The sequence below is a fragment of the Mus musculus genome, chromosome 3 (assembly GCF_000001635.26).
Source record: "Mus musculus strain C57BL/6J chromosome 3, GRCm38.p6 C57BL/6J".
NCBI classification, from domain to species: Eukaryota; Metazoa; Chordata; class Mammalia; order Rodentia; family Muridae; genus Mus; species Mus musculus.
Genome location: NC_000069.6, coordinates 93,190,250 through 93,262,338, shown reverse-complemented (window position 1 = coordinate 93,262,338; position 72,089 = coordinate 93,190,250). Strand labels below are relative to the sequence as shown.

General features: G+C 42.9%; 1 protein-coding gene and 2 pseudogenes across 1 annotated transcript; all 3 read right to left on the bottom strand.

Annotated features, from left to right (window-relative positions):
* Window positions 1-3,786: 3,786 nt before the first annotated feature.
* Window positions 3,787-3,844, bottom strand: Gm52644 (annotated as a pseudogene).
* On the bottom strand, window positions 26,163-27,420 carry Gm18432 (predicted gene, 18432; annotated as a pseudogene).
* Window positions 40,962-65,066, bottom strand: Flg2 (filaggrin family member 2). The gene is given in 7 exon segments (NM_001013804.1): window positions 40,962-43,107; window positions 46,372-47,962; window positions 48,665-49,235; window positions 58,388-58,390; window positions 58,392-61,534; window positions 61,992-62,156; window positions 65,011-65,066. Coding segments are annotated over 6 exon segments (7,008 nt in total). The 5' UTR covers window positions 62,130-62,156; window positions 65,011-65,066; the 3' UTR covers window positions 40,962-41,545.
* Window positions 65,067-72,089: the final 7,023 nt, after the last annotated feature.

The following is a 72,089-nucleotide window of genomic DNA, read 5'->3' as shown; positions in this document are numbered from 1 at the left end:
AAAATATCACCCCAAGATTTCCTCCTTAAAGTCAAATAAAAGACTCATTCTCTAACATCAATAAAATGTATACAGTAAGAACAATTATGAGAACTATCAAGTAAGAATTACATGCATAATGTCTAGTCCGTTTTGGCAACGTTGGAGAAAGTACTCTGCTTTCTATCCTATCTTGATGAGTTCAAAGTTCTGTACCTAACTCACTTTCTATCATAGCTTGCATTTATCAACCTAGAAACATCTTTTTGGACCTTATATCTTTTTCCTAAAACCTTTGCAACTTAAGCTAAATGTGAGACTACAACTATCTAGTCTTCAATCCTGTTAGAAAACTGAGAAGGCTAAATGTTACCTCAGTAAACAGGAAGTGCAGAGCAAGCAGCTTCCAAAACTACAGAAATGACAGAGGCTGCTGGCTGCCTAGATTGTCATCCAAGACTCCTCTGCAACATGGGAGCATTTGTCTTTGGCTTACAGGCTCAGAATATCTGACAGACATTCTGTGAAGCTGGGATTATGAAGGACGGGCCTACTTTGTCTTGGCAAAGTTCAATGTTGACTTCCTCCATGTGCTGCTTGTCCACAGTTTGGAAACCATGCTGTTAGCAGTTGAAGGAAGGGCAGGTTTTTATCCAGTGGCTAACTTTGCCACATTTGAAGGAAACTCCATATGGAATTCCTTCAGTGCTCATCTTTGAAGTAGTATTGGGTGCTGCCAGGTGCAGATATGAGTCACTGTCATGAAAAGTCTTATGTTTTGAAAACATCTTAAATTCCATATTCTGTAGATCTCTGAAAGGTTTTCGAAAGTATTTCTGAATAGCCAAATGTGGCTTATATCTAGGTATTTACCATCTGTTTAACTTTGAACAGAGGCTAAATAAAGCTTATTTCTGTAAATAAGTAGTACCTAAATTGACTACAAGCTTGATTGATTGACTAATTCACATTTTTAAATTATCCTAAACAGCTTTCAATAGCATATTTTCAAGTACTAGAACTTTACATTACATTTTAAAATGAGTTTCATAGGTACAATACTTTAAGCAAAAGTTGAAACATATATAGTGTGTTGTAACAAAAATAACTTTAAATATTTAGTCTGAAAGCAGATTCAACAATTCATCCTATTATTCTTATACCTTCGCTTCCCCTCCCCATTCCTCCTTTTTCCTAACACTAGATAGAAGAGAAAGCAGGAAAGATGGGAGAAAGAAAAAGAAGTGATCCCTGAATCTAACCTCCTTTACTTTGTGGCCTCCCTGACCAAGACCATTAACAACTTGTGACTGACCACCCCCTAAAATGATGACAAAAATCCATCACCCACTGAGTGACCAAAACCCACCCATCCTCTCAGCAGTGATTGTTTGTTCCCTAAAGATTTCTTCCTGTTATCTGGAGGTGATGAAATTTGTTGGTAGTAGGTGTGAGAGGGCTAAGCAAATTAGGATGTTGGCCAGATCCTATGAAAGCTAACTAACTTTTTCTCTGATTTTTTTTTTTAAATCACAAACATGAGAATTCAATGGGCTTGTGAACTCATCTGTATGTTGAGCCTACAACTGTTCATGGACTTGTTGTCCAGTCTCAGTGGGATGGAAAAGTGGAGGGCTTAACTGAAGTCCTGACTGAAGCAGTCTGTGACCATCTTTGCTAGTCATTTTGAAGTTTTTCTAGATGTGTATTTTTGAGGAAACAGCTATTGAGTCAGTCTGGTCCTTTTTTTCTGAAAACACACAAACTTTTAAAGGTAATAGACATTTTTTGCATTAATAGGTATGGAATGTGCAGTGTGAACGAATCAGATACAGAGGATTCTCTGCTCTTTGTCTGAGCAGGTGAAAGGCATCAAACTTTATGAGTCTGTTTGGACTGTATAACCAAACTGTAATGTGAATTTCCATCCATGCATTTAAAAGGATGGCGTGTAATAATACATACTGAGGACTCTGTAGCCAATAAGATTTATTGGCTATGTAGCAATGTCTCACCAAGTAACAGCAGTTTCTATGTAGAGGATTCAGCATTCATGCCACCTGTTTTGTTATTCTTCTTGATTTCTTTCTTCATGTCTGAAGTCAAGATTTTCACATATCTCCTGGTCAAATCTAATCTTTATTAATTTTGAAAGAAACCACAGCTTTTCATTTCCTGTTGAAACAGACAAACATATTTCCTGACTTTCACTCTGAAGTTAACAGAAATTCAGTGGAAAATCAGGCTATAAAGAGGCCGTCAAGAGGCTGTCGTCTATTTTATTTTATTCCTCTGAGTTTTTTTTTCTCTGATTTTTTTTTTAAATCACAAACATGAGAATTCAATGGGCTTGTGAACTCATCTGTATGTTGAGCCTACAACTGTTCATGGACTAGCTCTTTGAGTGCCTGTAACTTTCATTAGTCAACCACTAGTCTATCAGCAGTGGCTCCCCCATATAAAACTCAAGAGTCAACATCTGTTGTGTCCTGCTTATGGACAACCCGGACCGTCTATGAATGTTTTTGATGATATCTTTCAATATTTTCTCAGGAGCATTTTTTTTTTTATTTTATGGTTTAGTTCTGAGATTTATGGAATGTTAGTCTGTCTTCAATTGTTGTAACCAGTCTTGTGCCCATGAATTCATGGCTATATTAACCACATATAGCCTTTGTTTTCCTATTTGATTTTCTGTCCCTAAATACTTAAGCCATCTTATACTTTGTTTACCAGGAAAAATGTTCCAACCCCTGGAAATTGAAAATTCATCTTTTTAAGAAGCCAATCTGTACTTCAAATTTTTGGTTAATTTATTGTTATATATTTTTTTGTGTCTACCAAATCTTCAGTTTCACTGTCTAATTTGTTTTATTTATGGAAGCAGCTCTGAATTTGATATCTGGATAATTAATGACTATACCTAGAGCAGTGCTGTTTAATTGCTCTGTGGATAAGTTTCTCAGCTGTTGACCTAAAATGGCCAATTTGAATTTCATGTTGGGGCCTTTGAAATTCACCATAGGATATTTTCCCAACAAGGAGTTACATTGTCTGACTGCCCCTCCTTGATCTGTGTTCATTAGTCCAATGCTGGTCTTTGCCACAGCATCTGTATTTACTGGACAGTCTAGGCCTATCATTTAGGGAGAGGTAATTTCAGTTGAGAAACTGCTCCCACCAGATTGTCCTATGGGCAAGGCTGTGGGGCATTTTCTTGACTAATGATTGATATGGAAGAGTCCCACCCACAATGGGAAGGTGGTCCCAGGGTATATAAAAAAATCAGCCCGAGCAAGCAATAAGGAACAAGCCAGTAAATGGCACCCTTCATGGCTTCTGCTTCTGTTCCTGCCTTGAGTACACTGCGATTTACTGTGATGTGGAAGTCTAAACCCTTTTTTTTTCACCATGTTGGTTTTGAGGAAGTGCCTTTGGCATTATCCTGTAATTAGTATGGTAATATTCTGCCAAGGACCAGCCTGAGTTTGAAGAAGGGTTCCTGAGAGAGGGGTGTTTGGGAGTGGCAAAAACTAGCAACTCCAAAGTCAAATTGTGGGTCTAAGCTGGTGGACTAGTTTCTGCTGAAATGGCTTTCCGGACTGCTCTCACTCTGTGTGTGTTCTGCTTTTTCTTGCTATTCTATAAACTCTGGTTTAGACAACTCTCTCTGCTAGTAAAAATTCTAAAAGCTATTTAGATGGCTCATGGGTTTTCTGACCAAAGCTGGAAAAAACTTCTATAAAAAAATTATTGGATCTTCTGACCAAGTCAAAAATCCTGTTTGAAAAATTCTAAAAGTAATTCTTGGGTTTTCAGATCAAGATCAGAAATCCAGAAAAATTCTAAAAGAGCTGTGTCAGCTCTCTAAGAGGTCAGAAATCATATGTGTGTGTGTGTGTGTGTGTAGATAGAGCTGTGAAAAATTCTAAAAGAGCTGTTTTTGCTCTCCAGAGAGTTCTAGATAGCTCAGCTCTTGCTAGAGAAAAATTCTAAAAAAGAACTGCTATCAATTTCTGCTAGCTCATCTCATACAGACCAAAAGCCTACTTTTCTATTTACATAGCAATTTAGTTATTTATTTCAGGTTTCCTTTTTGCTGTCCTATGAATCAGCATCCTGTGACCCCTTCCTCTTAATTCTAAGGAAACAACACACACACATTTCCTTTTGACATTGTAAAAGAACTCATGAGACCTACCTGCCTCGGTTAAGCACAGAGGATAAGCTAACTGAGTGGGACGCAGTCCTGAAATTACCATTCTGACCACGCCTGACTCTAGACTCATTGCTATGTCCCAGTCAGGTCCATGGCGAATGGTGAGTTAGTATCAGATAAGTATAGAATTTCAAGTGGAGGTAGATTGAGGTGAGTATCACACAGTGTGGAGGCATTAATGTCATGGAACAATGCACCTAAAGCTCGTTACGATGCTAAATCAGGAAATAAAGTATAAATACTAAAAAGAAAGGTAATTCTATGAACTGTTGATGATGGAGTGAACCCAAATAGATTGGTTAATACTCAAGGAAAGTAAGAAGGTGCAGTAACAGTACATCCATGATCAACACAAATGAGCTCATAGGTTCCTGCGTAAAAGAAATCACTGATTCAAATGAGAAAATTTCATTTTCATTACTGTTACAATGTAAGGTGCCTTAAATAGACCTGATAATGTAATTATAATTCTTCTGTAATTTATAGAAGGCCATAAAGGAAAATCTAAGTAGGCTGAGAAGTTCTGCCTATTAAGACAGCTGGTTTTCATACCATCTAATGGAGCCCATTTAGAAAAATCTCTTAGAAGTTTTCTCATAATTGAAAATAAAATAGCCATATGATTTAGCAGTCACACTGCTTCGAATGCATCTGAAAGTATCGAAGAAGCTTTCTACGCCCATTTTAGTGTTACTGAGAGCAGCCAAAATACAGAAGGTATAAGTGTCATGCTAAAACTGAAGAACATATGGGGTATGTATACAATATATACCACCAAATCGTTCAAAAGGGAAATTCTGTGATTTGACACAGTGTTGCAGGGACTGGAGGGCATTATGGGAAAAGTACTAAAATGGATACAGAAAGCTAAACATTGTACAATCTTATGTACATGTGGAGCGAGCGTGTAAAAGTCAATCTTTTAGAAACAAATAAAAATAGTTGAGATTGAGTTGGGCAAAGGAAAGATGGTGCCTAAAGAGTCCAAAGCTGATGATAGAGATATAGTCGAGCACTTGCCCAGCATGAGTAATATCCTGGGTTTAGTCCCCACCGCTGTTAAGAGACATGGAGTTTCAGATTGGAAGACTTAATTTAGTGATTCGGTATACTCACTGTGACCATCATGTTTGATATAGTTCTGTATAGTTCAAAATCCCAGTAGATTTAAAACATTCTTGCCATAAAATGTGAAGTGGCATCTACTCTAGTTAATTAACTAGATTGATTTGCTGCAATGTATACATTGACAAGTATTTTATAGTATTATTCATAAACATCAATTAAGGAGACATTGGATTAGGGCAATATAGATATAGATTGTTCCTAGAAAAAATGAAATAAAAGTAAATTATTTTCTCTTTCAAAAACCTTATTGTCAAGATATTTATCTGAAGATATAATATGCAGGATTTATTTTTAAACTAATATTCAAAAGAAATTTGGTTGGATTTTTAAATTTACTGTAAATCAAAATCTAATGAGTTACAACTTCTGTGTCTTTCCTTGGTCAGATAAGAAGTTGAACAAGTTACAGTAAAAGAAGTTAGCTGTAAAAGTTTGGGGAGACAAATAAGGTCTGAAGAGTTTTAGGAAGCTAATCTGGAACAGAGTTTGGTGAGACTTAAAGTCTAGATGAAATTCTTAAGGTTCTGTGCTGCCTAAAGAATTATTGAGTCTCTCATGAGAGAGAACCAAGTTTATTGAGTTTGATCTGTTGCTGTGTATTCAAATGCTAACTTCTGTATTCCAAGATCTGGTTGCCCCAAGATGATCATATTCTCACATACAAGAGTCCTTGTTATAGATGTCTTGCACACCCCACCCGGTTATACCTGATTGGATAATAAAAGTTGCTGACAGCCTATAGCTGGACAGAAGAGAGATACCTAGGGAAAAGATTCCCATTCTTGGGATCTGAGGTAGAGTCCATGGGGGAGGGCAAGGAAGGGAGAAGAAGGAAGTCATCATGGGGTAGCTTGGATCATGAACATGTGGACATGAGGGCTGATGGAGCAGAAACAGCCCAAATGGAATACATCACAAGTAATATCTAAAGGATTTTGATAGGGAAGCAGACAAGATAGCTTAGAGGGTTATTACCTACCCAGCTGTGGTGATTTAAAGCTTATTATAAATCTAAAGGTCTCGGTGTCTTTTATTTGGGAACTAAATAGTTTAACGTGGGGTAAAATAGCCCTAGTAAATATAAAGGAACAAAGAAGTGTTGCAAACTCAAAGAATAATAATAATTACTATACAAGATAACTTGGATTTAATCAGGTTTCAAATGGTAGAAATATTTGGGGAAGCCATGTAGGACATGAGTGTTTATCTCTGCTTGTTGACTAAATGAGGTTGATAAGTTACTCTGAATATGCACAGTTTTGCAAAAGTGTGGTCTTGCTATTTAGAGGAACAAACATGAGTTCAAACAGACTCATGGCGCCGATAAACCCTTTATCTTAATAGGTTGAGTTTTTACAATGAATATTTCTCTTACGATTTTAAAACTCCTATTGGCTTGTTTTTAAAGATAGGATCTTGTTAGCCTTAGATGGTCTCAAACATATCCTCCTGCTTCAGCTTTTAAAATCCTGAGATCGCATACATAGGCTACCATAGTGTGCTTATAATTAAATTATAAGGAGCAATGCTGTGTCAGTTATTATTCCTGCTATATAGCAAAATCAGCTTAAGAAAGTGTGACTGTTGGTTTGGAGTTCTAGGCTACAGTCTCTGCTTGTGAGAAATTAAAAGAGGTAGGAACAAAGGCAGCTGGTCATACTGTAGCCATAGTCAGGAAGCAGAAAGAGAGAGAGGGATGCAGGTGCTCAGCTTGTCTTCAACCCAGGACTCCAGGGTACAATGCTGTCCACCTAATGGCTGTATGTTCCTACTGAACCGAATGTAGAAACACTCTCATAGGCATGTTTAGAAGATTGTTCCCTGGGTGATTAAAATTCTAATAACCAATATGGACCATCACAGACACACAAGTATAAGTACATTGTAGCTTTACTCTTAGATCATTATTACACTGTAGCCTAAAAGATATATGTACACGTTTTAAATTTTTTATTTTATTTAATGTATGTGTTGCTGTGTGTGTGTGTGTGTGTGTGTGTGTGTGTGTGCATGTGTGCCTGCCTATGTGTGTTAGTGTTCATATGGAGGTCAGTGGAAATCTTCAGGAGTTGGTTCTTTCTTTCCACAGTTGATTCTAGCAGTTGAACTCAGGTTGTCAGTCTTGTGTGACAAGTGCTTTTACCTGCTAATGCATCTTGCTGACCCAAGATATGCTCTTTCAAACAAATGTACTCTAGAAAAAGATGACCCTCTATCTCCAAATTAATACCAAAATTAATAGATTTCCTTCCCAAACCCTTGAACTTTCCAGAGTCTAGCAAAATGATTCTAAATAGAAATGTAAATGTACAGTAAAAGCCTGTCTGTTTTTGGAATGGAAAACAAAGTAGAGAAAGATGGGCAATCAGAAATTTGAATGACGAGAAAAACATTTTGCTTACTAAGCACAGTGTTGTGGGTAGTCAAAGGATGAATACAGAGAACAGTCCCAAACAAACATTTGTACATGAGGCTTTAGAATGTGACACAGGTAGTACTTTAAATAGAAGTTGCATTGCATACCTCATTATTCAAGTTTGTACGAGACGATTTTCTGTCAGCATTTCTATATCATATAAACAGTAGGTGTCTGCTATTCTATCTCTACTTTGCCCTTGGGGTAGCCAGGCCTGTTGGAATTGAGCTGGACTGGAGGGATGGAACCTTAGCTAGGAAAGGTTGAGTGCAGTACTCTGTTGCTGATAAGTGCTGGGGGCTTGGGGGTGGGAGGGACACCCACACTGGGAGCAGCTTCAGAGAGCTGGTTCATTTATTGGGGGTGGTGTGGGGAGAAAGGGGGATTATTTATACCCCTGGGGAGTTGACCAGGGTCTCTGGGGCAATGTTTTCATGGCTGTGTACCTTGGTCAGGGCTGGGGTGTTGGAAGATGCTTCATCTATATATTCGGGTATAGGGTAGGGTAGGGTAACCTTATAAGGTCAAACAAGGAGTGAAGCCTGATAACTGTCAGGGTAATAAGCTGAGGTATCTGGGGCTGAAGGTCTCTCAACCCTTTCTCTGTAACCCTGGGCCTTGTAGCAAATCTAGTCAGTTTACACAGAAGTAAGTTCAGGTAGACAGACGATCAAGCTAAGCCCAAACCAGGGCAAACAAAGATAACCAAATTTAAATTATTTGAAGATGTAGAAGAAAGAAATATATTTTATTACCATATATTTACACAAGTATGGGTTTCACTGTGACATTTTTATACATGAACATGATGTACTTTCACCATATTTATACCCTATTACCTTTTCGTCTCCTTTCTGTTGTAATGTCCCCTCCCTCAAAGTAGTCACCGTTCTTCATGTGAGAAAAACAGGTGTTAGACTCTTTTGGAATTTTGCATAACTCAATTAGACATGATGGTTTCAAGTTCTACTGTTCCTGAAATTGACATCATTTTATTGTTCCAATACCTGTATACTACATTTCTTCATTCATGCATTCATTGGTGCAAATTGCTGTGAATAGTCTCAACAAACCTGTATGTTTGTATGTCTTTATTGCATGGTGACTGATTCTAGGAGTTGTATAGTAAGGGGCCATGTTAGGTCTGTTACTAGTTGCTGAGGAATTTCTACTGAGGAATTTCAATTTTAGTGATTAGGCTAATTTATATTCCCACCAAAGGTCCATAAAACAGCAGCATGGTATCAGCAGAAAATTAAATTCATAGACCAATGAACAAAAGGGTCTAGAAATAAACCCATGCAGCTAAAGGCACCTGTTTTTCAAATAAGGTACCCAAAACATATGTTGAAAAGTAGACAGCCTTTTTACTAAATTGTATCAGGGAAAATGGACATCCATATGTTGAAGGCTGGAAGGAGATTCCTGACTCTGCATACAAAAACATCAATTTTAAATGTATCAAGCTCTTAATGTAAAACTTGGAACTTTGACAGAAGTAAAGGAAATCATAACACTTGAAGATATCCCTAGAGTCAATGGCTTCTCGAGTAGGAAAATAGGTGAGAAAATAATAGCAAGGATTGACAAGATGAGTTTAGACAAAATATAAACGTTTGTGAACATCAAAGGAAACATCACTTTGTCTCTGTAACTCCTTCCATGGGTGTTTTGTTCCCAATTCTAAGAAGGGGCAAAGTGTCCACATTTTGGTCTTTGTTCTTGAGTTTCATGTGTTTTGCAGATTGTATCTTGTATCTTGGGTATTCTAAGTTTCTGGGCTAATATCCACTTATCAGTGAGTATATGTCATGTGAGTTCTTTTGTGATTGGGTTACCTCACTCAGGATGATGCCCAGGATGGACCATCTAGAGACTGCCATATCCGGGGATCCATCCCATAATCAGCCTCCAAATGCTGACACCATTGCATACACTAGCAAGATTTTGCTGAAAGGACCCAGATATAGCTGTCTCTTATGAGGCTATGCCGGGGCCTAGCAAACACAGAAGTGGATGCTCACAGTCAGCTATTGGATGTATCACAGGGCCCCCAATGGAGGAGCTAGAGAAAGTACCCAAGGAGCTAAAGGGGTCTGCAACCCTATAGGTGGAAGAACAATATGAACTAATCAGTACTCCCCCCCCCCAAGCTCTTGTCTCTAGCTGCATATGTATCAGAAGATAGCCTAGTCAGCCATCATTGGAAAGAGAGGCCCCTTGGTCTTGCAAACTTTTTATGCCTCAGTACAGGGGAACGCCAGAGCCAAGAAGTGGGAGTGGGGGGTGGCAGTGGGGGGGGGAGGGTATGGGGGGACTTTTGGGATAGCATTGGAAATGTAAATGAAGAAAATACCTAATTAAAAAAAAGGAAACATCACTAGCAGAATGAAGAGACATCCTTCAAAGTAGGAGAAAAAAAATCTTTGCCAGTTATTCATCTAGTAATGAATTAATAGCCACGATCTATAAAGAACTAAAAAGTATCATTTTATTTTTAGTAGGAATTACTTTAATGCATATGAAGAAAAAAGTACATGAATTTGATTTTTAAAACTTCAGAAGTTCCATGAACTGAAAGCATTACTAAAATAAAATTTGATTGGGAGAAAATATTAGTAATATATTCAACAAGAAAGAAATTGATATTCAAGGTGCAGAAATAACTGAACTGAAAATACCAAATAGTAGAAGACACAAACATAAAAATTTAAAAATTAAACATTTTTACATTAAATAAACTTATAAGGCTAGTAATATTGAGAAAAGACTTCAGAAAAACATAAGTGATAAGACAGAGACAGAGACAGAGGCATAGGCATATGGATGGTATTGTTGATGCCAGAGATTAGTAGAACTTATGAAGGTGATGCAATTTGGGCTCTGCTGGGGAAAGGCCACTTTCATACACCTCTATGGGAGTGTCAATGTTAATTAGAAAGCAGTTTGGCAATATCTATTAAGATTCAAATTGCAAACACCTATTGCCAATGATTCCATTTCTAGATACACCCTTGACAAACAATATGTGTAAACAAAGAGAAACAAGCACAATATTAAGACAGCATTGTTTGTAATTCTGAAAATAAACCTGAATGCTCACCAGAGGTGAGTCATTATATAAAATTTAGCATGCATATCCCTATCATAAAATTTTATAAGCAATTGAAATGAATTAACTTTATTCAGCAAAAGCTGTATATTACAGAATAAGTTCTATAGCAAAACACCTTTTAGATAGAAATGCATACAAACTGTGAAATATTTGTCTTTGTGCTTATATTTGTGCATATAATTACCTTGTAGGTACCTGAGGAGAACCAAGCTTGGCTTTTCAGTGACTATCTCATGGAGGTAAGAGACAGACATAGGCTTGAGATAAAGTCAGAGGAGGATGTAACTTCATCTATAAATATTTTAATTAAAATGGAAGAATGAATTCTCTTACTATTTCAAAACTAAATTAAAAGCAATTTTTATTTGCCTGGTATTTGATAAAAAAGAATTTATTTCATGAAGTAATAATGATGTATGCAGTAATTGATTTGCATTTGATTAATACAAGTTAGGAAAATTTGGTATAAATTTATTCACAGCAGGAAACTGGTTCATTTTGCTAGGAGGTATATATGTTTATGTAACATGCCTATAATAAAAATGAGGAAACGTATTAATATTATTTTAAAGGTTGGGATTTTATGTTTTCTCCTTAAATCTCAGCTTCCACTGCACCAACTTTTTTCCTCTGGTTCTATTTCCAAAAGACCTCATGGAATGACAAAGCACTGGGCTATATAGCAGGTGCCTTTGAATAAAGTTTACACTTATGATTATGTAAGATTGAGAACCACGCTCCTGAAACTGAACATGTAAAGCCACTCGATTCTAGGATCAGCTTTGCAGAAGGCCGATGGGTTCTCCTCTGTGCGGGCATCGGTGAGCATTGTGCTCACACAATTCTGGAATAACAAGGCACCTGTAAAGAGACAGTTTAGTCTTCACTTTGGATTATCTTAGTGTCACTTTCAGTTGCGAAGTTATATTAAAAGCAATTCTTGATGGGCAGTGCTGGGGGGATGCAGCCCTCTCCCCCTCATTTATGCCCTCTCCAGGTTCCCCAGAATTAAACTAAAATAAAGCAGAGAACTGGCAAAAAAAATTCACTCAAAACACAATCGCCTGCTGTGACGCAGCATCTTATCCCATACTTGGTATTAAAACAAAAGCATATTCATAGAACATAACTGGGTTTTAAATGAAACCAAAATTCTCATTACATTTCCCCGTAAGTACAAAAAATGGCCTTTTCTCTAACATTAATAAACTATAAACAGGAAGATAAATTATGAAAACTATCAAGCAAGAATTACACCTACAATGTCCAGTCCACATGTATTCAGAAGCTTTGGAGAAACTACTTCACCATCTATCCCATCCTAGTGAGTCCAATGTTTCATACCTAAATTATTTTCTTAGCATAACTTTCACTTGCCAACCTAAACACATTTATTTAGATCTTAAAACATTTCCTTAGATCCTAAAATACTTAAGCTTTTATGTCTTTAATCTTCAATAAGGAAAACTGTAACACTGTAACTATCTAGCCTTCAGCCCGGTGAGAGACCTGAGAAAGATAAAGATTACCCGAGTGAGCAGGAAGTGCAGATCAAGAAGCTCCCAAAAGTGTAGAAATGACAGAGACTAGTGGTTGCTTACACAGTCACCCAAAGTTCCTCTGTATTACTGGGGCATTCATTTTCACCTGACAGGCCTAGAATAGCCAACAGATTTTTCTGTGAAGCAGGAATTTTGAAGGATTGGCCTATATTATCTCTGTAAAGTTGGACAGTTGACTTTCCAATTTCCTGCTTGTCCTCATTTTGGATAGCCTGCTGTCATAAGTCAAGGGCACATTTTGCTCACTGGCCAGCATTGCCACATTTGAGGCAAAAGCCATGAGTAGGTTCTTTGGTGCCCATCATCAACTACTTTGAAGTAGATTGGGGGTGCTGCCAGGAGTAGATGTGTCTTTCTGTCAGAAAGAACTTTTACTATTATAACATATTAAATGCCACATTCTTTACATTGCTGAAGTGTTTGAAGACTACCTATCTATCTCAGCATACTTAAAGGGACAAATGTTGTTTCTAGCTATTTACTTTCTGCTTAACTTTGAAAACATATAGAAGAGGCTAAACAAAGCTTATTTCTCTAATTAGCTGGACGAGGACCTAGCAAGACTATAAGTAAGATTATTTATAAGTGACTAACTACTAACTTACATTTCTAATTATCCTAAACAGTTTGCAATAGTAGCTTTCATAAGAGTGGAAGCTTACATTACATTTCAAATGAGTTTCATATGTACAATACATTAAGCAAGAGTTAAACAAAATAACCTTAAACCCTTTACCCTATCATCCTCTATCCCCCCACTTTTAAATTTTTTTTATGATCTGTGACTCTCAGCTGCTCTTGTCTAAATATGGTTCATAGTTTTTATTGTGGAGCTTTGAGCTAGGGCCCCAAAGCTGCTTCCTGATGTCAAAAAACAAAAACAAAAAACAAACAAACAAACAAAAAACTCCAGGAAAAGTTGTCTTCGAAGAGTTGAACAGTAGACTTTGCAGTAAGATACCAAGAACCCATTACCAACAGAAATACCTTGTTCATTTTTATGGCCTAGAGTACTGTATTCCTCAGAGGTAATGCACTGGACATTTTGAGCTCTGAGACTTTAGTGGCTTGTTCACAATTTCTTTTCACATGGTTGATTATACCACAATTGAAGCACTTGGCATTTTGATGTGTGTGACCTTGTGCAACGATGGGGAAAGCTAATGGTGGTAATATTGTAACCCCAGACTGCCCCTCTGGTTCAGTTGGTTTAAGGTCAAGCTCTCTCCACCTTTTTCCCTCAAAATGTGCTGTTTCTTTTTAACCCTGTCACCCCGTATAGGCTCCTTCTCCTCCTGGTTCTCCATCTTGCCCAGAGGTAGTGGGGGCTTGAAACTGTTAAGTGTGCAGCACAGGTCAGAGCCACTATCTGCATTCTAGTTGAGTTGGCGTCCCTTTTTCAACCTGTGGGAAGTTCCCACTCTCAATCGCCAGGTCTGAACTTTTTTGTTTCCCTTTCTCCAGCACTACTCACTTCCCAAGAGCTTCAGCCTCTACCTGTAACCTCTCTAGTTGCTTTTTATATTTCCCACATTTCTGTCAGAGGTCAGCTCTGGTGTTCTGTTTCTCTCATAAAGGGGGAGGGGGAACGTGATAGCTGGCCTACCTGTCTGAGTTCCTCTGAGGCCAGTCTCTGGCCTTTAGCACCTCATCTTAAAACAGCCGGGTATTAAGTAGTCTTTTTCCTATCTCCACAGGACCATCTAGGCTAACAGCCTGCAAGTGAAAGTCACAGGAAGAAAGGTGGGACACATTGAAAAGTGATTTTGGTAACCAGTACTCTCTGAGCTCGTGTCTCTAGCTGCATTATGTAGCAGAAGATGACCTAGTCGCCATCATTGGGAGAAGAGACCCTTGGTTTTGTAAAGATTATATGCCCCAGTATAGGGGAATGACAGGGCCAGGAAGCCCGATTGTGTGGGTTGGGGAACAGGGCAGGGGGAGGGTATAGGGGACTTTCGGGATAGCATTTGATATGTAAATGAAGAAAATATCTAATAAAAATTGTTTAAAAAATAAAATAAACAAAGAAAAGTGATTTTAATCTTTATTTCTAAGTTCTCCAAAAAAAAATTTCTGTCTAAAAATTCTCTCTAAAATTCTCCCTTTATTTCTGAGCTCCCTTTTAATTTTTAAGTTATACTACTATGCTGTCTTTTTCCTTCCTCTTCCTAATTTCGTTCTCTCCCCCTGCTCTGATATAATAATGCCAATGCCCGAGTTCTACCTTTTCTAGGGGAATGGATCACATGGTTTTTCCACGCATCCTTATTTTTTTTTTAAGCAAAAGCACACTAAAAGCTCAAACATAAATTCAAATTATAAATTGAATAAGAAGTTTACAACAAAGATGTTTGTTTACATATGTCTTCATTCAGACTAGACATTATCTGTCACTGGCTCTACAGGTTCATTGAAAGTTAAAATCCTTAATTTTTGTGACTAAGTTATTATTGAAGGTTTTCATAGATAAATCTAGTCAATATTTTATCTCCTGTCCTTGCATCCATAATAAATCATTAGTTCCCTTTTATGACCTTTGATTAATTGTTTTACAGTCTCTTGGAATATGTTCTAAGTTGTAAATGCCTGCTCTCTTTCTCAGAAGCAATTAACTTGTGACACCTGAAGACTGGAAGAGTTCTAGTTGTAATTTTTAATATCAGAGAGAATTTTAATAGCAGCCCTATTATAAAGGGCTTAATAACTGCTAGTATGATTTTAGGAATTCTTATAGAATCATCATTAAGAATTAAGAAACCATCCATTTGTCTACAAAGCATCACTACAAGACAGTATATATTCGTTGATCTGCAGAAATCTGCCCCAAATTGTTGGCTAATACCTAGTGATACACACACACACACACACACACACACACACACACACACACTTAATAATAACAGAGAAGGTATATTAGCTGCAAAAGTAATAAAGCAATCCTGGGATGGGACCTTGCCTCACAGACCTCACTCATCATAAGCCATGAAAACAAAACAAAACAAAACAGTGGGCTACCTCCAGGAAGACCACCTGCCAGCCTTAGTGTATCCTAGATGGATCCTGACATATTTCCACTTGCAATTTTTCTTTCTCTCTCTCTCTCTCTCTCTCTCTCTCTCTCTCTCTCTCTCTCTTTCTTCCTTCCTTCCTTCCTCCCTCTCTTTCTTTCTTTCTTTCTTTCTTTCTTTCTTTCTTTCTTTCTTTCTTTCTTTCTTTTTATTTTTATTTTTTTAATTAGATATTTTCTACATATACATTTCAAATGCTATCTCGAAAGTTCCCTATACCCTCCCTCTGCCCTGCTCCCCTACCCACCCACTCCCGCTTCTTGGCCCTGGCATTCCCCTGTACTGGGACATATAAAGTTTGCAATACCAAGGGGCCCCTCTTCCCTGTGATGGCTGATAGGCCATCTTCTGCTACATATGCAGCTAGAGATATGAGCTCTGGGGGTACTGGTTAGTTCATATTGTTGTTCCACCTATAGGGTTGCAGATCCCTTCAGCTCCTTGAGTGCTTTCTCTAGCTTCTCCATTGGGGGCCCTGTGTTCCATCTTATAGATGCTTATAGATGACTGTGAGCATCCACTTCTATATGTAATTTTTTCAATTGTTCAGCTATCCTCGCAATCTTTTTTTGAGACAGAATATAGGAAGAAGCAGAAAAAAACCAAAACCAAAACCCAAACCAAACCAAACAAACAAAAAACAAAAAAACGTGTTTTGGAAACCATGACCACACACAATTTTAGTAAGTTTTTCATCCCTAATTACTAACTACTTTAAAACTGATCACAGTTCTCCAAAATGTTGAAAAACCACAGGATTCTCTTTCTCTATTCGAGAATTCAGTCATGGAATGAACTCTGGAAGCATAGCAGGACAGAACCCAGCAGCAGCAGCAGCAAGAACAACAGCAACAAACCTTTGTTGAGATTCTGAAACCCTGTATTTATTCCTTTGTCCTGCCATCTCCTCTACTGCATTAGAAACCATGTTTCCCATCCTGTGTAGCCACACTTTGGGTGCCACTTGTTGGTGTACTTTCAGAGATGGGGTATTTTTATAGGGCTATTTCATACCTCTACCTCCCTTCTAACCTTTATTCCTCCCTCATCTCATCCAATCCCTCAACACTAGGTGAAAGAAGAAGAATGTTAAAAGGGAAACTGTGTGTAGGCCTCTTACAGCCAACAAAATAGACTACTTCCTGCTGATTAGGAGTATTGGATTCTTTGCTGTAAGTCTAGTCTTCATCAGCAGGATATCTTCAGCTTCTTCTTGACTAACCAAATCAACAGTAACGAGGAACAGAAGGGAGAGCAGCAGCGGCTCCAGGTCCTCTCAGGGCTCTTCTGTTTATATCCTCTCCAGAGTTTCCAGAATTAAAATTATCTTCAGCTGGCAAAAATTGCACCTCTGCTAGTTCACAAGAAAAAAATCACAATCACTGCTGTGAAACAGTGCCTAATCCCATACCTGGCATTTGTACATATAATGTAACTGAGTTATTTAAGAAACCAAAATTCTCACTATAGTCCCCCTTTCAAACATCCAAATTAACACAAAACTGAGGTTGTCTAAAATTTTTCATAGATTATAGAACAACCATCTTCCAAAGTAAATACAATGCTTAGTAGAATAGCCCATGCTAAGTCCTCCCTATCCCTGTCTATACATCATAGCATGTGATGCTTACAACAATGACTGAATTCTCGAATAGAGAAAGAGAATCCTGTGGTTTTTCAACATTTTGGATAACTGTGATCAGTTTTAAAGTAGTTAGTAATTAGGGATGAAAAACTTACTAAAATTGTGTGTGGTCATGGTTTCCAAAACATGTTCCTGTAGCACAAGTAGAGATGAAACTACTTACACAATAATACTAATACGCTGTCTATCTTTTCCATGCTCATTCTCTTATAAGTTCAATTCAGTTTATCACAATGGATATCATGCAGAATACTAGATACTAGAGTTTTCATTTATTAATACAGGTACCAATGAAATTTTTAAAAATGTAAAATATGGCTACTATTCTCTCTAGCATTTTATATATTATATACAATTATATATGTACACACACACATATATATGTTATATATATGTAAAACTCTGCTAGCAAGTAATGCTTTTGTTTATATGCGATACTGTCTTGTTATGGAAGACAAGCTACCACTGAACTCCAGATCCTCACAAGTACTAGAATTGCAGATGAGAACTTCTGAACTTGGTTGATTTATTATAACTATTAAAGGAATATTTTTTATATTTTCTATTCTAATTCCTAATATGAAGAAAATTAGTAGATGATGTAATTCATATGAATAAAGCCCTTTGGGGGTCTCAATTAATTCTTAAGTGCAATAGAGATTTGTCACAGAAAAATCTGCAAATTATTTATCTGAAAATAACTTTATTGAGTGAATAAAATTATGGGGAAATGCCTGTGATTTGTTTTCACCTTGGAGATAGTTACCAGGCTAATTTGTTTGATTCTATGAAAAACATTTAATTTTCTTTTTTACTCAGTAATACAGTGAAATCAATTTTCTTGTAATCATATTCTTTAGTGAGAAGGCTGGCAAGAGTCAAGGCAGTAGTATAGAGTAGATCCCATTGCCAAAACTGACTAGTGCTGCGAGACCTTTCTCACAAAGTTAAGCCCACTTGGGCTTTTGCGATCCATTATTATTACTTACCCTTTCTTAGAAATGGGAACAAAACACCCATAGAAGGAGTTACAGAGACAAAATTTGGAGCTGTGATGAAAGGATGGACCATCTAGTGATTGCCATATGCAGGGATCCATCCCATAATCAGCTTCCAAATGCTGACACCATTGCATACACTAGCAAGATTTTGCTGAAAGGATCCAGATATAGCTCTCTCTTGTGAGACTATGCCGGGGCCTAGCAAACACATAAGTGGATGATCACAGTCAGCTATTGGATGGGTCACACGGCCCCTTATGGAGGAGCTAGAGAAATTACCCAAGGAGCTAAAGGGAACTGCAACCCTATAGGTGGAACAACAATATGAACTAACCAGTACCCGGGAGCTCTTGTCTTTAGCTGCATATGTATCAAAAGATGGCCTAGTCGGTCATCACTGCAAAGAGAGGCCCATTGGACTTGCAAACTTTATATGCCCCAGTACAGGGGAACACCAGGGCCAAAAAGGGGCAGTGGGTGGGTAGGGGATTGGGGGGTGGGTTTGGGGGACCTTTGGGATAGCATTGAAAATGTAAATGAGGAAAATACCTAATTAAAAAATATATATTCAAAAAAAAAAAAAAGAAAGAAAAAGAAAATGCTCGGCTTTCTACCCAGATTAGATCTTCTTTTTGTATCCCCATGTTATGGCAACATTTGACTACTACCAGTAAAATACTCTAATCTTGAAGTACATTGATAATCTGGAATACACTTTATTCTGAATCTTATCTCTGAGTGAGTGCTTTCCCAGAGCACTGGGGCATAACTTAGAAGTCTGGATCATGCTCCACCTTTCTGGGAATGGCAAAGTGGGTTGCTTTATATTTTAATGGTATTTTTTTTTTAATGTGTGCTGGTTTTTATACAGAAAATCTTTATGCAATTATAAGAAATTATAATTTTCTTATAACTGTAAGAAACAACAATAAATCATCACCCATTATATATAAATATTCAGGGTTAACTTTTGAAAAATATTACTTAGTTTTGAATGTATACAGCAGGATGAAAAATAGACAAAATTTATTCAAAAAAGAGGTTCCCTATTTTTATAGTTTTAAATAAAAATTCTAACAGTTTTATAAAGTGTCTGAAATTCTAGTCATGTTTAACTTATTGTAAAAGATAATAAGGTTAAAATAAAGATATTTCCTTGCTAGTGCTAATAATGCTTATTACTCCTTTAAGATTAAAAGAAAATAGATAGTAATGACCTCATAATGAACTAGGTTGAAAACTTAGATGATCTAATTTTAGGACCCATCAGCTGATTATTCAGTTAGTATTGAAGCTATAATGCTTATACTTTCCCCCCTCCACATCACCTATTCCACAATTCATTATATTATCCAAACCTTGTTAACAGGTTTTTAAAAAGACATTTTTATTTCCTCCATTTAAAATTCAGCCTTTTGACCATATATTTTCCAGTTCTGATTTTTTAATTTTGATATGTATACTGCTTGACCAGTGTTGTAAAGTACATTCTAATTAAAGTTAAAAGTGATTCACAGTATTTGGGTTGTTGGGAGTGAGTTTTCTTTTCAGAAAGTGATAAACTCTAGGAATGAGTAATGACAACAGTGCATTTTGCTATTTCCAGAAAGAGACAGTTATTGATTTTAGTATGTTACACTGATGCTCGTTTTGCTTCATTTTCTGAAGTCTATTTCTCTAGGTCATTGTAGAAAACAAAATAAAGATTATAACAAAATATTTGTGTGCTAAATAGCATGTAAATTCAAGTTTTCCAACAAAAGTCCAAATACACCTATTTTAATGTTATTGTTTATTACTAACAGTGTTATGACAAATTTGTAGTGGAGACTGGGACATTTTTGAGCAGGTAAAGTGAACTAAGCCTTAAAATTAGCTCTAATCTAGTCAACTGAAAACAGGAGGGATCCTTACCTTGAGTCATAACTGCAAACATACACAAAACTTAGTGTGAGTCGTTTCTGGCGAATGTTTATTAGACAGAAATGTGACCTCAGCTAATTTTAAGGAGTCAAGTAGCCTATGATTATGTGATTAGGTGATTTGTAACAAGGGCTCTTTCAAAGAAGTAACCACAAACCAATCAAGTACGTTTTGCTTCTGCAATTTATCATATCTAGATCTCCCCATTTATGCCCTTTCTTAATTCATAACACATTTCTTATTCAAATTATTTAAAATTTTGTTGTGACTAAGATTTTCCCCCAAAACAATAGAAATGTGCACAAAATAAAATAACTCGGTCAATCAATCAATAAAAGAGAAAACTTTAAAATCAATGTTTCAAAGTTACTTTTATTTGATCTAGAAGAATTTTCTAGTCTGGGATAACTCATCTTAGATTTGGAATGAATAACAAACAAGATTTTCTGTGATTTATGATAAGGTAGGCCTGTTTTAAATGTATCATGTGATCTTAGAAACACATTAAGAGGCTTCAGTCGTTAAGAGACTGAGGATTTGGGAGATTGCTTTTAGATTACCTATGTCTTCCCAATGATTCAATGAACCCAGCTTTAGTATTGGGGAGACACTGAGGTATTATGGAAACTCGGCATCTCGTCCAAAGTGAGATTGCAACCACTCTCTTCTGGCCCAGAATGTCTACATCATCTTTCAATTTCTAAGCTTTGTTAAATTATTCATTTAAGTTAATTCATTTAACTGATTTCAATAATTCATTAATTCTATTTAACCGTAAAAGAAGTTTATTGATGCATAGCTCCATTCATTTAATCCAGATATCTAGCAGATCATTTTAGATACCTTCTTTTCATTCCATTTTTATATACCATATAATCTCAATTAAAAAAAATACGTTCAACATCCTGTCTCACTTCAATTCCATGTAACTTCTGTAATTTTCCATTTAGGTTTTTTTAGTAGTCTGAATTGTCTTCACAAATCTGTTCTTGTTTTTCTGCCATAAAGGTTTTTCAAAGTGAAAATATGATCATGTGACATTAAAATCTATTTGGCAATTGTTCATTGTTCATAACAGCTTAAGTTCTTAGCGAGGCTTAGTTGTAAAGTTCATTGTAATCCAACCCTGGCCTAGTGCCCTGACATCTCTTCTTGTTTTGCTACAGTTTAACTTACATCATTGCTATACTGGATTATTTTCATGTTCCTTTCTGACACTGATTTTTTTTACTTTGGGTGGTTACATGCATTTTTTTTAATTTAAACAATTTTTTTAGATATTTTCTTCATTTACAATTCAAATGCTATCCTGAAAGTCCCTTATACCTCCCCCCCCCACTCCTGCCCTGCTCCCCAACCCACTCAACCTGCTTCCTTGCCCTGGCATTTCCCTGTATTGGGGCATATAATCTTTGCAAGGCCAAGGGCCGCTTCTCCCAATGATGACATTTTCGGAGTTGTGGAACATGTAAGCCTGGGCTGCAAATTTCTAGAGACCTGCTGTACATGTTACATTTTTTCTTGAGATTTAAAGAATTTCATCACTTTAATCAGGACTAGCTTTGATCACCTTACAGCAAACTCAGTTCCATTAGCATTGCTATTATAGAGTTCATCTCAGTATGCATATATGATGTTTTATCACATTTTGGTCTCCTGGATATACATTAACTTTGAAAGGACAACACAGCATCTTTCTCATATTTGTAACATCAATACCAAGGATGATGCCTGTCAATTAAGTTGTTATTAACTTCTTCCCAATGAATAGATGAGTGAATGAATGACCCTAATGCCACATTAGCAACACCCACATTATTCAGATCATCTGGATTCTGTCATTAGAGTAATCAGAGAGGGATTGCTGATCAGCCTAGTCCACATTCTTGGATTTCTAGTCGAAGGAGACTGTAGAAATGAATACTCTGTCACACATAGGTGGAGCTCAACCACCTGTTCTTTCAGGCTTGGCTAGCTAAGCCTGACAAAACTTGTCAGGAATGTATTAGTAAGGATGAAGCAAGGATTCAGAAGGAAACTAACAGTAAAGCTGTTATAAATCAAGGTTATTGATTATTTCCCTAATCCCCAAATATTCAAATCTAGAATGTGTGCATAACCTTTGTCCATCCTCTGAAATTACATCAATTAGAAATAATTTTAGGTTGTCATACATTCTTAAAAGTTACTTGGCATAAATTAGTTTGAATGAAATGTGATTGTGTTTATTAGTTGATTGGTTCTTAACATATCCATGCAGCTCAGCAACACAGCAAACAACATTAGATCTGACAAAAATCTCATCTTGAGAATTTGAGGAAGATGGGTTGAACTGTCTTATTAAAACTCATTTGACAAAAAGGAAAGAGTGATACCAGTAAATGAGGTATGAAGAAGATTTTAATATTTAAAATTATAAAACTCTACCAAGTGTTTGACTGTGTCTATTATCTACCATCTATCTATATACCTACAAATCTATCTATCTTCTATATCTATCATCTATATTTCATACTCACTTATTATATATCAATGTATTTTAAAAGGGGAAATATAAACTGATGCTTGGGGAGGGGGAAGCAATTAATTGTATGGTCTCTGGGTGTTAGAGTTCTATGTCAAGTAGTGTGATAATGTAGAAGACAACTGAGCTTTTGAGTGACAAGGGTCTGACTTTAGATTTCTACTTTGTACTTATTTGGGTTAAATTTTAGTCTTTAAGACTAAAGTTTTGTCTATGGAGTGAGTATACATAATATTTGACATGGAACGGTTTTTTAGAGAAAGTGCCTAAAATAATGAATTGGCATTGAATACATTTTGGTTTTCCTTTTATCCATAGTGGGATAAATAACACAAATATTGAAAATTTTGCCTGAGTCTAGGAGGCTACATGTACTGACACAGATGTCTATGTTCTTATTAAGGCTTGACAGTCAGCCATTCCTTAAAGATTTTATTTTATAAAGATCCAGTGATGGCAAAATTTATTGGAGTGGTTTGGAAAGAGAAGGTGATTCACCCTCACCCTGATATTTTATTTGTAAGCAAAAAGGACACAAGATTTTGTCTGCATTTTGTATAGAAGAAAAAAAATATAAAACAATTTCCTGTAGCTAAATAGTCTTTAGAGCATAGACACCATTTTTCTTTGAAGTTCCACACTCACTTTTGCTAGATGACTTCATAATACAAACCTCAAACCCGTGATTACTATGTGCTGTGTCTGTAAATAGAGCTTTTCTCACATTCTTTTGCTGTCCCCCAAATATCATTTTAGATGTTCCTTAAAACAAATTCAACTAGCCTAATTTTGTCAAACAAGTTAATTGTGCAGAAAGCTACTTTCTCTTTGATGGCTTGATTAATTTCCAGTCTAATCCACCATGTCTCTCTTTATTTCTATTTTTCTACTTTTTCTTCACAGTTCCCTCGGAGCTTACATGCTCATCTTTGGCTACATTAGCATATACAACATAGGTTGCACTCAAAAGCTCCTAGACACAGGGAACAAACTTAAACTAAGTTGATTGTATAAAGGTGTTTTTTTTTTTAACAAAAACATTTTACAAAAATTTCAAATTATTTTTATAAAACAAATAAAGAAATTTTGTAGTAGGTTGGTCTGATGCTGTTTATAATGTAATGCTAAATATTGGTCCCTAAGGCCTGATTGACCCCACGGAAGAGAGAATTTGCACATACCTTGCTCCTTAATTTAAAACTATTGGTTAAATAAAGATGCTGAGAGCTAATAGTTGGGCATAAGAGACATAGATGGGATTTGGGGTTCCTGGCTATGGGTCAGAAGAGACTATGAAGAGAAGAAACTGGAGAGAGGAGAAGATGCCATGGTGTAAGAATCTTAAAATAATGGCCATGAGGGCTGATTAACTGGAGTTAAAAACAGCCCAAACATAGCATGGCATATCACATAATGGGGTTATTGGCAAGGAAATAGACATAATAGCATAGAGGATAGATATCTGCCCTTCTCTAGTGCTGATAAAGGCTTATCATAAATACAAAAGTTGTATGTATCTTTTATTTGGGAACTGAATATTGAAAGGCAGGGTAGAAGCCCCTTATTGAGATTACATTTATTTATCAACAATTTTTTACAAAAAAATTCCTTATCTGAGGTCATGTCAGGAAGAAGATGGTTAATTTTTTGTTCCTGAAAATTTGGCCACTCAAGATTCCTGTTCAGTGCTTGCTCTTTTCTGAGTCTCAGAAGTCTGGGAAGAGAATGTTGAGAGCACTGAGTATTCTTGGACATAGACATATTTTAGCTATAATTTGTTGCCCACAGGTGTAGGTAGGTATAGGGTGTTGTGTCTGGCCAGTAGATCACAACATGGGTTCTAGCCTGGAAAGGCATTTTGGAAACCTGGAAGAGAAGAGGGGCTGGGCTGCGAGAGATAAGGAAGGAACCAAGACAAAGCTCTCTGCTCAAGGTTCAATTTTTACTATTTCGGCACTCAGTTATAAAGGAAGGGGGAGGGGCCCAATTCCCGCCAAATAATCTTGGAGTCCAGTAGCAAGGTGATCACGTGATGGCTTCGGAACAGCAAAGCGCAGGTTCCAGCAGTAGGCGTGGCAGAAAGATTGAGCGGGAAGCTCCACCCCTGAGCAAGCAGGTTTCAGGCTGGGGGAGGGGAGACTCTATGATTCCATGTTTTTGTGGTTCATCCCTCTTCTTTGCAGAATAACACATATGAATTAAATTGTGCATGGTAGGCACCCTACTTTCTAATCTTTTATCTTACAGACAAAAGTGTGCAAGATAAAAGTGTGTGTGTGTGTGTGTGTGTGTGTGTGTGTGTTAGACAAGGTCTCACTATGACTTGGAATTTTTTATGAAAATCAATTTTGCTTTGAACTCATCAAGGTCTATCTGCCTTTGTCCCCTGCTGGGATTAAATGTGAATGCTGTGGCGTGTCTACTCATATCATCCATGTTGAACTCCTGCTCAGTCAGTCATGTTGGTGAGACTTTATATGTATAGCTTCTGACATTCCCAATAAACACAATCTCTCAGTAAACCACCCTATCCTCTGACTCCTAGCAATCTTTCCACCCCTCCTTTCACAATGACCCTTAAGCCTTAGGTTCTGGAGTTTCTTGTAGGTGTACCCATTGGGACTGGACTCCACAACTCTGCATTTTGACTGGCTGTAGCTTTATGTATGTTCTCCATAGGTTGCAAAGAGAAGATTCCTAGGTGAGGAATGGATGGGGAAAACATATAAGGCCACAATTCTATACAAAGAATGACAAGCAACTATGGAATGCTGAGAGGTTAATAGTCTTACCCGGGGAAGGGCACACCAATTAGTTATCCAATACCAAATTGTCAGCCTTGAAAACATACATAGAAGTGACATTATACAGATTGATCATATATGTGTACACACACACACACACACACCAAATAATGAAAAAAAAGAGGCCATGATTTGAAAGAGATGAGATAGAGGGGTATATAAAAAGGCTTGGAAGAAAAAGGATAAGGAGTGAATGGTGTAAATATCATCTCAAAAATAAAGAAATGTTTTTTAAGAATACAATAAGTAAATAAAATGAAAAAAATTGCTGTATGCCACTACACTGAACTTATTGTTTATTTCTATTTTTTCTATTTTCCCACAGATATTTTTAATATAAAACAAAGATAAAACGCATCTCAACTCCGCAATCTGCCAGCGTGTCTTGTTTCTACAAGATAGATATTACATAGCAAAAAAGTCTTTAAGAACATTTGGTTGGGAAAACTTTTCTCAGGGAAACCTGGGCATGGCCAACCACTAGAGCAGCCCTTGTCTTTCCAGATCCTCATATGTCTCCTTGCTCACAACATTTCCACTGGAGTCTTCATATTCTTCCTTAGAGTCAGGCTACCATCATTCTGAAACTGTCTGCAGTTTCAGCTTGGCCCACAAGGAGACAGCATCTTCAATCTGTGTCATATTTGCAAAGTGGGCAGTGTTTGGGATGCCCAAACACCTCATGCCATGAGCATGACGCCATTTCTGCAAAGTACCACTGAAAGGCCTTTGGCCCTCGGTAGGTGCAATTTCCACAAATCTCACAGTTGTAGTTGATATTCAGGCCATGAAGCTTATACAGCCCATAAGGGATGAGTTTGCTGTCCCAGCCCAGAGGCAAGTTTTTGGGATGGTAAATGATCTCATTCTCTTCATCCTCACTTTTGCTCTCACTGATCATCTCCTCCTCCTCCTCTTCATCGTCCACCCCTTCCCCTCCTCGTCCTCCTCCTCCTTCCCCCTTCTCCCCTTCCCCCTCCTCCTCTTTCCTCTCCTCCCCTTCCCCCTCCTCATCCTCTTTCTCCCCCCCCCCCCGGCTTGCTCGAACTGTACATTTTCATAGTGAGCTGTTGCTGGTCCCTGAGAATCTCCACATAATCATAGATCTGGGTTTCCAGGAAAGCAATGACTTTGTTCCTCTCAGTGTCTCTTTTTGTGCCCTTTGACTTGGGATTTTTGGCAAACAGTGACTCCAAGGATTTTCCTTTGGTGCTGAAGAGGGTCCTACCACACTTGAGGCCCAAATCCAACAGTGTAGATTTCAATCTGTCCAGACCCAGGGATGCCAACTCCTCCCAGGAGGAGAATCTGGAGAGGTCAAGATGGGCCCCAGCGTGAGTCAGGGCGCTGCTTGTCTCTTTCAGCCATCCATGAAAGGTGCCATTATCCCCTTCTCCTCAAAGTTGGTCTGAATCTTCCCAAAGAGTTCGTTCTGATACTGAAGGGGCTTCACTCTATCTATGTAATCCTGTAGGTACTCCAGCAGCATCTCCAGGTATCTTTTATACTCTGCATTCTTTCTTTAGGAATGTCAAATAACTGGTCAAAGATGAACCGGTATGTGATGTAATCCAGCTTCTCAGACGCCTTCAGGTTAATGTACTTGAGATAGCAGTCATGGAGATCAAGGTAGCAACCATATCCCTCTTCATCTGTGAACTCCACCAAGTTTTGTACCTCTTCACTTGGATTCTCTCGAGCCTTCAGTAGCTCCTCAAATTCCATTGACATTGGCACACAGATCTCATTTGGGTGCTTCCAATGAAATTTCTTTATATCCTTGAGTCTGTTATAGAATTCAGCAAACTCGTTGGGTCCTGAAATAGCCTTTCGTAGTTCATCTTTATCATTATACAAATCCCTCAGGTTCCCACTGACCTCCATGTACCTATCTTGCATGGCCCAAGTGCAGTGATTGGAACTGATCTGGTCCCAAAGTGTGGACTTCTTAGTAAGCATCTCTTTGGCCATAACATCCATAAGCCATTCCTTCTCCTCATGATAATGCCTTGCTGCTGCTCTAAAATTATCTCCGTTTTCCCTTGGCCACAGAACCTCAATTCAGACCACCAACACTGCCAGAAACACCATCTGCTGCCTTTCTATTATTTATTTATTGAGACAAGGAATTTCTACTTAGCTCATGCTGGCCTTGAACTTCTGATCTTCTGTTGTAGCCCCAAAAGTTCTTAATTTAAAGCACTTTTGTTGTAATTTGTTGGAAAAGATTGTTTTCAATTTGATTAAAACACATTATCAAAGGACACTTTTTATTAAAACACATTATCAAGTATCTTAGTATCTGGAATATACAATTTTTTAAGTATGCTTAAACTTCAAGTTGTGGTCAGAGGCTTATGGGAGACACCCATGTATATGACCTCTGTTTCATACATTGCCACACACAATGAATATTGATTTATAAACCAAATGAGTTCCAGGCACTCTTAGATGTTTACATACAGACTTAAGAACATGCTTTGGCTTGAGAATTAAAAAACTATACCCTAGTTCCAGCAGCATTTTTGAGTCATTGAATAGTGTGGGCAGGTCCATCTCTTTGTCTTTGATTCTCTTCACCTACAATAGAAACTCTTTGAGGTAAGTACAGAATTTGAATTTCTGTTTCTAAAATACTTGTATTAAACGTGTTTTTTGTCATATATGTATGTAGTACATTCTGATGAATGTCACCCTGATGCTGTCTGAACAACCCCAGTCCCTTTCAGCACACCTTCTTTCCTACAAGTCCCTTTCCTCAGTTCATGTTTTTCATTTCACATTATATCTTGCTGAGTTTAACCAGAGCCATCTGTATGATGGGTTTAGAGGTGTGCATTGGAGCCTGGTGGGAACTAACAAGTATGAAGTCATACTTGCTCCTCTCCCAGGATCCATCAATAGCCAATAGTTATGAATACCATAGTTCCACAGGGAAGGGTAAGGCCCTTATGAACCCCTCCCAGATCTATGGTTGCCTGTTGGCAGGCCCAGCCTTAGGCCGGCATATTGCAGGCAGCTACAACTGCTGTGAGATTATGATTGCATTGGTTGTGTCATGCTCAGAAGGTATCATTTCACAGCCCTTCTTTCCATCTTACATTTGTTTCTCCTCCTCTTCTGCAGTATCCCCCAGGCTTTGGAAGTTCCCTTTAGGCAATGACTGCCCAGGTCACCTGTCTATTTATTGACTAGACTAGTTTTTCATTTAAGGGGCTTAAGTTTCTTGTGTTCCTTTTATATTTTAGTTATTAATCTAGCTGGATGAATAACTGACAAATAGTTATCTTCTGTTTTGAAGGCTGATTTTTTTTTTCTCCCGATAATTACTTCCTTTTCCATGTAGAAGTGTTTTAGTTTGATGCAGTTCTATTTGTCAGTTCTTACTATTACTTCCTCAGCAAACAGAGTTCCATTCATGAGGTCATTGCATACACCTTTATCTTAAAATGTTTCCTGTATGTTTTCTTCTAGTAGTTTCAAAGTTTCAGATTTTCATTAAGATTTTTAAATCCATGTTTAAAAAGCACTAGCATAATTAAGCATATGTTGGGCTTAATGTATCTTTTCCATACATGTATGTATTGTACTGTGTGAGTTTTTTGTTACTTGACACAAACTAAAGTTATCTGGAAATAGGGAGTTTCAATTTAAGAATTGCCTCATTATACTGGCCTACAGATGTGTGTGCAGGCATTATCTTGCATAATGAATGCTGAGGAAGGAAGGTCCAGCCCACTGTGGGTGGTGGGCACTTGGACAGGAGGTATTGGGTTATATAAAAAAGCAAGCTGAACAAACCATGGAGAGCAAGCCAAGGTGGAGCATTCCTCCCCAGTCTCTGCCTCAGTTCCTGTCTCAGGTTTCTGCCGTGGACTCCTGCCAAAGCTTCCCTTGATGATGGACTGTAATTTGTAAGCCCCTTTCCCCTTCAGGTTTCTTCTGAATAGCGTTTTGTCACAGCAACAGCTAAGTAAACTAGGATAGAAATTGGTATAGGAGAATAAGATATTATTGTGATGAACTTGAATATGGTGGTTTGGGAAAAGACTGACTGGATTTTGTATTTTTGCTACAAAAGGCCATTAATGCCCACAGAAGGTTGAAGCAGTATACACATTGGAGGCCTGACTTGTGAAGTTTCAGAGGGAAGCAAAGACTGTCAGGACTGTTTATGTGATATTTTGGATTAAGAATTTATGGAAATTAAAACTTTGTTACTGAGGAAGTTGGTACTGATTAGCTGGGGGCTGAAGAATCAGCTGTGATTATGAGGCCATCGTCATTGGAGTGAAATCTCCTGGAAAGTATTCTTTTGGGGTCAGCACACAAAAATCTATGGTCCCAAGGGGGCCACAGCTGCACATCAAACTGGCTACATAACTGGGAAAATAATGTATAAGACTCTCCCAGATGATAGTGGGTTTGAAGGAGGATAGGAATTATTTGGCTTACAAGTCACCCAGTCCATCATCAAGGAAACCCAAAGCATTAACCTGGATGAGAGGAGCAGAGACCACGGAGGACTACTGTTTACAGACTTGCTATCTGTGGCTTACTCAGCTTAATTTCTTGTACGGTCTAGGAACCATGCCCTGTGGTGGCACCACCCATACTGGGATGAGCCACATCATATCATGTCATATCGTATCATATCAGTCAGTCAGATGCCCTACATAGTTATCTATAATCCACTGGAAGTAGTTTTTCAATTGAGATTCCTTCTTCCCAGATAACTGTAGTAGTGGTAGCAAGGTGACAGAAAACAACCAGCACATGTACTTTACGCATATTTCCCCCACTGTTGTCCTCCTTCCCTGCTCTCTCGTCCTGGCAATGGTCCTCTTTCTGAATAGTTCTCTGAGCACTATTGCATTTTATGGTCTTTTTCTAAATTTGAACTTTTCTGGTACAATTTCATTGAGTAGGTTTTCTGTGTCAACAGTAAACATCCAAGCTCCCACCGAGACACTACAATGAGGTAGGCACTCTGCGATGTGGGGAATGACAAAATGGATTTCTTCTTTGATTCTGTCATTCCACACAGGAGAACTCATTGCCATATCAAATCTCACCACTAGACTTAAGGCTTAGGAGAACTTTGGGCATATATGAGGCTGTGACTGACAATCTGCTTTCATCATGGATACCTAGCTTATGTTGGATTTGTGGCTTTGGCTTTATCTTTTCACAGGTAACTTTGAACTGTTTCCTACTTCCCTTTGCATAGCCTTTCTGTTTACTATGCTTTAAGCTGTCACATGACCTCATTTGTGCTTCCCAAACCCCTTCTCTTTCTCATTTTAATAATGTTTGTCATTGTTTTTCTGACTCTTCTAATTACATAGAACATAAATATGGAGCTTTTTAGAACATGACTTCATCCCAGGAGAATTTAACTTTTGACTCAATGTCTTTCCTCCATTGTAATAGTAACCTTTCAACATTTAGTGCATCTGACCTTTCCAAAGACAGGAAAATGTAGGTGCCTTTAACTCCCAAAGACTTTGATGAGATCTTATCAAGATGCCTCTTGAGCACTGCCTCCAGTTCTAAGTTGGGAAGAAAGAAGTTCTTTACTACCAATATGCTATGCTGATTCCACTGTCTCCTGTTTGCTTACACTGCAACTCTGTGGCATTTCAATTTGTTGTTGTTATTGAGTTTCTTTCCTTCCTTTCTTCCTTCCTTCTATCAATTCCCATCTGCTTTCTGCAGATACACTATGTACTTCCACAATAATTTGAGGATTTTTCCCTAATTATGAGGAATATCACTGGCGTTTTATGGAGATATAGTTGAGTCTGTAATTATATTAATACTATTAATAATAATGTTGAGTCACCAAATTTATGAATATTAGATTTTTTTCACATTTTAATAATTTTCTTTACATTTTAATTTTTCATTTATTTTTGAGACTATGTTTTGATTACAACACTTCTCTTCCCTTTCCTCTTTCCAAATCCTTCCATATACCTCTGCTCACTCTCCTTCAAATTCATGGTCTCTTTTATTTTTCTTTTTAAGAGAAATTGTTATTGTATACATAAATATATTTCTATATACATATATATTCTTAAATATATATACAATCTGTTAAATCTATATAGTGTTACTGGCATGTATGTTTTTAGGGCTGATCATTTGGCACTGAACAATTGGAGTGCTCTTTCCTGGGGAAGACCACCTGTCTCACTCCCATTCCTAGCTTTACTCAGTTGCCCGTAGTTCTTTGTGAAGGGCTGAGGCTCCATGGGCTTTTCCTCATCCAATTTGGCATATTTGTTTCTATCCCTCTTGTTCAGCACTTGTGTGGGCAGTCATGTTGGTATGACTTTTTAAAAAATATTTTTATTAGGTATTTTCCTCATTTACATTTCCAATGATATACCAAAAGTCCCCCAGACCCCCCCCCCACTCCCCTACCCACCCACTCCCACTTTTTAGCCCTGGCATTCCCCTGTACTGGGGCATATAAAGTTTGCAAGTCCAATGGGCCTCTTTCCAGTGATGGCCGACTAGGCCATCTTTTGATACATATTCAGCTAGAGTCAAGAGCTCAGGGGTACTGGTTAGTTCATAATGTTGTTCCACCTATAGGGTTGCAGATCCCTTTAGCTCCTTGGGTACTTTCTCTAGCTTCTCCATTGGGGGCCCTGTGATTCATTCAATAGCTGACTGTGAACATCCACTTCTGTGTTTGCTAGGCCCCGGCATAGTCTCACAAGAGAGAGCTCTATCTGGGTCCTTTCAGCAAAATCTTGCTAGTGTGTGCAATGGTGTCAGCGTTTGGAAGCTGATTATGGGATATATGGCAGTGTCTAGATGGTCCATCCTTTCGTCACAGCTCCAAACTTTGTCTCTGTAACTCCTTCCATGGGTGTTTTGTTCCGAATTCTAAGAAGGGGCAAAGTGTCCACACTTTGGTCTTTGTTCTTCTTGAGTTTCATGCGTTTAGCAAATTGTATCTTATATCTTGGGTATCCTAAGTTTCTGGGCTAATATCCACTTATCAGTGAGTACATATTGTGTGAATTCCTTTGTGATTGGGTTACCTCACTCAGGATGATGCCCTCCAGGTCCATCCATTTGCCTAGGAATTTCATAAATTCATTCTTTTTAATAGCTAAGTAGTACTCCATTGTGTAAATGTACCACATTCTCTGTATCCATTCCTCTGTTGAGGGGCATCTGGGTTCTTTCCAGCTTCTGGCTATTATAAATAAGGCTGCTATGAACATAGTGGAGCATGTGTCCTTCTTCCTTTCCAATTTGTATCCCCTTGATCTCCTTTTGTTGTCGAATTACTCTGGCTAGGACTTCAAGTACAATGTTGAATAGGTAGGGAGAGAGTGGACAGCCTTGTCTAGTCCCTGATTTTAGGGATTGCTTCAAGCTTCTCACCATTTACTTTGATGTTGGCTACTGGTTTGCTGTAGATTGCTTTCATCATGGTTAGGTATGGACCTTGAATTCCTGATCTTTCCAAGACTTTTATCATGAATAGGTGTTGGATTTTGTCAAATGCTTTCTCAGCATCTAACGAGATAATCATGTGGTTTTTGTCTTTGAGTTTGTTTATATACTGGATTACGTTGATGGATTTCTGTATATTGAACCATCCCTGAATCCCTGGGTTGAAACCTACTTGGTCAGGATGGATGATTGTTTTGATGTGTTCTTGGATTTGGTTAGCGAGAACTTTATTGAGGATTTTTGCATCAATATTCATAAGGGAAATTGGTCTGAAGTTCTCTATCTTTGTTGGGTCTTTTTGTGGTTTAGGTATTAGAGTAATTGTGGTTTCATAGAATGAGTTGGGTAGAGTACCTTCTGTTTCTATTTTGTGGAATACTTTGTGAAGAACTGGGATTAGATCTTCTTTGAAGGTCTGATAGAACTCTGCACTAAACCCATCTGGTCCTGGGCTTTTTTTTGGTTGGGAGACTATTAATGACTGCTTCTATTTCTTTAGGGGATATAGGACTGTTTAGATCATTAATCTGATCTGATTTAAATTTGGTACCTGGTATCTGTGTAGAAAATTGTCCATTTCATCCAGGTTCTCCAGTTTTGTTGAATATAGCCTTTTGTAGAAGGATCTGATGGTGTTTTGGATTTCTTCAGGATCTGTTGTTATGTTTCCCTTTTCATTTCTGATTTTGTTAATTAGGATGCTTTCCCTGTGCCCTCTAGTGAGTCTGGCTAAGGGTTTATCTATCTTGTTGATTTTCTCAAAGAACCACCTCCTCGATTGGTTGATTCTTTGAATAGTTCTTGTTTCCACTTGGTTGATTTCACCCCTGAGTTTGATTATTTCCTGCTTTCTACTCCTCTTGGGTGAATTTGCTTCCTTTTCTTCTAGAGCTTTTAGGTGTGTTGTCAAGCTGCTAATGTGTGCTCTCTAGTTTCTTTTTGGAGGCACTCAGAGCTATGAGTTTTCCTCTTAGGAATGCTTTCATTGTGTCCCATAAGTTTGGGTATGTTGTGGCTTCATTTTCATTAAACTCCAAATAGTCCTTAATTTCTTTCTTTATTCCTTCCTTGACCGAGGTGTCATTGAGAAGAGTGTTGTTCAGTTTCCATGTGAATGTTGGCTTTCTATTATTTATTTTGTTATTGAAGATCAGCCTTAGTCCATGGTGATCTGATAGGATGCATGGAACAATTTCAATATTTTTGTATATGTTGAGGCTTCTTTTGTGACCAATTATGTGGTCAGTTTTGGAGAAGGTACCATGAGGTGCTGAGAAGAAGGTATATCCTTTTGTTTTAGGATAAAATGTTCTGTAGATATCTGTTAAGTCCATTTGTTTCATCACTTCTGTTAGTTTCACTGTGTCCCTGTTTAGTTTCTGTTTCCCTGATCTGTCTATTGGTGAAAGTGGTGTGTTGAAGTCTCCCATTATTATTGTGTGAGGTGCAATGTGTGCTTTGAGCTTTACTAAAGGTTCTTTAATGAATGTGGCTGCCCTTGTATTTGGAGCATAGATATTCAGAATTGAGAGTTCCTCTTGGAAGATTTTACCTTTGATGAGTATGAAGTGCCCCTCCTTGTCTTTTTTGATAACTTTGGGTTGGAAGTCGATTTTGTTAGATATTAGAATGGCTACTCCCGCTTGTTTCTTCACACCATTTGCTTGGAAAATTGTTTTCCAGCCTTTTACTCTGAGGTAGTGTCTGTCTTTTTCCCTGAGATGAGTTTCCTGTAGGCAGCAAAATGTTGGGCCTTTTTTATGTAGCCAGTTTGTTAGTCTATATCTTTTTATTGGGGAGTTGAGTCCATTGATATTCAGAGATATTAAGGAAAAGTAGTTGTTGCTTCCCGTTATTTTTGTTGTTAAAGTTGGCATTTTGTTCTTGTGGCTGTCTTCTTTTAGGTTTGTTGAAGGATTATCTTCTTGCTTTTTCTAGGGCGTGGTTTCCGTCCTTGTATTGGTTTTTTCTGTTATTATCCTTTGAAGGGCTGGATTCATGGAAAGACACTGTGTGAATTTGGTTTTGTCGTGGAATACTTTGGTTTCTCCATCTATGGTAATTGAGAGTTTGGCCGGGTATAGTAGCCTGGGCTGGAATTTGTGTTCTCTTAGCGTCTGTATAACATCTGTCCAGGCTCTTCTGGCTTTCATAGTCTCTGGTGAGAAGTCTGGTGTAATTCTGATAGGCCTGCCTTTATATGTTACTTGACCTTTTTCCCTTACTGCTTTTAGTATTCTATCTTTATTTAGTGCATTTGTTGTTCTGATTATTATGTGTCGGGAGGAATTTCTTTTCTGGTCCAGTCTATTTGGATTTCTGTAGGCTTCTTGTATGTTTATGGCCATCTCTTTCTTTAAATTTTGGAAGTTTTCTTCTATAATTTGTTGAAGATGTTTGCTGGTCCTTTGAGTTGAAAATCTTCATTCTCATCCACTCATATTATTCGTAGGTTTGGTCTTCGCATTGTGTCCTGTATTTCCTGGATGTTTTGAGTTAGGATCTTTTTGCATTTTCCATTTTCTTTGATTGTTGTGCCGATGTTCTCTATGGAGTCTTCTGCACCTGAGATTCTCTCTTCCATCTCTTGTATTCTATTACTGATGCTCACATCTATGGTTCCAGATTTCTTTCCTAGGGTTTCTATCTCCAGCGTTGCCTCACTTTGGGTTTTCTTTATTGTGTCTACTTCCCTTTTTAGGTCTTGGATAGTTTTATTCAATTCCATCACCTGTTTGGTTGTGTTTTCCTGCAATTCTTTAAGCGATTTTTGTGCTTCCTCTTTAATGTCTTCTACCTGTTTGGTTGTGTTTTCCTGCAATTCTTTAAGGGATTTTTGTACTTCCTCTTTAATGTCTTCTACCTGTTTAGCAGTGTTCTCCTGTATTTCTTTTAGTGAGTTATTTAAGTCCTTCTTGATATCCTCTACCATCATCATGAGATATGCTTTTAAATCCAGGTCTAGCTTTTCGGGTGTGTTGGGGTGCCCTGGACTGGGCGAAGTGGGAGTGCTGGGTTCTGATGATGGTGAGTGGTCCTGTTTTCTGTTAGTAAGATTCTTACGTTTACCTTTCGCCATCTGGTAATTTCTGGAGTTAGTTGTTATAGTTGTCTCTGTTTAGAGATTGTTTCTCTGGTGATTTTGTTACCCACTATCAGCAGACCTGGGAGACTGGCTCTCTCCTCTGAATTTCAGTGGTCAGAGCAGTCTCTGCAGGCAAGCTCTCCTCTTTCAGGGAGGGTGCACAGTTTTCTGGCGTTTGGACCTCCTCCTGGCCGAAGATGAAGGCCCAAAACAGGATCTTTCCCAGAAGCTGTGTTGCTTTGGCCTGTCACAGATGCCGTTGTTTCAGTAGTCCGCACTCTCACCTGTGTAGACTACTTTCCGCAGAGGCCTCTCGGGCCAGGCGGACACCTGTCCTCTGGCCCCAAAGGTGGCTGGTTGTCTGGAGCAGAAAATGGCACCACCTCAGAAGCTCTGTGGCTCTCGCCTGTCCCAGAAGCTGCTAGCCTCTGTAGTCCACACTCTCACCTGCAGACTGCCCGCCGTGGAGATCCGGAACTGAGTTGGGTCCCTTGGAACCTGAGGCAGAAGCCTTTCAGGCCGGCGGACACCTGTCCTCTGGCCCCGAAGATGGCTGGTTGTCTGCAGGCTGCCCGCCGCGGAGTCCCGGGACTCACCAGAAGTCTGAAGATCGCTTGGCGGGTGTTGTGGGTAGCTGGCGATAGTCAGCTGACTGTGCGCCCTACCTACTCAGGTGCTGCTCGGACCGGAAGGGGCAGTATGACTTCTTAAGTATAGTCTTGAAGGTACTAGGAGACACAATCTCACAGGAAAAAAACCTGGTTCTCTGACTCTTATAATCTTCCTGCCCTCTGTTCCACTGTGTTCTAGACCTTTAGGTGTGTGACTTTTTATAGATGTATCCATTGGCACAAGACTCCATATACCTGCATATTGATTGGTAGTGCTTGTTTGTATTAGTATCTGTCTGTTACAAAGAGAAGATTTCTGAAAGAGTTGTGAAAATTACACTTATCTATAGGTATAAGGACACCCTTAACTAATTTTTTTTGGAAATTTCATACATGAGTGTAATGAATTTTGATCATATTACACTCCTTCCCTTCTTTCTTTTATTCCTCTGTTTTCACCTAAATCTCCCTGTCAAATTCACATTTTTAATTCTAAAACTATTATTGTTATGTATCATATATTATATGCATAATTTATTAGTGTCGTCTGTCTGAAAAATGTATTTGTCTTTTGCCTGTAATTTTTTTAAATTGTTGTTTTCCTGGTTGACTTTTTTTTAATTTTTGTTTTTGTCTTAAAAAAAGAGAGGATATAGAGTTGGGTGGCATGGAGGTGGAGCATCTAGGAGGAATTGAGAGAGGGGGAAATTGATCCCCCTCTATTAATGCTGGTAGCAATTTTCATTGTAGAGGTCTTTAACTTTTAAAGTTAATTTTATTCATAGGTATGCTTTGAGTTTCTTAGCAAAGATTATTGGTATATAGAAAGCCTAATAATCTTTGTATGCTAAGCTTGTGATTGCAAATTTTCTGAATTAACTGTTCTAATAGTCTTTTGGTGAACTCTAGGTATGTCCAGTATGTAGAGACTTATCATCTACAAACAGTGATCATTTGACCACTTGTCTTCTTATTCCTGTCCCTTTTGTTTCACTTTTAAAAACAATCTTTACTTTAATCTCACATTCCCTCTCCCACATGACTTTGTTTCATTCTGCCAGGCACAGTCCTTCTCCCTTATGCAGCCTCTGATATCTTGCATTTTCATTTTTAATCATTTTTTTCATACAATATATTTTGATCATATTTTCCTTCTCTCCCAACTTTTCCCAGATCCCACCTCCATGCCCACCCAATTCTATATACTCTCTCTCTCTCTCTCTCTCTCTCTCTCTCTCTCTCTCTCTCTCTCTCCCTCTCTCTCTCTCTCTCTCGGAAAAGAAAGAAACAAAAATGAAAATAATACAAGAATCAAAGCTAGAAAAAAACACAATTAAAAAAATACAGGCAAAAGAGAAGATAAAAATGCCAAAACAAATAAAAATGAAACAAAAAGTCTACCAAAATACCACTGAGTTTATTTACTGTTGGCCAGCCACCCTGGGATTGAGGCCTACCCCAAAGTCTAGTCTGGTTGATGTACTCCATTGGAGAAAGCTGATTTTTTTTCTTTATTAGCAGTTATCAGTTTATTGGTTAGTGGTAGGACCCTGTCTGGCTTGAAACTGTGCAGGTCTTGTGTGTGCTGCTTCAGTCTCTGTAAGTTCATATGTATACCAGTCCTGTTGTATCTGGAAGAGAATGTTTCTTTGGAGCCATTCACCACTTTTACAGTCTTTTAGCCCTTTTTCCTACTTAGATCTCTTATCCTTGATGGGTGGGGTTTGAACCCATGTAGGACTGAGTGCTTCAAAGTCTCTCATTCTCTATGCATTGTCCAGTAGTGGGTCCCTGTATATTAACAACCATCTACTGCAAGATGCGTCTTTGATATGGGTTGAATGAGGCACTGGTCTACATAGTATTATGTTACTAGGAGTAATTTTACCACTATATTCTTTTTAGCAGAATAATAGTATTAGGTTTTCCCTTTGTCCGTAGACCTTTCTAGTCGCATTCTAGTCTATCTAGACACTTTACCAGTGTCAGGTATGGGTTTCATGGTCCTTAAATCCAATCAAAAAGTGGTTGTTTCACAATTACACCCATTTGTCTTGCAGGCATTTAGTTTTAGATCACAGAGTTTATAGAAGGTGATTTTGATGATTGCCTTCCTCCTCTGGTAGTGTAGCTTCCAGGACCATGAAAACCAGTCAGGAGGAGTAATGTTTCTAGTTAGGCACTCAGCTTTTACATGTTCAATCAACATTTCCATGTTTAGTAAGCTATATAAATGTTATCTTAAGAAATAGGGCCTTACCATCAGGTTGTAGTGAGGAGCCAATAGTCTTGGTAATAGCTGTGATGTTTGGAGAATTCCATGGGTACCTTTGGCCAATGTCTCAACAAGATGTAAACTATTATCAGATACTGTACTTGGTGGCTTAAGATGTCTAGTTGAAACAGTGTCTCCTCCATTATTTGATGACTTCATTTAGAGTCTTTTCATATATACACACATTTGGCTAATAATCACATATAAGAAAAGCAGAATATTTGTCTTTTAGGGTCTGGATTACATCAGGATAAACTTTCCTAGCTCCATCCATTTATTTGAAAATTTCATTTTTTAACAAGTGAATAATATTTCATTGTGTAAATATAAACATTTTCATGATTCTTCAGTTGATAGATATCTACACTATTTCTAATTTCTGCCTATTATGAATATATCAACAGCAAATATGGATGAGCAAATACCTCTATAGTAAAATTTCCAGTTTTCATGTGTATGCCCAACACTTGTATAGCTGAATCTTGAGGCACATCAATTCCCAACATTCTGAGCAACAAGCCCACTGATTTCCAAAGTGGCAGCACCAGTTTAGGCTCCCACAGGCAGTGAATAAATATGATTATGTATGTGTGGCTGTGCGTTGATATATGCTTGTGAGCACAGGTGTCCTCCGAGGCTAAGATCTCTAAGAGCTGGAATTAAAAAGTTGTGAGCCACCTTGTATGGTGCTGGGGACAGAAATATGTTCCTTTAGAAAAACTGCACCTTTTCCCTGTTGGGCCACGTCTCTAGCCCCATTCTGTCCCTTGCTTAACTACTCTGGTGAAAATTTCTAATACTGTTTAATTTTGGTAAAGTGCCTTTGTGTTGCTTTTGGTTTTACAGATTTTTCTTTATCATTTGATGCTCATTGTGGGTTTATTAAATATAGTGTTTACATGTTGAGTTATAATAATTTCATAGTTTATTTACTCAGGGATTATATCCTGAAGGGATGTTGAATGTTTTTTATCCTTCATCCATTGAAATGATTGAATAGTTTTTGATCTTTTGCTTAGTTTGCATGTTGTGATTTTGTGTTATACTTTGATTGGACAGATTTTCGTTTATTGTCTAGGTAAAGCTCTGTGAGTGTTGTGAAATATTCCAGTAGGTAGGATTGTCCACATCCATGGTGGTAGAGCTTGGTAGGACTCTCACTCTTACTCTGCAAAGGCCACAACCTACATGTGACTGCGAATACCCGTTGCCTCAAGTTGTGGAGCAGATACCAGAATCTTTGTTTCTCCCTATTGGTCTGTCCCAGGTCTCTGACTCTTACAATGTTTCACTCTGTTCTCCCATAGCCACTCACCTAAGAATATATCTAAGCCTGCTGTTGTGTTTCTTCCTTGCAGAAGAGATGATGGCATGGTACCTCAATTCTACCAATTTGAAATGTCAGGGTTACTGGTTTTATATACTCACCCAGGGATTTCTCTTTAGTGTGAATTTCACAACAAAGGTCAAGAAAAGAGCTTAAATTAGGGGAAAAGAGGAGTAGAACATAAAATTATGTTTAGGAAATTGTTGGTCTTTTACTAAATAATCTTTGATTAGTGTTTTCTTTGAAACTAATAACTTACAAAAAATTTTAAAGCTCTAAACTAGTCTTGACATTCTGGACATTGTCACTGTTATAATAGTAGTAGTAAACTCTGCTGAAGTTAATATCTTGTATGTTTACAAATTTGTGCATTTTTTCCTAGTTGGGAATGTTTTAATTGCTTTTATTCTATAGAAAATGTAAGGTTCCCATAACCTCCACTGTCATGGATATTTTTATTCATGTATTTAACAGAGAAAGTCTATAACAATAAATCTTATTCCCAGAACTTGTAATATATTAGGAAATGGCCACTTAGAATTATATTTAATGTTGGCTGTGTTGATAGTGATTAATTAAAGGACACCCAGTTAATTCAGGATAAATTTTTACTATAAATAATATGGATAGTAATTGAAGGGAGGAAAGGACTAGATGTGGTTGATTTTCTCCCTTTCTTTTGACTCTATTGTTAGCATTAGAGTATTTTAGAAAAAAATGTACAACTGCCTACTTGGAAAGGAGTTATGTTTGTAGCAATAAAAAGAAAAACGATAAATATATATTCAGATGAAACATTTATTGGCAATTTTAATCTGATACAATTTTCTGATTCCTCTATCTAGGAAATCATGACAGTAAATTAAATAGTAATACAGAATACCACAAGTGACACAAAAGATGAAAATATTGTGAATCCCCAACCAGGAAACAATCAAATTTTTTGTTTAGGACATGAAATTTATTATAATACTACAAGAAAAACTCTGACTTCTAAAAGTATGTCCCTTGCTTCTTGGATAGGTTTTTAACCATAAATTAATACAGCATATAGAAAAACCAAATGATTGCCTCAAATAATTGTAAAATGTTGATTTTTAAATCCCAAACACCAAAATCATATATATTTTAATCATATATTTCTGACTATGGCTCAAATATATTTTACTTTTTTCATTTAGTTTCTTCTATCCAAGAAGCTAAATAACTATGTAGACCTACAAACAGATCTTGCACCAAACATTAAAATATTAATACAGTTAAAATGAAATATACCACCTACTGCCAAAATAAGGAGTCATGGTAAATGTTTTGTCTTACTAAGCATCTCCTTACTCCTTGGGTTTAGTACTTATCATTTATTATATATTATACTGGCTTTTCATTCAAAGTAGTAGGATTTCTGTTCTTGGACATATGTATATAGCGGAGTATTGCTATCTAAGTAGGCAGAACCTGACTTCATTTTCCCCGTTTCATGGTTACCTCTGGTTCTACTCTTCCTGCCATCTAAAAATTGATTATATTTACAGATGGTCCCTGGTTGGGTATATCCAGGCTCCTGTCCTTCTGTTCCCTCACCCAATATGGTTGCACTTGGTAAATATATACACTGTTCAGTTCCAATGCAGTATAGGTTGGGAAAAGAGTTATTGGAAGAATATATTTGATTTCTATTGTTGCTATCACTTGACAGATGATAGCTATCGATTGATTCGTTACAGGTATATAATTGCCTTTCATTAGGGCTGAATCCAGACTGATTTCCAAATGAAGGGGATTCTAAATGTTTCTGAAATAATATGTATTGGCTATCATCAAAACAAGACTGGACAGTTGGCTGGCTCTGACAAATTTGTTGTTTACCATTATAACTGTGACCATAATTGAAATCACTGTCATCTGAATGTTCAGGTACTACTACAGAATGGCCATGACTACACTCATGCCCTCTAGTTGTACTATTGGACTCAGTAAGATTGTAATAATCAACTGACTGGTCAGGACCTGTTTCTGACTCTCTGTATTTAAAAACTAGCTCTCCAATTTGTTCATTTGCTTTGGTACCTACATGATCAGAAGGAGAGAAAGACTGTCCACAAGGTAAGACTTCCATATTTGTTGCTCTATGTGCAGAACTGAAAGGAATAGAACTCTGGCTGTTACTTCTCAACCTTCCAGAAGGTCCATACCCAGACTGACCATAGTCATAGTCTTGAGGCCCATAGCTGCCATGTCTCGAGGATTGACTGGAATCATATTGGTTACCACTAATGGTTGATTGAAAATGATTTCTTCCATAATGGCCAGAAAGTCTACTAGATTTTTTGCTTATGGTACACTTTGATTGCCAATGGATACTATGTGATGGATGAAAAGGACTTTGGGATCTGCCCCGTTGGCCATGCAAAGACTCTCTCTGTTGATGTCCTGCCTGACCCTGACCCTGACCGTGACCGTGACCGGATCCAGAATGTCTCTGTGGGACTACTGAGTGTTCCTCACCCTCACTGGACTCAGGGTGGACTGGTGATCTCCTTGGAGATCTGCCAGAGCTAGACTGTGAGGGCTGTCCCTGGCCGGCCTGAGGCTGTCTACTGCTGTCCTGAGAGGGCCCTTGAGGTCTGCCCCGTTGGCCATGCACAGACTCTCTCTGTTGATGTCCTGCCTGACCCTGACCCTGACCGTGACCGTGACCGGATCCAGAATGTCTCTGTGGGACTACTGAGTGTTCCTCACCCTCACTGGACTCAGGGTGGACTGGTGATCTCCTTGGAGATCTGCCAGAGCCAGACTGTGAGGGCTGTCCCTGGCCGGCCTGAGGCTGTCTACTGCTGTCCTGAGAGGGCCCTTGAGGTCTGCCCCGTTGGCCATGCACAGACTCTCTCTGTTGATGTCCTGCCTGACCCTGACCCTGACCGTGACCGTGACCGGATCCAGAATGTCTCTGTGGGACTACTGAGTGTTCCTCACCCTCACTGGACTCAGGGTGGACTGGTGATCTCCTTGGAGATCTGCCAGAGCCAGACTGTAAGGGCTGTCCCTGGCCGGCCTGAGGCTGTCTACTGCTGTCCTGAGAGGGCCCTTGAGGTCTGCCCCGTTGGCCATGCACAGACTCTCTCTGTTGATGTCCTGCCTGATCATGACAAGGACAGTGACAGGATTCAGAATGTCTCTGTGGGACTACTGAGTGTTCCTCACCCTCACTGGACTCAGGGTGGACTGGTGATCTCCTTGGAGATCTGCCAGAGCCAGACTGTGAGGGCTGTCCCTGGCTGTCCTGAGGCTGACTACTGCTGTCCTGAGAGGGCCCTTGAGGTCTGACCAGTTGGCCATGCACAGACCCTCTCTGTTGATGTCCTGCCTGACCCTGACCTTGACCGTGACCGTGACCGGATCCAGAATGTCTCTGTGGGACTACTGAGTGTTCCTCACCCTCACTGGACTCAGGGTGGACTGGTGATCTCCTTGGAGATCTGCCAGAGCCAGACTGTGAGGGCTGTCCCTGGCCGGCCTGAGGATGTCTACTGCTGTCCTGAGAGGGCCCTTGAGGTCTGCCCCGTTGGCCATGCACAGACTCTCTCTGTTGGTGTCCTGCCTGACCCTGACCGTGACCGTGACGGGATCCAGAATGTCTCTGTGGGACTACTGAGTGTTCCTCACCCTCACTGGACTCAGGGTAGACTGGTGATCTCCCTGGAGATCTGCCAGAGCCAGACTGTGAGGGCTGTCCCTGGCCGGCCTGAGGCTGTCTACTGCTGTCCTGAGAGGGCCCTTGAGGTCTGCCCCGTTGGACATGCACAGACTCTCTCTGTTGGTGTCCTGCCTGACCCTGACCCTGACCGTGACCGTGACCATGACCGGATCCAGAATGTCTCTGTGGGACTACTGAGTGTTCCTCACCCTCACTGGACTCAGGGTGGACTGGTGATCTCCTTGGAGATCTGCCAGAGCTAGACTGTGAGGGCTGTCCCTGGCCGGCCTGAGGCTGTCTACTGCTGTCCTGAGAGGGCCCTTGAGGTCTGCCCCGTTGGCCATGCACAGACTCTCTCTGTTGGTGTCCTGCCTGACCCTGACCCTGACCGTGACCGTGACCATGACCGGATCCAGAATGTCTCTGTGGGACTACTGAGTGTTCCTCACCCTCACTGGACTCAGGGTGGACTGGTGATCTCCTTGGCGATCTGCCAGAGCCAGACTGTGAGGGCTGTCCCTGGCCGGCCTGAGGCTGTCTACTGCTGTCCAGAGAGGGCCCTTGAGGTCTGCCCCGTTGGCCATGCACAGACTCTCTCTGTTGATGTCCTGCCTGATCATGACAAGGACAGTGACAGGATTCAGAATGTCTCTGTGGGACTACTGAGTGTTCCTCACCCTCACTGGACTCAGGGTGGACTGGTGATCTCCTTGGAGATCTGCCAGAGCCAGACTGTGAGGGCTGTCCCTGGCTGTCCTGAGGCTGACTACTGCTGTCCTGAGAGGGCCCTTGAGGTCTGACCAGTTGGCCATGCACAGACCCTCTCTGTTGATGTCCTGCCTGACCCTGACCTTGACCGTGACCGTGACCGGATCCAGAATGTCTCTGTGGGACTACTGAGTGTTCCTCACCCTCACTGGACTCAGGGTGGACTGGTGATCTCCTTGGAGATCTGCCAGAGCCAGACTGTGAGGGCTGTCCCTGGCCGGCCTGAGGCTGTCTACTGCTGTCCTGAGAGGGCCCTTGAGGTCTGCCCCGTTGGCCATGCACAGACTCTCTCTGTTGATGTCCTGCCTGACCCTGACCCTGACCGTGACCGTGACCGGATCCAGAATGTCTCTGTGGGACTACTGAGTGTTCCTCACCCTCACTGGACTCAGGGTGGACTGGTGATCTCCTTGGAGATCTGCCAGAGCCAGACTGTAAGGGCTGTCCCTGGCCGGCCTGAGGCTGTCTACTGCTGTCCTGAGAGGGCCCTTGAGGTCTGCCCCGTTGGCCATGCACAGACTCTCTCTGTTGATGTCCTGCCTGATCATGACAAGGACAGTGACAGGATTCAGAATGTCTCTGTGGGACTACTGAGTGTTCCTCACCCTCACTGGACTCAGGGTGGACTGGTGATCTCCTTGGAGATCTGCCAGAGCCAGACTGTGAGGGCTGTCCCTGGCCGGCCTGAGGCTGTCTACTGCTGTCCTGAGAGGGCCCTTGAGGTCTGCCCCGTTGGACATGCACAGACTCTCTCTGTTGGTGTCCTGCCTGACCCTGACCCTGACCGTGACCGTGACCATGACCGGATCCAGAATGTCTCTGTGGGACTACTGAGTGTTCCTCACCCTCACTGGACTCAGGGTGGACTGGTGATCTCCTTGGAGATCTGCCAGAGCTAGACTGTGAGGGCTGTCCCTGGCCGGCCTGAGGCTGTCTACTGCTGTCCTGAGAGGGCCCTTGAGGTCTGCCCCGTTGGCCATGCACAGACTCTCTCTGTTGGTGTCCTGCCTGACCCTGACCCTGACCGTGACCGTGACCATGACCGGATCCAGAATGTCTCTGTGGGACTACTGAGTGTTCCTCACCCTCACTGGACTCAGGGTGGACTGGTGATCTCCTTGGCGATCTGCCAGAGCCAGACTGTGAGGGCTGTCCCTGGCCGGCCTGAGGCTGTCTACTGCTGTCCAGAGAGGGCCCTTGAGGTCTGCCCCGTTGGCCATGCACAGACTCTCTCTGTTGATGTCCTGCCTGATCATGACAAGGACAGTGACAGGATTCAGAATGTCTCTGTGGGACTACTGAGTGTTCCACACCCTCACTGGACTCAGGGTAGACTGGTGATCTCTTTGGAGATCTGCCAGAGCCAGACTGTGAGGGCTGTCCCTGGCTGGCCTGAGGCTGACTACTGCTGTCCTGAGAGGGCCCTTGAGGTCTGACCGGTTGGCCATGCACAGACTCTCTCTGTTGATGTCCTGCCTGACCCTGACCCTGACCGTGACCGTGACCGGATCCAGAATGTCTCTGTGGGACTACTGAGTGTTCCTCACCCTCACTGGACTCAGGGTGGACTGGTGATCTCCTTGGAGATCTGCCAGAGCCAGACTGTGAGGGCTGTCCCTGGCCGGCCTGAGGCTGTCTACTGCTGTCCTGAGAGGGCCCTTGAGGTCTGCCCCGTTGGCCATGCACAGACTCTCTCTGTTGGTGTCCTGCCTGACCCTGACCGTAACCGTGACCGGATCCAGAATGTCTCTGTGGGACTACTGAGTGTTCCTCACCCTCACTGGACTCAGGGTGGACTGGTGATCTCCCTGGAGATCTACCAGAGCCAGACTGTGAGGGCTGTCCCTGGCCGGCCTGAGGCTGTCTACTGCTGTCCTGAGAGGGCCCTTGAGGTCTGCCCCGTTGGCCATGCACAGACTCTCTCTGTTGGTGTCCTGCCTGACCCTGACCCTGACCGTGACCGTGACTGGATCCAGAATGTCTCTGTGGGACTACTGAGTGTTCCTCACCCTCACTGGACTCAGGGTGGACTGGTGATCTCCTAGGAGATCTGCGAGAGCCAGACTGTGAGGGCTGTCCCTGGCCGGCCTGAGGCTGTCTACTGCTGTCCTGAGAGGGCCCTTGAGGTCTGCCCCGTTGGCCATGCACAGACTCTCTCTGTTGATGTTCTGCATGAACCTGACCCTGACCGTGACTGTGACCGGATCCAGAATGTCTCTGTGGGATTACTGAGTGTTCCTCATCCTCACTGGACTCAGGGTGGACTGGTGATCTCCTTGGAGATCTGCCAGAGCCAGACTGTGAGGGCTGTCCCTGGCCGGCCTGAGGCTGTCTACTGCTGTCCTGAGAGGGCCCTTGAGGTCTGCCCCGTTGGCCATGCACAGACTCTCTCTGTTGGTGTCCTGCCTGACCCTGACCGTAACCGTGACCGGATCCAGAATGTCTCTGTGGGACTACTGAGTGTTCCTCACCCTCACTGGACTCAGGGTGGACTGGTGATCTCCCTGGAGATCTACCAGAGCCAGACTGTGAGGGCTGTCCCTGGCCGGCCTGAGGCTGTCTACTGCTGTCCTGAGAGGGCCCTTGAGGTCTGCCCCGTTGGCCATGCACAGACTCTCTCTGTTGGTGTCCTGCCTGACCCTGACCCTGACCGTGACCGTGACCGTGACCGGATCCAGAATGTCTCTGTGGGACTACTGAGTGTTCCTCACCCTCACTGGACTCAGGGTGGACTGGTGATCTCCTTGGAGATCTGCCAGAGCCAGACTGTGAGGGCTGTCCCTGGCCGGCCTGAGGCTTTCTACTGCTGTCCTGAGTGGGTCCTTGAGGTCTGCCCCGTTGGCCATGCACAGACTCTCTCTGTTGGTGTCCTGCCTGACCCTGACCCTGACCGTGACCGTGACCGGATCCAGAATGTCTCTGTGGGACTACTGAGTGTTCCTCACCCTCACTGGACTCAGGGTGGACTGGTGAGCTCCTTGGAGATCTGCCAGAGCCAGACTGTGAGGGCTGTCCCTGGCCAGCCTGAGGATGTCTACTGCTGTCCTGAGAGGGCCCTTCAGGTCTGCCCCGTTGGCCATGCACAGACTCTCTCTGTTGATGTCCTGCCTGATCATGACAGTGACAGTGACAGGATTCAGAATTTCTCTGTGGAACTACTGAGTGTTCCTCACCCTCACTGGACTCAGGGTGGACTGGTGATCTCCTTTGAGATCTACCAGAGCCAGACTGTGAGGGCTGTCCCTGGTCGGCCTGAGGTTGTCTACTGCTGTCCTGAGTGGGCACTTCTGGTCTGACTGGTTGGCCATGCACAGACTCTCTCTGTTGATGTCCTGCCTGACCCTGACCCTGACCGTGACCGGATCCAGAATGTCTCTGTGGGACTACTGAGTGTTCCTCACCCTCACTGGACTCAGGGTGGACTGGTGATCTCCTTGGAGATCTGCCAGAGCCAGACTGTGAGGGCTGTCCCTGGCCGGCCTGAGGCTGTCTACTGCTGTCCTGAGAGGGCCCTTGAGGTCTGCCCCGTTGGCCATGCACAGACTCTCTCTGTTGGTGTCCTGCCTGACACTGACCCTGACCGTGACCGTGACCATGACCGGATCCAGAATGTCTCTGTGGGACTACTGAGTGTTCCTCACCCTCACTGGACTCAGGGTGGACTGGTGATCTCCTTGGAGATCTGCCAGAGCCAGACTGTGAGGGCTGTCCCTGGCCGGCCTGAGGCTGTCTACTACTGTCCTGAGAGAGCCCTTGAGGTCTGCCCTGTTGGCCATGCACAGACTCTCTCTGTTGGTGTCCTGCCTGACGCTGACCCTGACCGTGACCGTGACCGGATCCAGAATGTCTCTGTGGGACTACTGAGTGTTCCTCACCCTCACTGGACTCAGGGTGGACTGGTGATCTCCTTGGAGATCTGCCAGAGCCAGACTGTGAGGGCTGTCCCTGGCCGGCCTTAGGCTGTCTACTGCTGTCCTGAGAGGGCCCTTGAGGTCTGCCCTGTTGGCCATGCACAGACTCTCCCTGTTGATGTCCTGCCTGACCCTGACCCTGACCGTGACCGTGACCGGATCCAGAATGTCTCTGTGGGACTACTGAGTGTTCCTCACCCTCACTGGACTCAGGGTGGACTGGTGATCTCCTTGGAGATCTGCCAGAGCTAGACTGTGAGGGCTGTCCCTGGCCGGCCTGAGGCTGTCTACTGCTGTCCTGAAAGGGCCCTTGAGGTCTGCTCCGTTGGCCATGCACAGACTCTCTCTGTTGATGTCCTGCCTGACCCTGACCCTGACCCTGACCGTGACCGTGACCGGATCCAGAATGTCTCTGTGGGACTACTGAGTGTTCCTCACCCTCACTGGACTCAGGGTGGACTGGTGATCTCCTTGGAGATCTGCCAGAGCCAGACTGTGAGGGCTGTCCCTGGCCGGCCTGAGGCTGTCTACTGCTGTCCTGAGAGGGCCCTTGAGGTCTGCCCTGTTGGCCATGCACAGACTCTCTCTGTTGGTGTTCTGCCTGACCCTGACCCTGACCGTGACCGTGACCGGATCCAGAATGTCTCTGTGGGACTACTGAGTGTTCCTCACCCTCACTGGACTCAGGGTGGACTGGTGATCTCCTTGGAGATCTGCCAGAGCCAGACTGTGAGGGCTGTCCCTGGCCGGCCTGAGGCTGTCTACTGCTGTCCTGAAAGGGCCCTTGAGGTCTGCTCCGTTGGCCATGCACAGACTCTCGCTGTGGATGTCCTGCCTGACCCTGACCCTGACCCTGACCGTGACCGTGACCGGATCCAGAATGTCTCTGTGGGACTACTGAGTGTTCTTCACCCTCACTGGACTCAGGGTGGACTGGTGATCTCCTTGGAGATCTGCCAGAGCCAGACTGTGAGGGCTGTCCCTGGCCGGCCTGAGGCTGTCTACTGCTGTCCTGAGAGGGCCCTTGAGGTCTGCCCCGTTGGCCATGCACAGACTCTCTCTGTTGATGTCCTGCCTGACCCTGACCCTGACCGTGACCGTGACCGGATCCAGAATGTCTCTGTGGGACTACTGAGTGTTCCTCACCCTCACTGGACTCAGGGTGGACTGGTGATCTCCTTGGAGATCTGCCAGAGCCAGACTGTGAGGGCTGTCCCTGGCTGGCCTGAGGCTGTCTACTGCTGTCCTGAGAGGGCCCTTGAGGTCTGCCCCGTTGGCCATGCACAGACTCTCTCTGTTGATGTCCTGCCTGACCCTGACCCTGACCGTGACCGTGACCGGATCCAGAATGTCTCTGTGGGACTACTGAGTGTTCCTCACCCTCACTGGACTCAGGGTGGACTGGTGATCTCCTTGGAGATCTGCCAGAGCCAGACTGTAAGGGCTGTCCCTGGCCGGCCTGAGGCTGTCTACTGTTGTACTGAGAGGGCCCTTGAGGTCTGCCCCGTTGGCCATGCACAGACTCTCTCTGTTGGTGTCCTGCCTGACCCTGACCCTGACCCTGACCCTGACCGTGACCGTGACCGGATCCAGAATGTCTCTGTGGGACTACTGAGTGTTCTTCACCCTCACTGGACTCAGGGTGGACTGGTGATCTCCTTGGAGATCTGCCAGAGCTAGACTGTGAGGGCTGTCCCTGGCCGGCCTGAGGCTGTCTACTGCTGTCCTGAGAGGGCCCTTGAGGTCTGCCCCGTTGGCCATGAACAGACTCTCTCTGTTGGTGTCCTGCCTGACCCTGACCCTGACCGTGACCGTGACCGGATCCAGAATGTCTCTGTGGGACTACTGAGTGTTCCTCACCCTCACTGGACTCAGGGTAGACTGGTGATCTTTTTGGAGATCTGCCAGAGCCAGACTGTGAGGGCTGTCCCTGGCCGGCCTGAGGCTGTCTACTGCTGTCCTGAGAGGGCCCTTGAGGTCTGCCCCGTTGGCCATGCACAGACTCTCTCTGTTGGTGTCCTGCCTGACCCTGACCGTAACCGTGACCTTGACCGGATCCAGAATGTCTCTGTGGGTCTACTGAGTGTTCCTCACCCTCACTGGACTCAGGGTGGACTGGTGATCTCCTTGGAGATCTGCCAGAGCCAGACTGTGAGGGCTGTCCCTGGCCGGCCTGAGGCTGTCTACTGCTGTCCTGAGAGGGCCCTTGAGGTCTGCCCCGTTGGCCATGCACAGACTCTCTCTGTTGATGTCCTGCCTGACCCTGACCCTGACCGTGACCGTGACCGGATCCTGAATGTCTCTGTGGGACTACTGAGTGTTCCTCACCCTCACTGGACTCAGGGTTTACTTGTGATCTCCTTGGAGATCTGCCAGAGCCAGACTGTGAGGGCTGTCCCTGGCCGGCCTGAGGCTGTCTACTGCTGTCCTGAGAGGGCCCTTGAGGTCTGCCCCGTTGGCCATGCACAGACTCTCTCTGTTGATGTCCTGCCTGACCCTGACCCTCACCGTGACCGTGACCGGATCCAGAATGTCTCTGTGGGACTACTGAGTGTTCCTCACCCTCACTGGACTCAGGGTGGACTGGTGATCTCCTTGGAGATCTGCCAGAGCCAGACTGTGAGGGCTGTCCCTGGCCGGCCTGAGGCTGTCTACTGCTGTCCTGAGACGGCCCTTGAGGTCTGCCCCGTTGGCCATGCACAGACTCTCTCTGTTGATGTCCTGCCTGACCCTGACCTTGACCGTGACCGTGACCGGATCCAGAATGTCTCTGTGGGACTACTGAGTGTTCCTCACCCTCACTGGACTCAGGGTGGACTGGTGATCTCCTTGGAGATCTGCCAGAGCCAGACTGTGAGGGCTGTCCCTGGCTGGCCTGAGGCTGTCTACTGCTGTCCTGAGAGGGCCCTTGAGGTCTGCCCCGTTGGCCATGCACAGACTCTCTCTGTTGGTGTCCTGCCTGACCCTGACCCTGACCGTGACCGTGACCGGATCCAGAATGTCTCTGTGGGACTACTGAGTGTTCCTCACCCTCACTGGACTCAGGGTGGACTGGTGATCTCCTTGGAGATCTGCCAGAGCCTGACTGTGAGGGCTGTCCCTGGCCGGCCTGAGGCTGTCTACTGCTGTCCTGAGAGGGCCCTTGAGGTCTGCCCCGTTGGCCATGCACAGACTCTCTCTGTTGATGTCCTGCCTGACCCTGACCTTGACCGTGACCGTGACCGGATCCAGAATGTCTCTGTGGGACTACTGAGTGTTCCTCACCCTCACTGGACTCAGGGTGGACTGGTGATCTCCTTGGAGATCTGCCAGAGCCAGACTGTGAGGGCTGTCCCTGGCTGGCCTGAGGCTGTCTACTGCTGTCCTGAGAGGGCCCTTGAGGTCTGCCCCGTTGGCCATGCACAGACTCTCTCTGTTGGTGTCCTGCCTGACCCTGACCCTGACCGTGACCGTGACCGGATCCAGAATGTCTCTGTGGGACTACTGAGTGTTCCTCACCCTCACTGGACTCAGGGTGGACTGGTGATCTCCTTGGAGATCTGCCAGAGCCTGACTGTGAGGGCTGTCCCTGGCCGGCCTGAGGCTGTCTACTGCTGTCCTGAGAGGGCCCTTGAGGTCTGCCCCGTTGGCCATGAACAGACTCTCTCTGTTGGTGTCCTGCCTGACCCTGACCCTGACCGTGACCGTGACCGGATCCAGAATGTCTCTGTGGGACTATTGAGTGTTCCTCACCCTCACTGGACTCAGGGTAGACTGGTGATCTCCTTGGAGATCTGCCAGAGCCAGACTGTGAGGGCTGTCCCTGGCCGGCCTGAGGCTGTCTACTGCTGTCCTGAGAGGGCCCTTGAGGTCTGCCCCGTTGGCCATGCACAGACTCTCTCTGTTGGTGTCCTGCCTGACCCTGACCCTGACCGTGACCTTGACCGGATCCAGAATGTCTCTGTGGGACTACTGAGTGTTCCTCACCCTCACTGGACTCAGGGTGGACTGGTGATCTCCTTGGAGATCTGCCAGAGCCAGACTGTGAGGGCTGTCCCTGGCCAGCCTGAGGCTGTCTACTGCTGTCCTGAGAGGGCCCTTGAGGTCTGCCCCGTTGGCCATGCACAGACTCTCTCTGTTGATGTCCTGCCTGACCCTGACCCTGACCCTGACCGTGACCATGACCGGATCCAGAATGTCTCTGTGGTACTACTGAGTGTTCCTCACCCTCACTGGACTCAGGGTGGACTGGTGATCTCCTTGGAGATCTGCCAGAGCCAGACTGTGAGGGCTGTCCCTGGCCGGCCTGAGGCTGTCTACTGCTGTCCTGAGAGGGCCCTTGAGGTCTGCCCCGTTGGCCATGCACAGACTCTCTCTGTTGATGTCCTGCCTGACCCTGACCCTGACCGTGACCGTGACCGGATCCAGAATGTCTCTGTGGGACTACTGAGTGTTCCTCACCCTCACTGGACTCAGGGTGGACTGGTGATCTCCTTGGAGATCTGCCAGAGCCAGACTGTGAGGGCTGTCCCTGGCCGGCCTGAGGCTGTCTACTGCTGTCCTGAGAGGGCCCTTGTGGTCTGCCCCGTTGGCCATGCACAGACTCTCTCTGTTGATGTCCTGCCTGACCCTGACCCTCACCGTGACCGTGACCGGATCCAGAATGTCTCTGTGGGACTACTGAGTGTTCCTCACCCTCACTGGACTCAGGGTGGACTGGTGATCTCCTTGGAGATCTGCCAGAGCCAGACTGTGAGGGCTGTCCCTGGCCGGCCTGAGGCTGTCTACTGCTGTCCTGAGAGGGCCCTTGAGGTCTGCCCCGTTGGCCATGCACAGACTCTCTCTGTTGGTGTCCTGCCTGACCCTGACCCTGACCGTGACCGTGACCGGATCCAGAATGTCTCTGTGGGACTACTGAGTGTTCCTCACCCTCACTGGACTCAGGGTGGACTGGTGATCTCCTTGGAGATCTGCCAGAGCCTGACTGTGAGGGCTGTCCCTGGCCGGCCTGAGGCTGTCTACTGCTGTCCTGAGAGGGCCCTTGAGGTCTGCCCCGTTGGCCATGAACAGACTCTCTCTGTTGGTGTCCTGCCTGACCCTGACCCTGACCGTGACCGTGACCGGATCCAGAATGTCTCTGTGGGACTATTGAGTGTTCCTCACCCTCACTGGACTCAGGGTGGACTGGTGATCTCCTTGGAGATCTGCCAGAGCCAGACTGTGAGGGCTGTCCCTGGCCGGCCTGAGGCTGTCTACTGCTGTCCTGAGAGGGCCCTTGAGGTCTGCCCCGTTGGCCATGCACAGACTCTCTCTGTTGGTGTCCTGCCTGACCCTGACCCTGACCGTGACCGTGACCGGATCCAGAATGTCTCTGTGGGACTACTGAGTGTTCCTCACCCTCACTGGACTCAGGGTGGACTGGTGATCTCCTTGGAGATCTGCCAGAGCCAGACTGTGAGGGCTGTCCCTGGCCGGCCTGAGGCTGTCTACTGCTGTCCTGAGAGGGCCCTTGAGGTCTGCCCCGTTGGCCATGCACAGACTCTCTCTGTTGGTGTCCTGCCTGACCCTGACCCTGACCGTGACCGTGACCGGATCCAGAATGTCTCTGTGGGACTACTGAGTGTTCCTCACCCTCACTGGACTCAGGGTGGACTGGTGATCTCCTTGGAGATCTGCCAGAGCCTGACTGTGAGGGCTGTCCCTGGCCGGCCTGAGGCTGTCTACTGCTGTCCTGAGAGGGCCCTTGAGGTCTGCCCCGTTGGCCATGAACAGACTCTCTCTGTTGGTGTCCTGCCTGACCCTGACCCTGACCGTGACCGTGACCGGATCCAGAATGTCTCTGTGGGACTATTGAGTGTTCCTCACCCTCACTGGACTCAGGGTGGACTGGTGATCTCCTTGGAGATCTGCCAGAGCCAGACTGTGAGGGCTGTCCCTGGCCGGCCTGAGGCTGTCTACTGCTGTCCTGAGAGGGCCCTTGAGGTCTGCCCCGTTGGCCATGCACAGACTCTCTCTGTTGGTGTCCTGCCTGACCCTGACCCTGACCGTGACCGTGACCGGATCCAGAATGTCTCTGTGGGACTACTGAGTGTTCCTCACCCTCACTGGACTCAGGGTGGACTGGTGATCTCCTTGGAGATCTGCCAGAGCCAGACTGTGAGGGCTGTCCCTGGCCAGCCTGAGGCTGTCTACTGCTGTCCTGAGAGGGCCCTTGAGGTCTGCCCCGTTGGCCATGCACAGACTCTCTCTGTTGATGTCCTGCCTGACCCTGACCCTGACCCTGACCGTGACCATGACCGGATCCAGAATGTCTCTGTGGTACTACTGAGTGTTCCTCACCCTCACTGGACTCAGGGTGGACTGGTGATCTCCTTGGAGATCTGCCAGAGCCAGACTGTGAGGGCTGTCCCTGGCCGGCCTGAGGCTGTCTACTGCTGTCCTGAGAGGGCCCTTGAGGTCTGCCCCGTTGGCCATGCACAGACTCTCTCTGTTGATGTCCTGCCTGACCCTGACCCTGACCGTGACCGTGACCGGATCCAGAATGTCTCTGTGGGACTACTGAGTGTTCCTCACCCTCACTGGACTCAGGGTGGACTGGTGATCTCCTTGGAGATCTGCCAGAGCCAGACTGTGAGGGCTGTCCCTGGCCGGCCTGAGGCTGTCTACTGCTGTCCTGAGAGGGCCCTTGTGGTCTGCCCCGTTGGCCATGCACAGACTCTCTCTGTTGATGTCCTGCCTGACCCTGACCCTGACCGTGACCGTGACCGGATCCAGAATGTCTCTGTGGGACTACTGAGTGTTCCTCACCCTCACTGGACTCAGGGTGGACTGGTGATCTCCTTGGAGATCTGCCAGAGCCAGACTGTGAGGGCTGTCCCTGGCCGGCCTGAGGCTGTCTACTGCTGTCCTGAGAGGGCCCTTGAGGTCTGCCCCGTTGGCCATGCACAGACTCTCTCTGTTGGTGTCCTGCCTGACCCTGACCCTGACCGTGACCGTGACCGTGACCGGATCCAGAATGTCTCTCTGGGACTACTGAGTGTTCCTCACCCTCACTGGACTCAGGGTGGACTGGTGATCTCCTTGGAGATCTGCCAGAGCCAGACTGTGAGGGCTGTCCCTGGCTGGCCTGAGGCTGTCTACTGCTGTCCTGAGAGGGCCCTTGAGGTCTGCCCCGTTGGCCATGCACAGACTCTCTCTGTTGGTGTCCTACCTGACGCTGACCCTGACCGTGACCGTGACCGGATCCAGAATGTCTCTGTGGGACTACTGAGTGTTCCTCACCCTCACTGGACTCAGGGTGGACCCGTGATCTCCTTGGAGATCTGCCCGAGCCAGACTGTGAGGGATGTCCCTGGCTGGCCTGAGGCTGTCTACTGCTGTCCTGAGAGGGCCCTTGAGGTCTGCCCCGTTGGCCATGCACAGACTCTCTCTGTTGATGTCCTGCCTGACCCTGACCCTGACCGTGACCGGATCCAGAATGTCTCTGTGGGACTACTGAGTGTTCCTCACCCTCACTGGACTCATGGTGGACTGGTGATCTCCTTGGAGATCTGCCAGATCCAGACTGTGAGGGCTGTCCCTGGCTGGCCTGAGGCTGTCTACTGCTGTCCTGAGAGGGCCCTTGAGGTCTGCCCCGTTGGCCATGCACAGACTCTCTCTGTTGGTGTCCTGCCTGACCCTGACCCTGACCGTGACCGTGACCGGATCCAGAATGTCTCTGTGGGACTACTGAGTGTTCCTCACCCTCACTGGACTCAGGGTGGACTGGTGATCTCCTTGAAGATCTGCCAGAGCCAGACTGTGAGGGCTGTCCCTGGCCGGCCTGAGGCTGTCTACTGCTGTCCTGAGAGGTCCCTTGAGGTCTGCCCCGTTGGCCATGCACAGACTCTCTCTGTTGATGTCCTGCCTGACCCTGACCCTGACCGTGACCGGATCCAGAATGTCTCTGTGGGACTACTGAGTGTTCCTCACCCTCACTGGACTCAGGGTGGACTGGTGATCTCCTTGGAGAACTGCCAGAGCCAGACTGTGAGGGCTGTCCCTGGCTGGCCTGAGGCTGTCTACTGCTGTCCTGAGAGGGCCCTTGAGGTCTACCCCGTTGTCCATGCACAGACTCTCTCTGTTGGTGTCCTGCCTGACCCTGACCCTGACCGTGACCGTGACCGGATCCAGAATGTCTCTGTGGGACTACTGAGTGTTCCTCACCCTCACTGGACTCAGGGTGGACTGGTGATCTCCTTGGAGATCTGCCAGAGCCAGACTGTGAGGGCTGTCCCTGTCCAGCCTGAGGCTGTCTACTGCTGTCCTGAGAGGGCCCTTGAGGTCTGCCCCGTTGGCCATGCACAGACTCTCTTTGTTGGTGTCCTGCCTGACCCTGACCCTGATCGTGACCGTGACCGGATCCAGAATGTCTCTGTGGGACTACTGAGTGTTCCTCACCCTCACTGGACTCAGGGTGGACTGGTGATCTCCTTGGAGATCTGCCAGAGCCAGATTGTGAGGGCTGTCGCTGGCCGGCCTGAGGCTGTCTACTGCTGTCCTGAGAGGGCCCTTGAGGTCTGCCCCGTTGGCCATGCACAGACTCTCTCTGTTGGTGTCCTGCCTGACCCTGACCCTGACCGTGACCGTGACCGGATCCAGAATGTCTCTGTGGGACTACTGAGTGTTCCTCACCCTCACTGGACTCAGGGTGGACTGGTGATCTCCTTGGAGATCTGCCAGAGCCAGACTGTGAGGGCTGTCCCTGGCCGGCCTGAGGCTGTCTACTGCTGTCCTGAGAGGGCCCTTGTGGTCTGCCCCGTTGGCCATGCACAGACTCTCTCTGTTGATGTCCTGCCTGACCCTGACCCTGACCGTGACCGTGACCGGATCCAGAATGTCTCTGTGGGACTACTGAGTGTTCCTCACCCTCACTGGACTCAGGGTGGACTGGTGATCTCCTTGGAGATCTGCCAGAGCCAGACTGTGAGGGCTGTCCCTGGCCGGCCTGAGGCTGTCTACTGCTGTCCTGAGAGGGCCCTTGAGGTCTGCCCCGTTGGCCATGCACAGACTCTCTCTGTTGGTGTCCTGCCTGACCCTGACCCTGACCGTGACCGTGACCGTGACCGGATCCAGAATGTCTCTCTGGGACTACTGAGTGTTCCTCACCCTCACTGGACTCAGGGTGGACTGGTGATCTCCTTGGAGATCTGCCAGAGCCAGACTGTGAGGGCTGTCCCTGGCTGGCCTGAGGCTGTCTACTGCTGTCCTGAGAGGGCCCTTGAGGTCTACCCCGTTGTCCATGCACAGACTCTCTCTGTTGGTGTCGTGCCTGACCCTGACCCTGACCGTGACCGTGACCGGATCCAGAATGTCTCTGTGGGACTACTGAGTGTTCCTCACCCTCACTGGACTCAGGGTGGACTGGTGATCTCCTTGGAGATCTGCCAGAGCCAGACTGTGAGGGCTGTCCCTGTCCAGCCTGAGGCTGTCTACTGCTGTCCTGAGAGGGCCCTTGAGGTCTGCCCCGTTGGCCATGCACAGACTCTCTTTGTTGGTGTCCTGCCTGACCCTGACCCTGATCGTGACCGTGACCGGATCCAGAATGTCTCTGTGGGACTACTGAGTGTTCCTCACCCTCACTGGACTCAGGGTGGACTGGTGATCTCCTTGGAGATCTGCCAGAGCCAGATTGTGAGGGCTGTCGCTGGCCGGCCTGAGGCTGTCTACTGCTGTCCTGAGAGGGCCCTTGAGGTCTGCCCCGTTGGCCATGCACAGACTCTCTCTGTTGGTGTCCTGCCTGACCCTGACCCTGACCGTGACCGTGACCGGATCCAGAATGTCTCTGTGGGACTACTGAGTGTTCCTCACCCTCACTGGACTCAGGGTGGACTGGTGATCTCCTTGGAGATCTGCCAGAGCCAGACTGTGAGGGCTGTCCCTGGCCGGCCTGAGGCTGTCTACTGCTGTCCTGAGAGGGCCCTTGAGGTCTGCCCCGTTGGCCATGCACAGACTCTCTCTGTTGATGTCTTGCCTGACCCTGACCCTGACTGTGACAGTGACTGGATCCAGAATGTCTCTGTGAGACTTCTGAGTGTGCCTCACCCTCGCTGTACTCAGGGTGGACTTGTGATCTCCTTGGAGATCTGCCATAGCCAGACTGTGAGGGCTGTCCATGACCGGCCTGAGGCTGTCTACTGCTGTCCTGAGAGGGCCCTTGAGGTCTGCCCCGTTGGCCATACCCTGACTCTCTCTGTTGATGTCCTGCCTGACCCTGACCGTGACCATATCCAGAATATCTCCGTGGGACTACTGAGTGTTCCTCACCCTCACTGGACTCAGGGTGTACTGGTGATCTTGGAGATCTACCATATCCAAACTGTGAGTGTTGTTCATGTTGGGATAGCGGATGTCTATGTTGGCCATGAAAAGACTCTCTCTGTTGATATCCCTCCTGATCTGGTCCTGATTCATTCTCCCCAAAGCCATTAGACTGACCTGATTCATTTCCATGATTCCAAGCACTTGATGACTGACCATGTCCAGATTCATGCTCTCCGTATCCATAAGACTCACCTGACCCATTCCCATGCTGCCATGAACTAGAGGATGGTTCTGAGACAGATTCATAATGTCCAGAACTTTCTGACTGATGAGATCCCTTCCCATGCTGTCCAAATCCCAATGACTGACCTGAGCCTGTCCCATGGTGCCAAGATCTAGATGAATGACTTGGTCCAGACTTGTGCTCTCCATAGCCAGATGACTGGTTGCCAGCACCAGTTCCATGCTGCCATGAGCTAGAAGACTGACCATGTCCAGCTTCCTGCTCTCCATAGCCAGATTCCTGACCTGAGCCTTTCCCATGTTGCCATGAGCTAGAAGACTGACCAGGTCTAGATTCCTCCTCTTCACTGCTTGATGACTGACCTGGGCCAGTCCCATGTTGCCATGAGCTAGAAGACTGACCATGTCCAGATTCCTGCTCTCCATAGCCAGATTCCTGACCTGAGCCTTTCCCATGCGGCCAAGAGCTAGATGTTTGACCTGAGCCATATTCATTATGCCCAGAGCTAGATGACTGATGAGAACCTGACCCATGTTGCCCAAAGCCAGATGACTGACCTGAGCCTGTCCCATGCCGCTCAGACCTGGAAGACTGACCTGAGCTAGATTCATTTTGACCAGAACTAGGCAGTGGATGAGAACTGGATCCATGCTCCCCAAAGCCAGTTGAGTTTCCTGAACCTCCCCCATGCTGCTGAGAGCCAGAACCATGATGCCCAGAACCAGATGACTGACTGCGTCCAGACTCATGCTTCCCAGAGCCAGATGAGTGACGGGAGCCTGACCTGTGTTGGCCAGAGCTAGATGAGTGCCCAGAACTCGACTCATGCTCCCCAAAGCCAGTTGACTGGCCTGAGCCACCCCCATGCTGCTGAGAGCCAGAACCATGATGCCCAGAACTAGATGACTGACTGGGTCCAGTCTCATGCTTCCCAGAGCCAGATGACTGACCTGAGACAGCACCATGCTGCTCAGACCCAGATGACTGACGTGATCCAGATCCATGATGCCCAGAACTATGTGACTGATGAGAACTGGACCCATGCTCCTCAAGGCCAGATGACTGACTTGAGCCTGACCTGTTATGCCTAGAGCTAGATGACTGACCTGAGCCAGATCCATGACGCCCAGAGCTAGATGACTGACCAGAACTGGACCCATGCTGCCCATAGTGACATGACTGCCCTGAGCCAACCCTATGTTGACTATAACCTGAGGATTGACTTGATGCAGTACCATGTTGGCCACAGCAAGACTGACCTGATTCATGTCCATGTTGTTTAAAGCCAGAGGACTGACTTGAGTTTGTTCCATGTTGTTCACAGCAGGATGAGTGCCCCGAACCAGATGCACGCTGATCACCTTTGGAAAATCCATTTGAACTACACCCCTTTTGATGAGAGCTTGAAGAATGTCCACAGGAACTCATTCTCTGTTGGCCACAACCAGAAGATTGAGTTGCTCCAGACCCATATGGTCCACAGCAAGAAGAGTGACTTGAACCCATTCTTTGTTGTCTTCCACAGTTCTGTGGTTGACCACATTGTTTAGATCCATACCCTCTCTGACTAGAAGACTGGCTACAGGATCTAGGTTTAGGTTGACAACATCTAGAGGACTGACCTTCTGAGACACACCCATATCCTTGTCCTCCACTAGTTCCTGATTGACAGTTTGACTGGGTACGGCAAGACTGATTTCCTTGTCCCTGTGATCTACTTGCCTGACAAGAACTTGAAGCATTTTTTGGTCTGCAACATCCACTAGAATTGCTAAAACCATATACATGGCTTTGTATCTTACTGTTTCCTGAACTTGAAGTATTATACCCAAGCTTTTGTTCTCCACCCTTTCTTAATTGAATGTAATTTAACTCATATTTGTTCTTCTCCAATCCACATGACAATCCACTATGACCTTCCCTTCCCTGGTGGTTTAACCTATATCCAGACTCATACTCTTCCTCAGATTCTCTAGAGGGGCTATCATATGACTTGTCTCCTTTTTCTCCTAGCTCTTCAGATCTGGAACCATCTTTCTCTTTGTTACTACTCCAAGAGTGACCAAAGATAGACCCATGGTGTTTTTTCCTTGATTCCTCTGAGCTGGATAATTCATCTTGCCTTTCCAACCTCTTAGAGTTGGACCCACGTCTATGTTTTGCAGGTCCCCGTGAGCCCCCAGAACTATGTCCATGCTCCTCTCCCTCACTCCAACTTGAAAATCTGAAACCTGATTTCTGTCTTGGTGTCTCCTCTTCCTCTTCTGTTTCACTTTCTTCCTCTTGGTGTTGATGGCCACGCCTATGCTTCTTTGACCCTGAAGCTTTACAGTATTCTTTCCCAAGAACCTTGTTGCAGGCCAGAGCCAGTTTGAATATCATCAGAATAAACTCAGTAAAGTCTAGTCTTCGGTCATGATCTCGATCCAACATATGCATGATGACATCTACTGTGTCTGGATCATCTGGATTCTGTATATGGAAGACACACCAATAAAGACATGTTCAGTCACATTCTCAGCTAAAATAACCTAGCAACACCTAGTATATTTGTGTACTGTGGGTTACATAAATATTTGAGTATTACTTTAGGTTAATACGAGCTAGCATTTGTGAAAGGTTATTAGAAACTTTCAATTGATTGATCAATTAATTGATCAATCGATCAATTTGTTAGCACAAATTTATCTATTTATGTTAGATGGGAAGCTTGAGTGCATGAGAAAGTTGGTGTATAAGTGGAAGAGCACAGGAAAGTGTGGAAGAAACATTTGCTTTTAAAAAATATATGCTGACTTAATAGATTTATGATGACCTAGCCCAAAAGACTATTACTGGGGTTTTCTCAGAGTCAGGTGGGGCAGTGCATGTTCCAACTAATCTGAGAACTAATCTTAAAATCCTGATAGCCTTCAGACTTAACACATACCTTCAGAATTGGCCGGAACTCCTTCTCCAGCAGTTCCTTTAGCTCATCCTTGCTCAGTGTGCCGCATTCTTCATCTTGCTTGGTATATTTGTAGAATACATCAATGATGGTGACAACACTTCTTAAGAGATATGCCATTTTTGTTTTTTTCAAGCTTAAATGAACCTAGATGGAGAAGGAACAGAGATATATAGAGAACTACAGAGAGAGGCCTTATTTTCTTTTAGTTTACCAGCAGGTCTTATTTTAATATAATGCAATGGTTTTCAACTTTCCTAATGCTGTGACCCTTTAATACAGTTACTTATGTTGTAGTGACTCCCCTCCCCCAATATAATTATTTTCACTCCTTCCTTCCTTCCTTCCTTCCTTCCTTCCTTCCTTCCTTCCTTCCTCCCTCCCTCCCTCCCTCCCTCCCTCCCTCCCTCCCTCTCTCTCTCTCTCTCTCTCTCTCTCTCTCTCTCTCTCTTTCTTTCTTTCTTTCTTTCTTTCTTTCTCTTGTATAAATGTACCTTTGCTACTGTTATGAGTCATAACATAAATATTTTATATGCAGGATTTTGGATATGAAAACCCCTGTGACAGCATTGTTGGACCACCAAAGGGATTTAGACCTACAGGTTGAGAACTACTGATAAAATAACTTTTTAAACCTCTTTTCTTTCTTCTACCTCAACATACAAGTATGGGTCAGGGTTTTTATCAACACAAAGGAAACTTTGGGCATGTTACTGACTCAACTGAGATGATCCCAGGTCTCCATATTTGTCTTTGATTACTATATTCTTTATATAATATCTCTTTGGGTACTTTGATGTCCTGGGGGTTACTGTGGGCTTCCATAGTTCCTAGGACTCCATATACACAATGAGTCTTCTACTCTGTCTTGACTCTTCTGTCCTATTCTCTTGTATCCTTTTCTCCTTCACCGTATCTCTCTCCTTAACTCTGGTTTTCTTTCCTCTTCCTTTTCATTTCTTTCCTGGCATGAATGTGATACATGTATGTGTTTGTGTGGGTGTGTATTCACATGTGTTTTGGAACTTTTGCACATATGTGGGCATGTGTGTGGAAACCAGAATCATCATTTGGTGTCTTCTTCAATTAGCCTTTACATTGTTTTTATATCTGTTCTTTATGTATGAGGGGATTGTGTATATGTATGCAAACATGTGTATAATATATGAAGGTGTGTGTGTGTGTGTATGTATGTGTTTGTATTTGTGCATGAGTATAGGCACGTATATACCATGGTGCATGTGTGGAAATCAGAGGACAACTCCAGGTGTTGTTCATCACTTTCTACATTGTTTGAATCATGGTTTCCTGTTTGTATGCTGTTCATCACCTGTTGCCAGACTAGCTCCAGGAACATTGGAATTTCAGATGGTCACTCACTATGCCCAGTTTTATGTCAGTTCTAGGCATTTGAACCCAGGTCCTCACATGTACTTTAAGTTCTGTAGACATTGCATGCTTTTCCAAGCCTTCTGCCTTGTATTTTGAGACAACATCTCTCAATGAACCTGGAGCTCACTGATTTGGTTAAATTGGCTAGCAAATGAGATCTAGAGAGCTACTTGTTTCAGTCCTTACCCCAGCACAAAAGTTACAAACACGTGGTACCATAGTGAGCTTTTACAAAAGTGCTATGCATATGAACTCAGGTCCTCATGCTTGCATGGCTGGAACTTTACCTGTTAAGTTATTTGCCCAGGCTCATCCTTCCTTCCTTCCTTCCTTCCTTCCTTCCTTCCTTCCTTCCTTCCTTCCTCCCTCCCTCCCTCCCTCCCTTTCTTTTTTTCTTTCTTTCTCTTTTCTTTTTTCCTATGTATGTATTCGTGTATGTATGTATGTATGTATCTATCTATCTATCTATCTATCTATCTATTTTTGAGACAAGATCTCATGAAGCTCGGGCTGGCCTCAAAAAAATTGCTTTGTAGCCAAGTCTGGCCACTGACTCCTGATCTTTCCTTTCACCTCCGGAGTTGCAGAATTATATTCATGTTCCACCATTCCCAGCTGGGGCAAAAGTGACAGATAATTTAACATCTAAATCCTTTTTGTTCATCAGAAAGCAAGTTAGACCCAAAATTCCTACAGAAAATTAAAAAATGTGTCAAGTGTGTCGATGAAATCTCGGTACTGTAGAACCTAGAGTTAGCCCTTATCACAAGCCTGAAACTTACAATCTTAGCACTGAGTTAAACATCCTTTCTTTTTAAAGTTAGTAATCCAGACAAGAATTTGAATGCTGGGCGTGGTGGCATACACCTTTAATCCCAGCAATTGGGAGGCAGAGGCAGTCAGATTTCTGAGTTCGAGGTCAGCCTGGTCTACAAAATGAGTTCCAGGATAGCCAGGGCTATACAGAGAAACCCTGTCTCAAAAATACAAAAACAAAAACAAAAAACAAAAAACAACAACAGCAACAACAACAACAACAAAATAAACCCAAGAATTTGAAAGTAGAGAATTCAACTTCAAAGCTCTATGAAACAACAATGAACAGTAAAGAAACACCACCATACTATCAGTCTCTTTCATATTCTTAGAAAAGATGCCATGTGAAAATACAAAGCGTATGAGATGGCATGGAACAGAGATTCTCAACCTTCCTAATGCAGTGACCTCTTTACACAGTTCCTCATATTATGGTAACCTCCAACCATAAAAGTATTTTCATTGACACTTCATAATTGTAATTTTGTATGAGTTATATGTAAATGTCTGATATGTAGGATATCTGATAAATGACCCCTTGAAGGGGTCCTGACCAAAGGTTGAGAATCACTGGCCTAGATGAAGACAGACTTTTACTGGCTCTTCTCCTCAATAAAGACATTTATTTTTAAAGACTCAAGAATAAACTAAATTAAACAGCAAACCAAAAATAAAAGAATCAACAACAAAAAGAAAAATAGAAAAATATGATACTTTATATCTCTAAGTTCAGACTCATATCAGGATATCTGGCACAAGAGCACCAAATGCCATTGATTTCAATTCCTCTCACCTGGTTCACCAAAGGAACAAGTAGGATAAGGCCTGACGCAGCTTGCAGGGTGTTGATGGATCGGGACAGTGATCCTTATATAGCTTCTAGCTTGAGTGCTGTCTTCTGTGGGATGGGCTGATTCATTTCTAATCAAACTTAACCCCACCCCTTGCATGTTTATCTTCCTTCTTTACATTCTCATCTCTAAGATGATTGCAGAAAGGGTGGTAGTGGCCCCACCTTCCACAATGAAGACATGCTCTGGGACACTCTCCTGTAGGGTCGTATATAGTGAAGAGCAGAGACTTTGATGTAGAGGATTTGTGTGTGCAATTGGTTTTCTTTATCATAGCATTCAAAGAAGGTGGCAGAGTGTTAAATACTTGGCAGGTGCACAATAAAGGGTTTTTTTTCATTGCAAATGAACCCAGGCCACTAAGCTCATCCAATTCATTCCTTTTGAAATAATAGTTACCATTTATTGAGAACTTACTGTGTTCAGATAAGTGTGTTGAATATGCCTCTCTTATCATGTTGTCTAATAACATTTGCATACGTATGTTTGTCCCACATTACAGATAAAGACATAGATTTAAAAGAATTCAAAGCCATGGCTATATGATACAAGAACCAAGATTTGAACATATAACTATCTTATTGCAATGCGGACGCTGTAATCATTATTTTAGTTTATCCTTATTATATAACCATTATGAAAAAAATTGAATATGGGCTTTATAGCATATATACATTTTAAGAATGTCATGTATTCTGAAACAGGAATAATATGAAAAGGCAATGTAGGAATGCTGCAAGCCATGAGAAGAAGAAATAATCTCTGATCATGTGTAAGCTATTTTTTGTGGCTAAGTATAAGGGCTTCAAATAAAAGTAATGTTTTCAGAAGTATTTAAGATGAATTTAGGGTGAGATTTTCTTCCAGTACCCTACTAGTCACTGTTATTCTGGTATCTTTAGGCCTATCCTTTTGGGAAAATATATGTTTCTTGGGAAAGAATATGTATATAACATACATCATGTTTTGATGTGTTGCAAAATAATTAGAAAACTGCATTAGGCATGATGAATCAACTCTTCTGTACTCACCACCAGGCAATGGTGGCAGCAGCTGGCATTACTTGATTACTGTCTTCTGTTTTGTCTGCTTTACTACTTTATTTTTCAGATAATTTTATGAGGTTAGTATCATGAAATGAAAGTATAAAGAAATTTTAAAATGTGACTAAAATCACAGCAGTATCAGAAGAAAAAGTGACTGACCATACTGGATGCTGGAGCCTGGCCTAGAGTTGCAGATTTGCCATGTGTCTGGGGTCAATTATCTCCTGTATGGGTATTACTTTGGGGATAGTTATCATCTAGATAGACCCTAGATCTTAGCAACTACTTAGAATGAGTGTCTGTCCACAAACATGCTCATGGACTAGTCCCTGAGAGACAACACTGCCCCTATTTCTCAGGGAGTCCTAAACTAATACAACCCCATAAAGTTAGGTTTTTCCTGTGGCTATTATAGTTCTCAGTTGTTGACTCTTTTGGATCTGTGTTTCTTTTTCTGAAAGTGAGTGTGTCAGAAAGACTTTGGGGTCTCACACCCATACTGAAGTAAAAGTTTAAAGTCAGTCTTGCACTGAATTTCAGCATTTATTTAGAACTTGGAAACTCTACCATAAGCTTCTGTCAGAACTTTAACAATTCAATATTTTGTATTCTTTTTGTTGTGCCTGTCCTCTTTTTATTACTTGCTTAGCATAATAGATAAAATTATAGTCTTTGTAGTTATAAAGACTGGAGTTTAACTTTCATCCCTGCCTCTTTATAGCTGCATTTCTTGAATAATCAAAAATTCCCTTGGCTTCTGCTTCTCAACTAATTTAAAGAGTCAGAATAAGAGCAGTCACCTCACTTGATGGAGATATATGTGGCTATATTAATGATCCAGTGAACTGTACAAGATCATGTGGGGTGTTTCATGCCATCTGAAGTATTTTATATATAATAATTAATTCTAAAAATGAGGTAGAGGCCAATAATAGGACTTGAAAAGGCAAAAATACGTTTGTCAAAAGCATTATACAGAAGGTAATTCCTTTTTAATTAGATATTTTCTTCATTTACATTTCAAATGCTATCCCCAAAGTCCCCTATACCCTCCCCCTGCCCTGCTTCCCAACCCACCCACTCCCGCTTCCTGGCCCTGGCATTCCCCTGTACTGCGGCATATGATCTTCGCAATACCAAGGGCCTCTCCTTTTAAAAACAAAACGTATCTATTGTTTCATATAGTATGTATGTTTCATATACTATGAAAGTTGTTCTTTAAAAGTGTACTATTTGATGGCTCATAATTATGCTGGGTTGTAAAATAAAGTAATGGCTCTCATGATGTCAATATCCTTAAGGAAGCCCCCATGAAATTTTTATTGCTTCAGTTTCTCTCTTTGATAATTACCAAATGCTATTATTGTCAGAGTGTGAGTGGACATGTCAGGCCATCTGAACAGCAATCTGGAGAAAGTATTATTCCTACCTATGAGGGGCCTAAGTGCCTTCTGACAAAGAACAAAATTTATGGTGTTTTAGGATGTAAAGACTGCCATGATACTCTCTCTAGAGACTTTTGCTTACCTTACTTCAAAAAGGTTATAGTCCAAGGAAGCAGAGTCCTTGGGCACCAAGCAAGGGCAGTCTCAGGTATGCTGTTCCTCCGTACCCAGGCCTCCTTTCTCCCCATTTTCTCATTATTCTCTGCTTATCTACCCACATCCATCCTTTTCTGGGTTTTCAATAGCCATTTGGTGAAGCTCATTTGTTACTGACCACAGCATGCTCACCTTAGACTATTAATGCAAACTCTAACTGCACATGTGAAAGTCTGAACTTCAATTCTACTGAATTCCAGATCGAATTTTTCCCCACATATAACACTATACATGGGATGGCTTTATCAGAATTAAATTCATTTGCTTTGTTTTCTGTCATCTTCTCATGTTCAAATTAAGATTTTGTCTTAGGACCCAAGTGAGTATTGCTTTATCATAAGACACAAACATCCACCCACTGTGATTCTTAGGAGTCCCTATTACAGGAGTACTTAGTGAAGTCAGCTGAGAGTTGCAGCCTGAGTCTTCCTCCAGGTTCATTGGCATTCTTTTCTGGGAGTGGTTTAAAGGTCTGTTCTTGGAGTGTAGAATGATTTTTTAAAAATACAGTAAGTAGTTTTATTTTTAAAGTAAAAAGAAAAAAAACGTGTTTTTTTTTTGTTTTTTTTTGTTTTTTTGTTTTTTTTTTACATCAGGACACATAGATCATTTTTGTATTAGATCTCAGCAGATACCACCAGCAAAATTTGAGAACATCTCTAGATCTGAGTGTGTTTGCCCACTTGGGAAGTGAGAATAGCTTGGTGTAACATTTAGATAATGTTTAGCACGTAACAGAAATTCAGTGTATTTCTTCTTCCGGTCAAGTTTAATATAGCTTAGAAATGAGTAAAGTTGATTCCTAGAAATGATTCTCAACTTTATTCTCTTTTTATGGCATGGCCTCTCTAGGTAAGATCAGACACCAGCATTTGGAAGTTCGTTTTTAAAGATGCTCAAAAGTTTCATTACAAAAAGTTCATGAGGAAGATGGGAACTGCTAGCTGCATTGTCTAATAATGCCTTTCATTTCCAGAGCTCAGTTTTAGTTTTTCACATGATTATGGATATCTGGAGTTTTATGTGTCAGACAAATAGAATCTAGTGGAGAAGCCCACCAGCAAACTCAGGCTTCTGAAAGCCAACACGGGGCTTTCATAACTTGCTTAGTTCAAACTTAACCCACATGTCCCATCTGGAACCTCTGGTGCTTACTGAAATCAACATAGCTGCACATCTCAAGATGTCTGAAGTTCTGATGGCCCTTGCAGTCACAAAAACACTAACCTGTGGCAGCAAGGTAGAAATAACTTCAAGATAGATTTGCAACCTTACTGAAAGTCAAATTTGACTCAAGGAGAAGTAATCCAATTAATGCTGACACTGTAGATTTCACTAAGTGAGCTATTTTTATTTTGACAAGTTGGAAGGAATTGCTCTTAGGTAAATGAATTGAGTTTGTTTGTTTCTTTGTTTATACAGTCTAGAAACATTGCAATCAATATGAAGTAATCTGAAGATGTGTGTGATGAAATGTTGGAGCATTCCAGATATTGCATTTTTTAAAATGTCACTTGGTGGGTGACATTGGCCTGTTAATCATGGATGTAATTTTTGGAACCATTTGTAAGTATTTGGTAGTGGGTTTGTAAAAGAAAAAAGGATTATTACTGTTGGGTTTAACAATGCTATTTGTTTTCCCTTTAAAAATCTAATTATGTATTTTTAGCTTAGTGTAAATAAAGTAATCCACCTACATATTCATACCTTCCCTCTGACACTAAGCCAAGTGCTTAAATCTTCTCTGTTCAGTTTAAGCCACCTGTGAATATAAAGACTAAAAGAAACGTGATAAAGTGGGATGTGCGGGATGTGCGCAAAACTCATCTAGTGTCTCATTTTTTCCTTAGTGAGAATTTTCTTCATTAATGATTTGAGGCTTAGAAAAGGGACACTAGATCACTAGTTTAGAAAGATAATTGCAAGACTCAGATAGAGTAATTATTTTACTATGATTGGGTGACTAATGTCTCAGGGATTCCCTAGCTCCCCAATCCAACTGCCCCACCTTTCATCACCAGTTTTGATCTAGTGATAATTGATCAGCATCCTTGGCTTAGGGAGGCTACTACTTAACATGTAAGATGTTAAAGCTCTTGGGTGGCTATTGCTTAAAAGGGGGGACTCCACATAGAGAAAGAGGGTGGGCCTTTGCTTCAATGGGAATAGTTTTGAGCTTAGGTGCCCACCAGGGCCACCCTGATACCTGCTTCCTGAATTTGCTCCAACCAGAAGACTTGACTGCAGATATAGAATTCTTAAATTTGTGATTCTTGGGGTCTGTCTAAAGAACCAAATTAAATTCCATTGCAAGTGATTAAGCCCAGTGATAAAGCTCATATATTTTGAAATCTGACAGCATGAGGAAGCCTGTCTTGCTCTTTCATTAGCTATGTAAACTTGTATTTGTGGATGTCTAACATTTACTTTATTGTGCTGAAAAGTTTAAGTGTCTAAAACAAAATGTAGTTAAGTAACAGAAATCATAGTTTTAACTCAAAATTTTAAAATGCTGTCTTGTTTTATATGTTTTGTGAAAATAATTATATTTTCTCTACTTTAGTGATAATATAACAAAGTGCCATTAACAGTTTTATTTTGAAAGCTAAAAGCTATATGTCAGATACTGAACTTGGAATTAATCATCATTTTAGGACATTATTATAAAAACCTGTCTTGTGATTGGTCTGCTCCAAAGTGGTTTGTAGTTTTGGCTTAGTTGGCTAATAAGCCCTTCATTAAGGATGACTATTATGCCAGTAATTTTGATGCCTCTTGCAATGGTTATGATAATAATGAGAATTTGCCTCTAAAAAGGAGATGAAATCCTCAGATCAGAAGAACTTACTCTGTGGGTACCAGTTTGGGGCACATTCCTGAATTTGGGATACAAGGACTATACCTTATCTTCAACTTAGTCTATACTGATTCACTGGGGCAGGTATATGTGGGGCAACTTATCCTGCTTCTTTAATCTTATGTTTGTTTGAACTCTGCATCCTGGAAGCTCCTTCATGGCTGGTTGTGTTCTTTGCCATTTCATCTTCTCCATGAAGCCTTACCCATCAAACATTGAAGTCAGGGACTTTTCTGTAGCTTTTTACATAGAGAATTATACATTTTCTCTTTAAAAACATAGCCAGATAACAAGTGTTCTTTAATGGACCGCAGATTTCTGAACATCTCTACTTTTTTCCTCCCACTTTTCCACCCCATAGGGTTCAGATGGATGGATAGTGTAGAGCAAATCAGATTAGTCTAACTGGAATGGGGACATTTCATGAATATGGGCCATGTATGAGTGTATTTTGCAACTTTTAAATGTTGCTCTATCTAAATATAAATTGACTTATCAAATTTCACTGTAATTTCTCCAGCAAGCTACTCAAGGTTGTCAGCTGGAGTTCATTTTAGGCAAAGCCCAATCCTTTTGGGTCTCAGAAGTCAGAGGCAAGTTGAGTCAGGTACATTCCAATCAGGTGCAGGATCTGCCTCCTGTAGATCTGGCTCCCTTACCTATTACTTCCACACTCAGCATTCTAGAACATGGGGTTAACTATTTGTTGGGCAGGGGCTCTGTATTTTGAGATGATAGTGAAGAGAGAGTAGGATAGGGTCTGTTGCTCTTACACTAACAAACATGAATGTTGGCGATTTTATCTCTATCCATATCCATCCCATTTCAGTGATGGCCAATTGAAAAAAGAGTCCTATATGCTTCGGTTATTATACCTAAGAAGTTGTAAGTAAGAACAGATGTGCATTTGACTGTTGTGAAAGACAAGAAAAAGCCTTAAATGCATACACACCTATTGCTTATTTGGTAAACATAACAGGAGAGTTAATTTATAAAATTATCTCTCAGACATACAACACTATTACAATTTAAAAATGCAAAATAATGCAATTCTACTGCTATATCTTTGTACAGCTTTATCATTTGGTGCTAGTACTGTTGGCCTATGAACTGATTTGCTTGCATCTATTTTTATTCTAAATAGACCCAGCACAGTAATTTTTCATAGTAGAACATGTTAAAATATGAGTAAGAACATGTCACTCCTCTGTTTAAAACCACTGTTTGGGTCCACTCTCCATTTCAGAGTTATCCACGGTTCTGATAAGACCTGAATTTCTCTGCTTTTATCTCTTGATATGCCTGTTAAATCTTTACTATGGCCACCTTGGCCTCCTTGTGATGCAGGGGCTTTCTCCGCTCAGTTTCCTGCTTCAGAAGTGCCATTTTAAAATATTGCTCTTTCTTCTCTTTCTTTCTCTGCCAATTTATTGCCTTCAGGATTTCTGGGAAGATGGAGTAACATGGATTAGATTTCCTCTTAACTTTTGACAACTAATATCCAAAAAGAATGGAAA